Source organism: Panicum virgatum, chromosome 5N (assembly GCF_016808335.1).
Source record: "Panicum virgatum strain AP13 chromosome 5N, P.virgatum_v5, whole genome shotgun sequence".
NCBI classification, from domain to species: domain Eukaryota; kingdom Viridiplantae; phylum Streptophyta; class Magnoliopsida; order Poales; family Poaceae; genus Panicum; species Panicum virgatum.
In genome coordinates this window covers 44,396,288-44,463,480 of record NC_053149.1, presented here as the reverse complement: position 1 = coordinate 44,463,480, position 67,193 = coordinate 44,396,288, and the positions used below count along the sequence as shown (strand labels likewise).

At 48.0% G+C, this 67,193-nt stretch overlaps 7 protein-coding genes and 1 pseudogene across 7 annotated transcripts in view; 4 read left to right on the top strand and 4 right to left on the bottom strand.

Annotated features, from left to right (window-relative positions):
* The first annotated feature begins 21,362 nt into the window (after positions 1–21,362).
* On the top strand, positions 21,363–27,044 carry LOC120673687. Its single transcript, XM_039954650.1, has 9 exons — positions 21,363–21,712; positions 24,089–24,203; positions 24,318–24,424; positions 24,791–24,916; positions 25,017–25,137; positions 25,225–25,309; positions 25,427–25,540; positions 25,636–25,675; positions 26,536–27,044. Exons 1-9 carry the CDS (start codon positions 21,524–21,526, stop codon positions 26,686–26,688), a joined length of 1,050 nt encoding a protein of 349 aa, XP_039810584.1. The 5' UTR covers positions 21,363–21,523; the 3' UTR covers positions 26,689–27,044.
* Positions 27,045–27,097: 53 nt separating this feature from the next.
* Positions 27,098–28,304, top strand: LOC120673688 (probable calcium-binding protein CML12). Its single transcript, XM_039954651.1, has one exon. The coding sequence runs from the start codon at positions 27,230–27,232 to the stop codon at positions 28,112–28,114; it is 885 nt and encodes a 294-aa protein (XP_039810585.1). The 5' UTR covers positions 27,098–27,229; the 3' UTR covers positions 28,115–28,304.
* Positions 28,305–29,034: 730 nt separating this feature from the next.
* On the top strand, positions 29,035–30,083 carry LOC120672226 (annotated as a pseudogene).
* A 2,703-nt stretch (positions 30,084–32,786) lies between these two features.
* LOC120675849 lies at positions 32,787–34,546 on the bottom strand. Its single transcript, XM_039957057.1, has one exon. The coding sequence runs from the start codon at positions 34,471–34,473 to the stop codon at positions 33,193–33,195; it is 1,281 nt and encodes a 426-aa protein (XP_039812991.1). The 5' UTR covers positions 34,474–34,546; the 3' UTR covers positions 32,787–33,192.
* Positions 34,547–43,450: 8,904 nt separating this feature from the next.
* On the bottom strand, positions 43,451–46,869 carry LOC120672396. The gene is made up of 5 exons (XM_039952770.1): positions 44,548–46,869; positions 44,318–44,473; positions 44,190–44,246; positions 43,729–43,801; positions 43,451–43,637 (listed from the first exon to the last, which is right to left on the bottom strand). The coding sequence occupies exons 1-4, from the start codon at positions 44,732–44,734 to the stop codon at positions 43,758–43,760; spliced, it is 444 nt and encodes a 147-aa protein (XP_039808704.1). The 5' UTR covers positions 44,735–46,869; the 3' UTR covers positions 43,451–43,637; positions 43,729–43,757.
* Positions 46,870–50,658: 3,789 nt separating this feature from the next.
* Positions 50,659–53,311, bottom strand: LOC120672393. Its single transcript, XM_039952767.1, has 2 exons — positions 52,021–53,311; positions 50,659–51,027 (listed from the first exon to the last, which is right to left on the bottom strand). Exon 1 carries the CDS (start codon positions 53,269–53,271, stop codon positions 52,021–52,023), a length of 1,251 nt encoding a protein of 416 aa, XP_039808701.1. The 5' UTR covers positions 53,272–53,311; the 3' UTR covers positions 50,659–51,027.
* Positions 53,312–57,623: 4,312 nt separating this feature from the next.
* LOC120672394 lies at positions 57,624–59,767 on the bottom strand. The gene is made up of 2 exons (XM_039952768.1): positions 58,459–59,767; positions 57,624–57,988 (listed from the first exon to the last, which is right to left on the bottom strand). Exon 1 carries the CDS (start codon positions 59,702–59,704, stop codon positions 58,463–58,465), a length of 1,242 nt encoding a protein of 413 aa, XP_039808702.1. The 5' UTR covers positions 59,705–59,767; the 3' UTR covers positions 57,624–57,988; positions 58,459–58,462.
* A 5,993-nt stretch (positions 59,768–65,760) lies between these two features.
* LOC120672392 overlaps positions 65,761–67,193 on the top strand; it is a 1,595-nt gene continuing 162 nt past the window's right edge. The window contains exon 1 of the mRNA XM_039952766.1: positions 65,761–67,193. This exon is cut by the window's right edge and continues 162 nt beyond it. Within this exon, the coding sequence (XP_039808700.1) occupies positions 65,801–67,093 (1,293 nt within the window). The 5' untranslated portion in view covers positions 65,761–65,800 and the 3' untranslated portion in view covers positions 67,094–67,193.

The following is a 67,193-nucleotide window of genomic DNA, read 5'->3' as shown; positions in this document are numbered from 1 at the left end:
TTTCTCTTTTTTTTTAACATAAACATCATTTGAACCAATTCTATTTTGGAATTCAAACCAAATGAAATTTTGGGTGTTACACAAAAAGTTACATCCATCCGTGAAAAGATTTTGCAAATAAACTTTGTTTAGTACTCCATGCATGCAAAAAGAAGTTCATGCTAGGAACTAGCGGTAATAGTGGTAGCATGGGATGATATCAACAGCAAGCAAATAATCTCCATCAGCGGTAATAGTGGTAGCATGGGATGGTATCAGGTTGCCAAGAAACCGAAAATCCTTTGACAACGTCACTTTACCAGTTTACCTCGACTATCAAAAACAACAGCAAGCAAACGTTAGAGGTCTAGAAATATGGAGCGAAGTAAAAAAGAAGACGGACACATAAAGCAGCTATTTTAGCTTGAGCTCAGAAATAGGCAAGAGATGCTGCGATTAATTTAAATCACACCTTAAACTGAAGGTTGCCATGTTTGAAGCTTTGACGTTATTATCATCACATAATGCCCTCAAGCCCAGATCAAGTAGCATTTTTATATCCTCTTCTTCCTCTTATTCTTCTAAGTTCTTTTCTTTTCTTTTCTTTTCTTCTTCTTTTTGCTTCTGCCTTCTTTGTCCCCTTTGATCTTTTATTTTGTACTGCTATTTGAGCTGGATTTTTTTCTTTTTCTTCCTGAAAGCAGCTAGATTCACTTTTTTGTTTCCATTTGTACACTTTTAGTTTACCTTCTAATAAAATTTATGTAAGGCCCTCTTCTCCTGAGTCCTGACTTCCTAAAAAAGATGAAGCCCGAACTTGCAATAATTCAGAAGGAAGAAAGTTGTTCCTATCCCACATCTGTGACCAATCAAGTATCATCTTAAAATTTCTCCCTTGTTGATTTGGACCGGCGGTCGAATTACCTGCAATGTCCATTTGGAGAGTCAAAATTGTTGCGCAGCCGTCAATGATCATGATTAGTGGTGTAAAATAAGCCCCAGAGAAATTGAAGAGTTGCGGGTCATTGATCTCATGCGTCTTTGGAACTCAAGCTTCTTAAACTATTGAAAGAAAGAAAAAAAAGAAGTTCACAGTAGATGTCACTCAGAATGTCGACACGGTGAAGCTTAATCCTCAAAAAAAGAAGTTGAAGCTTTGTATTTCTATGAAAATGTGGCATTACAAAGAAAGATATTCAAACATTTGAAAGTAATTTGTATACCGAATCTATATCGAATTGTTAATCTATGCGACTTTCTTGTGTGTTGAATATTGATGGCCAAAGTCAAAAGTTTATTTGGAAGAAATTTAAACGAGATGGGAAAATTTATAGATGAAGATGATGAATGAAATCGTTGTTTATTCCAGAGTAGGATGAGGTGTTGAAGTTTGATATTCCCTCTTCCACTATCTACTATCCATGGGGAGCAAGAATTCAAGTGTTTTTTTTGTTAAAAGATGTTGTAGCTCAAGTCTCACATTTCCACTAACCAAGTAAATGTGCCATAGATTATAGAGTAAGTATGAACTGCAACTCCAGTTCTCACATGAGAAGGTCGTACAAATCAAAAAGTAAACTAGACAGGTTGGCGTGCTATGCGCGCTGACAGTGGCTGAGTACCGCGAGCAGGGATTCGAGGGAACCCCCGTTTAGAGATTCAGCCAGGGGTATAAACCGCGCAAGGATCTCCCTTAAGGAAGCGAATAGAGACAGTGGTTTTTAGACAGGTTCAAACCGCCCGGAGGCGTAATACCCTACGTCCTGTGTGTATTGCGATTGGTTCTTTGCTGATCCCGAGTTGGAGAGCCCAAGCCCAGAATGTATCAGTTAGGTAGCGAAAGAGCGGTCCCCTTACATATCTTAGGACCTTTCTATTTATAGACTACAACTGCCTTCTCTGTTGCTCTCTAACTTGTGTGAACGCACCCTTGTATGGCGGGCGCTGTCTTTCAGGCTGCACTGCCTTTGTCAGGAGGGCAGGCGGCTTGTCGGGCCCGCTGTAGTAGGCCTTGGGGGACCCACCGGCATCAGGGGCACTTCGGGATGACCTCGGGGCATCCCGGGGTGCTCTGGGGCGACCGTAGGCGCTGACGGGTGGTCCCCTACGTCCCGGGGTGATCCGGGACTGTCAGGCCGGCCCTCGTGCCCCGGGGTGTCCTAGGGGATATCTGGGGGGGTGCGAGGCGGCCATGTGGCTATCTCCGGGGTCGCCCCGCGGACCCTCCTGGTCCGGGTGACCCCGGTCAACCCCGGGGCGTTGCCCGAGGTGGCTCTGGTTTTTACCCCGACGGGGGCGCGGTAAATGATGGTGGGTCCCGGCCACCGTCCATCTTCAAGCCAATGAGACGGGTAGCTCAGGGATAAGCTCTTTGCCGCCTGTGATCTCATTGTCTGAGTGCACAGCATCCCCATAATTATGATGTTCTTACGGGGAAGCCGCGCACCCCCTCGGGCTCTGCACCGAGTCCGGCGACGAGGGGCCGTAACCTCCTGGTAAAGATCTTTTTACTAGGCGGGTGTCTTCGAGGGGAAGGAAACGTCCTTCCTGGGCTCCACGTGATGGGTCAGGCCCGGCCCGCTCCAGTTGGGTGCCCACCTCCGTGGGCGGACGTCCCCGGTGGGGGCCCACAGCTGCGCTCAGCTGATGTCGCCAGCGGACGCGGCCGATGGGTCCCTGTTGGTGTCTCTTATGCTCAATCTGAATAGGTATTCTGCAAGCGCACAGAATCACCGAAGTAGCACTTCACCACGGAGTATTCCGGGGTATCGTGAAAATCCTCAGGGAAGCACTATGGTAAAGTGTATCGTAAATTGTACTGATGACCTTTACTGGATCTATCAACCGACTAATTTAGCAGGGGTAAGCCAGATAATGGATAGGATAAATGGCCAGTCTGTGACCGTCTGACACACAGGAGACTATACCTTAGAGAGATAGCAGCTGGGAGGACAACAAGCGAGAAAGGACACTTGAAACACTTCTATACTACTGAGCTGACCTCACTAGAACTAATCTAAGCTTCTATCTTGATGCCGATTACCCGGAGCTTACTTCGGCGGCCTAAGAGAAGGACTCAGAAAGGGATGAGAAGGGAGTCCGATGTCCTTCGGCAACTACTGCTATGAAAACACCCGAATATGGTGGACTATGAAGGACGGACAAGGTTGTCACCACTTGCCGCCTACCACTGCGGTACAATGGGGTGGAACATACTTCCTAGCTAGCACTGAGTCAAACACCACGTCTGCTCTTGGTACTAGGATTTATCTTGAGGCCTTCAAGAGAAATCCCCCTCAACCTAGTGAACTAACTTGAGTTCACTAGTCCGGGCGAGAAAACCCGTAAGACAAGCTCCGACAAACAAGAAAGATAACTTAAACTGAACTAGAGGTAAACTACTTCCACAGACAAGTACTAGTACTTGAAAGGATAAAAGACTTGTGGAAAGTAAAGCTGACTCAAGTAAATAAAGAAGATTACTTATATTAAAATAGTCAATGAAAAAGATACAAGAGCTTATATCGAGCTCCGATGATGACTCTGGATCCCTGAGACAAGCTCGACTTGACTCTACCTCCCAACTACTAAGCCTACTCTAGAAATGAGAAAAGAGAGTTGCTCCTTTGGTGTGTGTGTACAAGTTAGCGCCGGTGGTACGCAACTGTGGCAGTTGTCCTTAACTTCCATGCGAAGGCGGGACCTGAGGGCCTACAAGGTCGAGCCGGCCAACCCCCCTAGGCCGGGGTGTGGCCATCTGGCCACCGCCTTCTCCTGGACGTCTATGATCTCCTCCTGAAGTCGGTTTGATGGTCGCTTATCTTTAATGCTTGGACACGTAGGCCGGCCGGCCCGAGGAGGCCGGGCGGCCTACCTCCGGGGCCCGTTGGCCCCCCCGTTTCGCCGACGTTGCAGATCAACACTCCACAATACCTCTGAGTTGGGTAACTTCCCCATTTGACGATCTGGGCACTGGCTTGTGGGTCCTTTGCTTGATCCTCATGCCTTCCGGGTCCACCGACTGAATCAAAAATATTTTCCTCGCTCAGGAGCATTGTGAGCATGTCACGTTGCTCTTGTAAAAAGATTGTACCCCTGTATGTTGAGGTGTCAGGACGGCCGGCACGGTTGAGGCCGGGCGGCCTGGATTTTCTCCGTTTTCGACCGTCTTTTACTGTGATCTCCTGCAGGCACAACTCGTCCAAAACTTGTGGAACTTATTAGAATGAAATAAAATATGTATGGAACATGGTGCAAAAGCTCAATTTATTCCCGAGAAGTTGATGGTTAGAATGTGAAATAATGGCCGTCAACAGTCCCCTCTTCCTTAATCGCGCATAAGTTCGGGGTTATGGGGACCCTCGTCCTTATTACAATGACAGTAGCCCCCGGGCCCACCAGCAACCCGCGGAGTGGGTTGGTGGTGGGGCGAAGAACCCCTTTAAAGTCGCGGCCATTCAGCTTCCCACGTCGCCGTCGTGGGGGGCCGTGCCGAATCCGTCGGAGGAGCCGAGGTGCCGCGGCAGCTGATCCGCTTGTCGATCCGCCTCCCCCCCGCCCATAAGTATATAAGCGAAGGGGAGGGCACAGCTGGCCGCTACACTCTTCTCTTGCCCTCAGACAACTTCTTCCTCGCTCTCGCCTCCAGCTTTACAAGCTTACGCCATGGCTCGCCAGGGCGTGCAAGCGAGCGGTCCTTGCGTCCTTGACTTCGCCCCGTCCATGGCCGATGACGACGTCGCCGTGGGGGTGGCGGAAAAGCTGGTGCCGGCGGGCACCGTGCTGCACCGGGGCGAAGCCTTCTCGGTGCTCCGCCATGCCCGGGAGGTGGTGACCTTCCTCCCCTTTCTTCTGGTGGGGCTGGTTCCCCTCTTCTCGCCGTTCTTCATGGCGGAGCTGGAGGAGTTCTGCCTCCACATGGTGCATCTCACCCCCAATGCCGTCATTACATTGGTGCTTTTTGCGCACGCGCGAGGCATTCATGGCGGTGAGCCCGTCGGTGGCGCTCTTCTACCACTTCTTCAACTTGGTGCGGTCTCCCTCCGTCTCCCCCGGCGCCGGCGCCGTCCCGCAACACCGCACCGTCGGTGGGGTCTTCTTTAGGCGGCACGGCGCTGGTTTCTTTCCCCTCGTACGGAAGGACAAGTGGGAGAACTGGGAGCGGCAGTGGTTGTACATGGAGGTGGACAACCCCTCCTCGCACCTTCGTCTAACTCAAGGTCCACCGGTGAGCAATGCCCGGTGGTCTGAGCTGCCGGTGATGGGAGCAGCGTGGTTGCCGGTTCTGGAGCGGATCAATTCACTCCGGGCGGTGGGCCTAACCACGACCATGGTGGCCGCGGACTTCTTCCGCCGCCGCATCGCTCCGCTTCAGGCTCGTCCCCACCCGGCGTGGGTCTACATCTACGACGACGACGCCGGTCGCCTGGTGCGCGTTGCGGAGTTCAACCCCGATGCCGACACGGTGGTTGAGTGGTTGGACCAAGTCCTGGAGGAGAGGGACCCGGTGGTGGGTTTCCTCCCGAAGGGGTGTAGCGAAAATGGCCTCTCATGCCATATTTCAATATAATGTTTTGGCGATTGATGACACACGCAACACTTGAACTAATGTGTTTGCTTAGATAATATACTCAGGCTTTTAGGTTCAAGTGATGACAAAGAGAAGAGAGGCGAAGCTAGGCCCGAAGGGCCGCCCCTACGGGGGTTCCGCCAAGTCACCGGTTGAACCGACGCCAAGCAAATTACACACGTCGGTGCATTGACTTGAGCACGTCTGGGAGTTTTGGTATCAGAGCCTGGTCTCACACCTCTTACGAGGATTAGCCAATTCCGTTGGTAAAATTGTGAGAAAGCTCGTAGGAGAACCGTCGACTTAACCGTCAAGTGAGTGTATGTCCGGGGAAGGGATGAGTGCCGATAGGGCTCCGTTTTTCGATGGCACGGGGTTTCCACGGTGGAAAGTGCTTATGCAAGCACATCTTCAAGCCCGGGGGCTTGATGTTTGGCGTGTCACCGAAGAGGGCAAGAAAAATGAGAATAAGGCCGAGAGACAATATGATGCCATTGCAAAATCTATTCTATTGTCATCTCTATGTGATAGTGTGTTTAATCGTGTATTTGCTAATGAAAATGCTCATAAGCTATGGAAGCAAATTGTCGAGAATCATGAGGGCACAAAGGATGTTGCCAATCAAAAATACCATATTCTCGGCGAGGAGCTAAGTAGCTTTAAGCAACTTCCAAATGAAAATACTCATGACATGTACTCACGATTAAATACTCTTGTCAATGAAATTAATGCCTTAGGTCTCAATCAAGTTGATGATGGGGAAATTAACCGCAAGATTCTCCGAAGCCTTCGCAAACCCGACTACAACATCATCAACACGATCTTGCAAAAGGAAGACTTGGTCAAGCTTACACCAAACCAAGTCATCAATCAAATCATCGCCCATGAGTATAGTATGGGGATGACAAAGAAGAAAGAGCAAGAGTCCACCTCTCCTTCAAGCAAAAAGAGTCTCGCCGCCAAGCACTCATGCAAGCATCAACCAAGGCGACAAGACTCATCAAGCTCAAGTGAAAGTGAACAAGAAGAAGAGGATGATGAAGATAGTGATGATGAATCAAGTTCAAGTGATGAAGAATACCCAAGGGCCGTGCTATACCACAACCGCAAGATTGCCAAGCATGTACATGAGCTCTATGAGCTTGGGTACAAAACACTTATTAAAGGGAGTGCGGTTGGGATAGAGAAGATGGCAAAGAAAAAGAACAAGTCAAGAGCCCAAGCTCTCTCCGCCATCCACAAGCCCAAGAAAAGTGGTGAAAGCTCAAGTCACAAGAAAAATTCCAAGAGCTCAACCACCCATCGTCCTCGGAGATTATCACCACCTCCCATGTGTCTCATGGCACTAGGTAATAACGATGTAAGTGATGACTCCTCCTCAAATGATGAATCCGATGTTGAAACCAATGAAATGTGTGAGATGATGACTCTTCTCCATAATCAACAAGAATATCTCATTAAACAAAATAAAGAAATCAAAGCTCTCAAGGCTAACGAAAAACTTCATGCTTCATTTGTCTCAAGATATGAGAACTTGCTAAACAAATTCAATTTGTTAGACAATGAGCATAAAGAACTTAAAATGAAATATGAGAGTCTTGAGTCTAAAAGTGAATCATCATCGGATAAATCATTTCCTTGCAATATTCCTTGTGCTATCTCTTTTGACAAGGTAGATGCGTCTACCTCTTGTGATCTAACCCCTTGCAATGAGAATGTGATTGTAGAAACTTGTGATGATCTCATTGCTAAGGAAAATGATGAGCTTAAACAAGAGATAGAAAGGCTAATGATGGACTTGAGGCGGCTCAAAGGAAAGAACACTCAAGAGCAAGTCCAACCTTCTCAAGATAACACCTCCGCGGGCGTGAAGAAGCTTGAGAAGGGAGAAACCGTGACTTGTTTCAAGTGTCACAAAGAAGGCCACAAGTCCTACCAATGCAAGGAGAAAGAGGGCAAAGCAAAGGGCAAAGAAAATAGCACGCCCAAGAACTTGAACAAGAACAAGAAGGCTAAGGAGATCAAGAAAAACACATCTCCATACTTGAAGGCGTCCTACATGTACACCAAGCCCACCCACAAGAACAAGCAAAAGAGCAACCACTACATACTTGAAAAGAAGAAGAATGGCAAGGTGGTGGCTCATGTCATGGGGTGGAGAACATATGGATAGAACCAACCTATTTCGGTGCCCAAGGATATTATTCATACCATGGATGGCTCTCAAAAGGTTTGGGTTCCTAAGACTTAGGCACCAAACAAGTGCAACGGGGGATTTGGATGCTTAGCTTACAAGTTAAAAGTGAAGGTCCAAGCCAAAACAAGCTAAGCTCACAACTTAGACATTTGTTGCCCAAGTCCCCCATAAGGTAATGGTAGCTAGATTTCAATTCAAGCATCATGTAGCTCCATTGCTTTTGCTAGGATGTTTGCTTGTTTTGCATCTCCTAGTGTTATATATGGTGGGTTGCTTATGCCATGACTCTAACCCATGAGCAACCTACATGGTTTGATAAGTGTGTAGAAAGCTACACAAGGTTACCTTTCATGGTACACGGACTTCATGAGGTATGTATTTCTTATGTGTACTATGAACACAAGCTATAGGGTAAACTTCCCAATTGTGTAAAAATCAATGTGCACACATTTGCTTGGTGATTCAAACACTAAATGCACACATTTAGGGGGAGTTCACTTTATAGCTTGTGATTTTGAGACTAACATGTTTGCTAGCTTATCTTTTGTAGTCTCACGTGAAGTTAACACTCTAAGAGAATGTTTCTCACAATCAATGTGAACAAACAACTCTATAAGAGTGGTTAGATAAATTGTGCCTTCATGCATGTTGAGCCATGCTTTATTGAACTTAAATGCTCATATCTAAATTCATAGGCTATGTGCTCATACACTTGCTCAACCTTGGTGTACCAAGTACTCTTCCTTCAAAGACTTTCAATTGGTTGCAAGTCACTTTCAATTTGGTACATACAAGGTAAACTAAGTTGTTTCCCCCGGAGGTATGCTAGGTTCTAAACTTATTAAATTGGTATAATTGTCAATTCCTTATTTTTTTTAGAGCTACCTCCGTGCATGATATGATCTAAGCTTTCTAGTTATAACTTCTAGTTGTGCACTTTATTTTCACATTATCTTTTTGTGCACATACTTGTGGAAAGCTTAGCTCATGTCATGCAAGTTTCGTGATTTTGTGATCCACTATAGTAAATTCTCAATTGGTATCTTCATTGATATCATTCAATTGGATCATGAGTCATGGAACTAACTCCCTAGGATACTAATCTTCTTTTGAGCTATATTGTTTTGCAAGACCTTTTTAGAAGCAAGACCTTTTAAAGTGATTTGATTCCAAAGGAGAAAAAAATGTGGATCAAAGAAAGATATTTTGTCAAGAAGAAGAAGCATATCCCAAAGGGGGAGAAATACCTAAGTGAATCAAGTCATGAGGGAGAATCAAAGGGGGAACCATGGCCCTAGGAGGAGGCCAAAGCCATCATTGGATGGTGGAAAGCATCCAAGTGACCGGGAATTTGGAGGCTTGACAAGGTTTGGGATGCATAAGTAGGGATGCATCATGCAAAGATAAAGGAAAGCCAAGTTATGGATTAAAGATTAGTAACCCAAATTCCCCTCCCCTACATATGAGGTAATGAGTAAGGTAAAAGGATGATCTCAAATTTATTTGATATCCTTCGTGCATCATTGTAGCTCAATGCCTCTCTAGGAATGCATGATCTTATCTTTACAATTGGTATTTACATTTGGTATCTTTTATGCCTTCCTAGAAATATCATATGGTAGGTTGTTTTGGTACTAACTTCTTATCTAGTGCAACCTACATGGGCAAAAACCGTTGCTTCACCATGACACATATTTTCGAAAGAAAATACCAAAGTCTATAATTGGTATCAATTCTATCCTTGGTATTCATTTGGTGTCATGTTTTTCAAGTTATAGAGTTTGATCCCCATTATGTGAATTACAAGTGCATACATTTGATTAAGTGATTCAAACACTAATGCACACATTTAGGGGGAGCTAACTCTATAGCTTGAGTTTTTGTGACTAACATGCTTTACAAGTGCTATTTGTTGTAGTCACACTCCTTTTTGTCCATATGGTAATACACTCAATCCCTCGATATCAAGATAATACACATTGCAATTAACCTTACATTTGGTATCAATGGATCAAGAAAGATTGGACAAGGGAAGAAGACCAAGCCATAACTCCCAAAAGGTTAAAGAGATAAATGAAATAGGGAGGCATGGCTAGTCACCTAAAGCTATCTCCATGAATTCAATTTCTTTTGAACACTACCCCTACAAGTCACAATTGGTATTACAATGGATGTCAAGATAGGAGGTGCCACAAGTTTTGAAAAAGGGGGAGCTTGTTCAAACAATGGGAGATATGCCTAATCTAGTTGGTATAACACTCTATCACTAGTAAATTTCTTTTGCTACTAATGATCCTTGTTGCTAGTGGTTATAAAGCTTTTAGGTGTTTGATGACAAAGGGGGAGAAAATGTACCCTAAAAGCAAGCAAGTGATGCCATTAGCAAGGGGGAGGAATGGAAAATGCAATGCAAAAGGATGCATGGTGATAGGGGGAGGTACTTAGTCAATGTGGGGGAGAAGTGCAATTTGATGATCCCATGGATTAAGGTACAAATTTTTCATTGCTCATATAGTTCAAACCACACACAAGCCTTTGTTCTACAATTCTTTCTACAATTGGTATCAAGGGCTCTTTAAAATGAGCATTGAAATGTCATCCAAGCAAGCTAAGTAGTTTCTAACTTTTCAAATTGGTATCAACTTCATATTCTTGAAATTCATCTTGCTAGTTTTGGTTGTGTTGTCATCAATCACCAAAAAGAGGGAGATTGTAGCGAAAATGGCCTCTCATGCCATATTTCAATATAATGTTTTGGCGATTGATGACACACGCAACACTTGAACTAATGTGTTTGCTTAGATAATATACTCAGGCTTTTAGGTTCAAGTGATGACAAAGAGAAGAGAGGCGAAGCTAGGCCCGAAGGGCCGCCCCTACGGGGGTTCTGCATTGACTTGAGCACGTCTGGGAGTTTTAGTATCACCGGATGAACCGACGTAAGGCAAAATGTACTCATCGGTGCAATGACAGAGATGGCCTGCGGGCTAGGGTTTGGCACCGGATGAACCGACGATAGGACGTTTGAATACGTCGGTGCAATGGCAGAAGCAGACCAAGGAAAATGCATACATCGGATGAACCGATGATGCACCGGTTAATGGCGTCGGTGCAGTTGTCCAGAGAGTTTGTTTTTCAAGGATCAGAGGACAGTTGCACTCACCGGTTAAACCGACGCTAACATTACATACACCGGTCGATTGCGTCGGTTGATTGCCCGTACACGTAACGGCTAGTTTTCAGTGGGCAGTTTAGTATCACCGGTTAAACCGACGATGGCGATTTGGGGAGCATCGGATTAACCGGTGTTAAGCACATTTCTAGCAGCTTTTCTCCAACGGCTATATTTGCTTGTGCTGCCTATATATACCCCCAAGGCCGCACCATTTGAGTGTGCTGGAGTTCAAAGAAGTATACTAGAGCTAAAGATCATCTCCAACCACCATAGAGCTTCATTGTACATCATATAGGCTTAAGCACACTTGTTAGAGTGCTTAGTGCTTGATTAGGGATTAGTTCTTGCGAGAGCTCCCTTGAGAGAAGTCTTGCTGCGGCAAGCAAACACTTGTACTCGTCGTGTGACCCTCCGACTTGGTGTGGAGTGGCAACGACACTTTGTGCGGGGAAGGAGGCCCCTACTTGGTGTTAAAGCTCCAAGATAGTGAAGACGGTGCCGTGGTGACGCTTCGAGATAGACGGTGGCGGTGACCTCGTCTTTGTGACTTCGTGTCACTTAGCCTTTGCTTGTCGGGAGCCTTGGAGGCGTGGCAAGACGGTGATCAAGCGAAGAGACTCGGTATCACACTTGTTCTTTGTGAGCAAGTAGCCGTGGACGTAGGGAGGGACTTTGGTGTCCTAACCGAACCACGTTAAATCGTGTGTCTTGGTGTCTTCACGGGAGTTTGCATATCCTCTCCCTTACCGCTTTACTTACCGCATTACGTTTCCGCATTTACTCTTTCTTGCTTACCTTTACTTTCCTAGTTAGTTTGATTAGGATTGACTATAGGTTGCAAGTCTTTTGGGGTAAGTAGAGGGTAGCATAGATAAACCTTAGTCATAACTAGCATGTGTAGGACGTGTTAGGTTTATCTTATGCAATTAGATTGAGCCCTAGGATAGAAAAGCGATTAGCGACCCTATTCACCCCCTCCCCCTCTAGGGTCGGACACCCCGGTGATCCTTACAAGGGGGTGAAGCCCCTATGCGAGGATCTAGCAGCGGCGGTCGTGATCGGCAACCTTCCGGTGATGGACGAGCGGGGGCTGGCCCAACTGCCGTCACCCCCTCCTCCCGGTGGTGGCGACGGTCGCGCCCAGGTGCCCGGAGGAGGCGGTGCCGCTGGTGCGAGCAGGGGCATGCCGGAGTCGAGCCGGGGAGGAGTCAAGCGCGCACGCGCGATTTCCCCCATCACGATGGACTCGTTGTCGGGTGGGGCTTCCTCAGCCGCGGCCTTACCCTCCGCTGGGGGGCGGGTGCCCGTGCCGAAGTGGCAGGCGATCTTCTCCCCGAGCTGGCAGCAGGTGCGCCCGCTGAGTACCAGGTGCGTGCCAGTCCTGCACTTTACTTCTTGGTCTGCTTCTTCTAGGGTAACACTTTGACGTGTCTCCCTTGTCTTGGACAGGAGCGCCGGCGGCGCCGCGTCTGCTGCACCGCAGATGGGTCCTCTGTCGGGCACGCCATCCGTACCCATTGTAGCACCCTTGGTGCCGACGATCGTGGTTGACGTCGAGATCGCTGACACGGGGGCGTCGGCCAATCTGGCGGCGGCGGCGATGGCGGATTCTCCTATGCTTGCGCTGGGCTTGGAGCATGTTATGGTGTCGCCCTAGCCTGCTGGGATGTTGGAGCCGGAGGATGCGGGGGCCGGGCAACTCCAAGGCGAGGCACCGCCAGCCCCTCTGTCCATGGCGCAGGTCGTCGCCACCGTCGAGGCGGTGCTTCAGGGCCTGCGCGGGCTTCAGGTGAGTGACGCCGCGCACGATGACCCCTCCTGCTACAGCTCGCAATGATCGACGCCAACCATCAGGATTAGGCCGCGGCGACGCAGGAGCAGTGCCACACGGCGGAAGCGGCCGCCTTCTCCGCCAGGGAGGCCGAGCTCGTGAAGAAGGAAACGGAGTCTTCCTCGCGCGAGGCGGCCCTGGACGTGCGCGCCCAAGCCCTGGCCAACCGAGATGAGGCCACCCATTGGGAAGCGGTTGCCGCTACGATAGCCAAGGATCGGGCGGCGGTCGTCGAGTAGCAGGCTCGCGATCAAGCCTTGGCGGCGGCGCGGAATGCGGCCGCCAAGGTGAAGGAGGCCCGGACCCTTATCGACGCGGAGGCGGTGGCCACTGTTGCCATGGCGCATGCCATAGCCGCTGAGGAGAAGGTCGCCAGCCTGGAGGCGGAGGCGCAGGAGGCCATCTAGGCCAGCCAACGGGCGGACGCGTCCATGACCCAAGGTCAGTTCCACCGGCTTGCCGACGGGATGCACGCTTTGGAGCGCCGCTTCAGGGAGTTTTGGGAGCTGATCGGCCTGGGCGAGGTCGAACTCCCGCCCCGAAGCCACTTCCCCCCGAACAAGCTCTACCTCCTCCCAAGGATGGAGATCCTGAGCGACCGGCTGGGGGAGCTCGACTGCGCACTCTGGTGGGCCATCAAGGACAGCTCCTGGGCACTGGCCACCGAGGCGGTGCAGTTTACGCTGTCGAGCTTGTGGTCCCGCGTTCCCGACCTCCCCTTGGAGAAGGTGCTGTAGGGCGTCGTTCCGAGCTACGAGCGCGAGGCGCGCGATCGCACCCAGGTCCTGGTGGAGGGCATGGTGGACTCCTTCGCACCGGCGGCCGCTGGCAATCCTCCTGCTGGGAACAACGTCGACCCAGCGGCCCAGCTCGTGGACCTGGAGGAGGGGGCGGACGCTGGCCAGTAGGGCTTCTTTGTCTTTTCTTTTGCTTCTCTTGGTACTGTCAACGCCTGTGAGCGCTTGTAATGAACTACTCCTTTTTTGTTGAAGTACTTCCTTCCATGGTGAGCGGCATGGCCGTCTCGTCTTAATTTTGTTGTCGTTGATCTCTTGTCTACATGCTTCTTGGGAGACGTTCACACGCCGTGCACCCCTCGCCGCGCTAGAGCACTCGGTGGTGTTTAGCGGTGAGGCCTGCACCACTTCCCTTGACATGATGAGAGAGTTGGGCTAGGGCGGTGACCATCGTGGCGTGCATGCCCCGGGCCCGACCAGGTGCTTGGCCCCCCGTGGCGCCCATGCCCCGCTGCCAATCCTGTTGACAGGGGCGTGTGGCGGGGCCGGAGTAGTTGACAGGGGGCTTCTTCCAGCTCAAATCCTTCTAGCTCTAGCCAAGAAATGGCCAAGCCACCAGACCTGAGCTTCATGGCGGGACCCCGGATGCTCCTCCCCAGGGTCGCCCTTGCAGTTCTGTTCTCCGCAACTGGCGGAAAGCCTGAGGGTGCTACTGCCCCCCGTCCCTGTAGTGTAGTGGAGTTGGGTCGAAACGGCGCTGTGGGCCTGGGCACCCACGACTACACTCTGAGTTCTCTGGCGGCAGCCCGGGCAGCCCCCCTCACATGCATCCCTCTCTGACTCGAGTGTAGTCGAGTGGGGTCAAAGGGGGGCTTGTTTAACCGAGAAGAGGAGGAAGTGCGGCTGCGAGGGCTCTGCCTCAGAGCACTCGTGCCCACTGCCTCTGCCTCTGCTACTGCCAAAGATTGCAGCGTGCCCTGTTGAGGGAGCTGCTGCTCCGTTGAGTCGCCGGCTTGACGTCTTCCTCCACTGTGATGGAGGCGGACGGTTGCAGGCTTGCACGCGCAGCCGGAGCGGCGCCCTCAGAGCCTCTGCTGCTCCTGCTCGGGGACTGCTAGACCCCAGCCAGCCGGTGTCCGATGGAGGTTGCCATCGACCGACGAGGGATCCTCATCATCCTCGTTAGCTGGCGGACTCCTCCCAGATGTTGGAACTGGCTGCTGCTAGTGCCGTCACTGGAGCTGGGCCAGTTTATGCCGCTGGCTCAGATGAGGGGCTCGGAGCCTTTCTCATCCTCCCCAGTGCAGCATTTCCTCCAACTACGTCCTGCATGGGGGCGTAGCTTGCTTCGTCGGCTCTGCGGAGATCATCAACTTCCTCCGGCAGCAGCTTTAGCGGGGGCCACTGCTTTGCAGCAGTTGCTCCAACATGCTAGCCCGGGATGCGCGGGGTGGAGAAAGCAGTTGAGCTTATATCCTCCCACGTCCCGGAGCCACAGGTTGGCCCCGCTGCCCTTCCTGCTCGCGGTCCGGTGGGTGAGGCCTCCTTGGCCTCGCCGTAGCCCTGCTTCGGCCGCGGCGTGGTGCTCCTGGTGGACCAGGAAGTCCTTCGTGGCAGCTTCATGTATCCGGATCTGCACTTGTACTGTGTACTTACCGGAAAAAGCAATAAAGTTATCCTTTTTGGGGATCCTGGGATCCCAGTCTGTTTCGACCTTTTATGTTGTGAAAAAACTTTACTTGTTGCTGTTGTTTCCTTTTTATGGAAAATTTGTGTCCTGGGGTGGTTTCCCGTTCACTACTCTGGAGCTTCCCGACGCGAGGAGTGGTGGGGGCGTAGGGTTCCCGACGGGCAACTGATCCCGGAGTCCGGAAACCAAGCAGGGAGTTGGAGTTAGCCGGGAAGAACCTGTGAGCCCCGTAGTCGACATGCAGACCCGGCCGAGAGTGTCCTGCTTTCATGATGCTAGGTGTCCCACTCGCCGAGACACAAAAGTTTTTGAATTTACTAGGAATTCAAAACATGCTTATGAAGCAAGATGGTGCATTGGTAGGTGGGAGCCCCCGGGCCAAGCTTTCCGAGGTGGCCTCGGGTTGCTTGGTCCTTATGCCGGAGCGTGGAGACTCTCCCCTATCTACGGGTAGAACTTACAGAGATGCTCGATATTCCAGATGTTGGGTTCCTGCATCCCATCCATGTTAGTGAGCCGGGCACTCCGGGCCGGTGTTGTTCCGTTACGCGGAAGGGACTTTCTCATGCGGGTGAGAGTTCGTTCGTCCCTTCTCGCGGTTGGAACAGGCGCCGTACCAGGCTCCGGACTTGGAGGGATCTTGGTAGTGCATTGTGTTGCGTCACCGTTAGCGGGTGATACGCAGGCCACTGAAGGTTTTCGGCAGATCCCGCAGGAAGGGTTTCTACTGCCAGGTCTTGATCGCAATGTCATCGATGCATGCCTCGACATTGCAGGACTGCAAGTCTTGCAGTGCGATGCGCATGGTCTGTTGGAAGGTCGGACCAGCGTTCTTGAGCCCAAAGGGCATGCAGACGTAGCAGTACGTTCCCACTGGGGTGGTGAATGATGTTTTCTCATCGTCCACCCTTGCCATGCTGATCTGGTGGTACCCGGAGTACACGTCCAGAAAGCAAAGGAGCTCGCATCCCGCCATGGAGTCGACGACTTTGTCGATACAGGGTAGCGGAAAAGGATCTTTTGGGCAGGCCTTGTTGAGGTCAGTGTAGTCGATACATATGCGGAGTTTGCCATTGGCCTTGGGAACGACGACCGGGTTAGCCAGCCACTCAGGGTGGATGACCTCCCGGATGAAGCGGGCCTCCAGCATCTTCCGCACCTGGCCGCGGATGAAATCTTGCCTCTCTAGAGCCTGGCGCTGGATCTTCTGTTGAACAGGCCATGCACCGGGGTGCACGGCAAGATGGTGCTCGATCACCTCCTTGGGGACCTTGGGCATATCCGACGGTTTCCACGCAAACACGTCGGCGTTAGCCTGGAGGAAGGTGATGAGCGCGTTTTCATATTTCTCCCCCAGCTCTGCCCCTATGGTGACGGTTTTCTCGGGATCATCCCCGAGGCGGACCATTTTGGTGAGGGCAGAGCTGTCGGGAGATAGGCGTTTCTTCGCCAACGGATGGGCAGATGACTCAGGGCGTTCCACATCGTCGGAGGACGTGGTCGCCACCACCTCGTAGAGTTCCTTGGCGCAGTGCATCGAGCCCTTCACGTTGGCCTTGATGGACCACGGAGTAGTGGACCACGGCAATGAACTTGGCGTAGTGGACCACGGCCATGAGCTTGGCGAGCGCCGGGCGCCCAAGTATGGCGTTGTAGAGGAGGTCGAAGTGCGCCACATCGAACGTGATGTTCACCGTGCGGAAGTTGTCCCTTCCGCCGAACGCGATGGGCAGCTCGATCTGCCCCAACGGGATGGTTTTCCCGTTGGTCACACAGCAGAACGGGGCAGAGGGGGTGAGCTTACGCTCCCCTATCTGCATCCGGCAGAACACCTCCGGCGACAGCGGGTTGAGGCCTGCTCCGCCATCCACCAGGGTCCTGCCGACCCCGATGTTGCAGATGGTGGGCGTCACGACGACCGGGAGAAGGCCCACACCCGCCGTGTTGGAGGGGTGGTCGCTCCGGTCGAACGTAATGGGAGTGCTTAACTACTCGAGAGGCTAGTAGGCCCCGGGTGCCGGGGACGCTGCGCAGACCTCCCTCTAGAGGAGCTTGGCCCTCTTTCGGGGCAGTGGTGCACTAGCATCGCCGAAGATCGTGGCGACCGCATGCTGTGGCTCCTGGAAGCCTGGCACGGTCATCGTGGTCATCGTGGTCGTCACGGCGACGGTCGCCGCGGCCTCGCAGGTGCTCCGCCGTGAGGTCCTTGACGAGGCGGCACTCGGTGAGGTCGTGCCGGTCGGTGTAGTGGAGCTCGCACCACTTGCCACTGTCCTGGTGGGGAGGAGCGGGCTTCCTTTCGCCACCCCAGGGTTTCCCCTGGGCCGTGGCTTCGGGTGCCCCTCCGCGGCCAGGCCAGTGGCAGCTTTTCGCTTGTTCGCCTCGGCGCCGGGCTTCGGGCCGTCGCGCGTCGGAGGCTCCTCGGGGGGCGCCCCGATGCTTGACCCTGGCATACGCCTCAGCCTCCCGGACGTACTTGTCCGCCAGTGCGAACAGTTCGGAGACGGTCTCCATGTTGTTGGTCTCTAGCTTACCCACCAACCGCTTGTTAGTGACTCCCTCGCTGAACGCCTTGATGACGGCGGCCGGCGAGATGCGGGGGATGGTGTTGCGTACCTAGCTGAAATACTGGATGTACTAGTGTAGTGTTTCGCCTTTATGCTGTCGAACGGTGAGGAGATCGCCACGAGTTCCAGGTCGGGTGAACGGCCCGGAGAAGTTGGTGACGAACTGCTCGCACAACTCCCCCCAGGATCCGACGGATCCCGGTGGGAGGTTCATCAACCACGAGCGAGCAGTTCCCCTGAGGGCGACGTGGAAGTAGTTGGCCATGATCTGGGGGCCTCCTCCTGTCACCTGGATAGCGGTGGTGTAGATCTGGAAGAATTCCTCTAGGTCGAAGGTGCCGTCGTACTTCTCGGGCAGGTCCGGTCAGAACTTGGTAGGCCAGTTGACCCGCCTCAAGCTCGCCGTGAAGGCCCAGCAACTTGCCCCGTACGGGCCGATGTCGTCGTTGGAGGCGGTGTCGTTGCCCGTGGGCAAGCCAGACGATGCTTGTTCGTCGGTGGCCTAGCGCCGCCTCTCCTGCGCTCTCTCCAGAGCAGTGCGGGCATCCTCTCTAGTCCTCACCTCATTGAGGTAAGACCGGAAGTCAGAGGTTCCCCCGACGCAGGTAGCAGATCGCTGAGGCTGCGCCGTGGGCTCCCCATGGGTGCGCTGGAGCTTTGCGCCTTTGGTCCTAGTGTGGCCTTCCACACCAGGCTAGCCAACTCGTCGAGCCACTCCCCCTCAGGGGTGCTTGCTCCCGCCCTCAATGGAGGGTGGCGCAGCAAAGCACGAGCCGCGGCAAGTGCTTCCCCTGGGGGAATGCTAGCGCGACTGAGGCGGATGCGAGCCGGCAGCCCTCGCCGAATCGTGCGGCTCCGCGTTTTTGCCCTGAATTGGGCCACGCGGGCGTCGGCCAATGACGTTCCGCCGGACTCGGCCCTGGGGGTGTTGAGCCTCGGTGGTGCGGTGACATGCGATACCGGTCGCCTAGCGGCCGGAATTGCGGAGGACGAGCCCCCAGCCCCTAGACGAGTAGGAGCGCTGGGTGGCCCGTGGTGCGGATGCGGGCGCTCGTTACCGCTCTTCCCATCGGAATGGTTGGAGCGGTTCGCCATGGATCCTACGAGGTTGAGCTTCGCAAAAAGGAAATCTTACGCACTACACCCCTACCTGGCGCACCAGCTGACGGTAGGTGAGTACCGCGAGCAGGGATTTGAGGGAAACCCCGTTTAGAGATTCGGCCAAGGGTATAAACTGTGCAAGGATCTCCCTTAAGGAAGCGAGTCGAGATGGTGGTTTTTAGACAGGTTCAGGTCACCCAGAGGCGTAATACCCTACGTCCTGTGTGTTGTGATTGGTTATTTGCTGATCCCAAGTTGGAGAGCCCAAGCCCGGAATGTATCAGTTAGGTACCAAAAGAGCGGTCCCCTTACATGTGTTAGGACCTTTCTATTTATAGACTACAACTGCCTTCTCTGTTGCTCTCTAACTTGTGTGAACGCACCCCTTGCATGTCTGGCGCCGTCTTTCAGGCTACCCTGCCTTTGTCCGGCAGGCAGGTGGCTTGTCGGGCCCATTGTAGCAGGCCTTAGGGGACCTACCGGCGTCAGGGGCACTCCGGGATGACCTCGGGACGTCCCGGGGTGCTCCGGGGCGACCGTAGGCGCTGACAAGTGGTCCCCTATGTCCCGGGGTGATCCGGGGTGTCATGCCGGCCCTCGTGCCCCGGGGTTTCCTAGGGGACATCCGGGGTGGTGCGAGGTGGCCGTGTGGCGATCTCCGGGGTCGCCTCGCGGACCCTACTAGTCCGGGGTGACCCCGGTCAACCCCGGGGCGTTGTCCGGGGTGGCTCTGGTTTTTACCGCGACGGGGGCGTGATAAACGATGGTGGGTCCCGACCAGCGTCCATCTTCAAGCCGATGGGACGGGTAGCTCAGGGATAAGCTATCCGCCGCCTGTCGTCTTATCTTCTGAGTGCACGGTATCCCCGTAATCATGAAGTTCTTACGAGGAAGCCGCGCACCCCCTCTGGCTCTGCACAGAGTCCGGCGACGAGGTGTCGTAACCGCCTGATAAAGATCTTTTTACCAGGCGGGTGTCTTCGAGGGGAAGGAAACGTCCTTCCCGGGCTCCACGTGCCGGGTCAGGCCCGGCCCGCTCCAATTGGGTGCCCACCTCCGTGGGCGGACATCCCCGGTGTGAGGCCACAGCTGCGCTCAGCTGATGCGCCAGCTGACGCGGTCAGTGGGTCCCCTCTTCCTTAATCGCGCATAAGTCCGGGGTTATGGGGACCCGTCCTCATTACGCTGACACACGCCTATACCTAAAAGATTGGCCTAAAGTAATAATGAAAAAATATTATCCTCTGCTATGTTAAAAGTTACATCATATCGATGTATTGAAGCAAATATAAAAGTTACATTAAATCGGTATAGTAGTTCTGAGTCTAAGAGCGTGGCAATTACAGGCATTTTAGTATAGAAGTACAGATTATTTTTGTTAGAGATTCACTTTTTTTTGTGTTAGTAGTTATAGTTGACGGATTAGTGTAAATTGAATATTGCTTTTGGTAGGGAAAAAAAGATAAGATTAGATATGAATGAATAATTCGATTATATTTTGCGAGTTTACGAAGTGAAAGCAAAGTCCAGAAAATAATAGGGTTATCAGGGTTACCACACGTGAACATACTATACAAAGTCTAATTATTACTTTTATATTAAAAAATAATTAAATATATTTTATGTTTTCAAATACTAGAAGGAACATAATTTTTTGAAAAAAAATAAAGAGACTCATTCAATAGAGCCGTGGTCTCACGTGGGTCATATCTGAAGAGTACGTGGGCCTCATAAATATTAGCACCTGAATAATATGTGGATCCCACCTAAATAGTATATGGGTCATACATAAAGAGTACTTAGGTCCCACATGGATCCCACCGGAATAGTATGTGGTCCCACTAGAAGAGTACATGGGCCCCATTTGGATCCCGCATGAATATTACGTGGATCCCATATAGGGTTACTACACGAGTCCCACCTAAATAGTATATGGGCCCTAACTTAAGAGTACGGGGTCTCACATAAATAGTACATGAGTTCCACATGGGGCCACAGCTGACGAGAGGTCTCGAAATCTTAGTCCTTTAGTATATGTTATACTAGATGTGCATCATCTCAAGCCATAAACTAGAAAACTGGCAAAGCCTTTTTATCATGTGAACATCGAGGCACTGAGCATCTGGCCCCACCATTCTAGAAGTCTGGAACTTCCCAACTACCAACAACCTCCAGGCTCTCGAGGCCCCGTTTGCTTCACGCTACGCTATTCCATTCTACAAGAGAATTTTCTATGCATGAAGTAGTAAATGAAGTCAATTTGCAAAACTTTTTTAGGGATGAGTATAATTTTTTGTGACGAATCTAATGACGGTAATTAATCGATGATTGTCTACAGTGATACTACAGTAACCATCCTCTAATCGTGCAGTCAAATGTCTCATTAGATTTTTCAGAGTCACTAGCGCAGGGTTCTGAAATTAGTTTTGTAAACTGAATTTTGTTTGACACTGTAATTAGCGGTTAAAGTATCACTGTTTATTAGCACAGGACCAACCAAACGAGGCCCGAGTCTCAAACCCTGCAACTGCAAACAGGAAAAGAAAAAAAAATATCTCCGCATCGGCTTGAAAATTCTTCAGTCATCCCTCTCCTCTGTCTCGAACCCGACCTCCGAACCCCTGGAGGCCAGGATCCCGGCGAAGGGCAGGCGAGAGGATCCGCTCTCGCGGCGGCGATGGGCGAGGGGGACGCGAGCGCCGGCGGAGATCCGCAGAGGCTGAAGCGGATCGCCGCGGCGGCGTACGACTACGAGAACGACGCGCGGTGGGCGGGCTACTGGTCCAACGTCCTCGTGCCGCCCCACCTCGCCTCCCGCTCCGATGTCGTCGACCACTTCAAGCGCAAGTTCTACCAGCGATACATCGTGAGGCCCCCTTCCCCCTAAACCCCCGCGTGCTGTCGTTCCCAGATTGGATGGGCCTCTCTGTCAATTTGGGTTGGATGCCCCACTTGCTGCCGTGAGCTCGATCTGTTTGACTATTGCTTGTACCGGGAAGAATTATGAGTTCCACCAAAGGGTTGGTGCGCTTCTGTTAAAAATTGTCCTAGACAATGGAAAGGAAGTGCCTCTTTTAGGTAGTACCAGTAGATTGTCTTGGCGAAGGAACAAAAGCACTGGTAACTAATATTACTATAACTGTACTATTGTAGCGTACCTTTAGCATTACTATATCAAATTTGGTACGAGCTGCATTCATATCTCCCTTTTGCTCAGATCCTCATATTAGCTACAGTTATGCTAATATTACGACTTACCATTTTCACTTGTGTAATTTTGGTGAAATACACTTTTTCGTGTGGAATTATTCATGAACAATTGTAGGGTGGTTCATCGGGACTCAGATATTGGGTTCTACAATTCTACATTACTCTTTTAGCGGCTTAGCGCTATAAAAGAAATTACGTATTGTTGCTTGAATAGTTGTTAAGCCAGATCAGTATGAACATGAAAACAAAGAATAAATTATATTATTGAACCTATTACCTGGTCCTTGACTCTCTTTTGGGGGACATGGGTTTGCTCTTGTGTCTGTTCTATTAGAATTCTTGGTGCTTTTGCTTCCTCATCTTCACTTCTATACCTTGCTGCAAGAAAAGACCTTTTGGAGTATCACAATTAAGGACGCAATAAAGAGCTGGCACTTTGTTCTGTTAATTTCCCCCCTTTTCATCTTATATGTTTCATGGAATAGAATCATGTTTATTGGCTAGACGTTCATATTTGCCATTTATGGATGCAACCATTTTGTTTCATTTGTGAGGCACTGCCAGAGTAATATGTAATGTAACATACACGTGCTTTTTTTTACTCTTTATCTAATCAATGTTTTGTTATTATTTCTGTCGGAATTCTCTTTATTGTTTTTTTTTATATTTCAATTTTTAACCTTTTTGCTGCATATAGTACTTTCTGTGCAGTCAGGTCAGCTTTTACTTTCTTTTTTTTTTAGAAAACGCAGGAGAGCTGCGCTTCATTGCATTAGAGAGAGAAAAAGGTCCCCATACAACTTCTGACCCTCATACGGGGACCAAATATGAGAGATCGGTCATCCTAACAAAAACTAGCTAGGAAACAAAAGTAACATGACCAAAACTTGACCTAGCAGTCTAAATAACACCAGTTAGGCCTAGGCCTTGCAGCTTCTTAGCGCCGGCCAGACACCAAAGGTTATGCTCATCTTTTCGATCCTGCATAATGGAATCAACCAAGGGAGCAATCCCCTCAAACACACATGCGTTCCTATGCTTCCATATTGTCCAAGCCCCCAAAATTATTAGGGAATTCACCCCCTTGCATTCCTTTTTTACTTTCTTCAACACCTTGCGCCACCACTCAGCAAAGCTACGCTCCCGTTGCCGTGGGATGGAATCACCCAGGTTCAAAGGCGCGAAAAGCTTGAACCAAACCTGTCTTGCCACCACGCAAGATACTAACAAATGTTGCACTGTCTCATCCGCCTTATCACATAGGGGGCATTGCTCAGGATGAGGGAGCCCTCTCTTTTCCAGCCTATCTGCCGTCCAGCACCTATTACGAATAGCCAACCAAAGAAACACCTTACACTTATTTGGGGCCCAAGATTTCCAGAGTCTTCTCCATGGCTCAAAGGTTACTGATCCCTGGAAGTATGCTCGATAAGCAGATTTAGAGGAATAGCAGCCCCCGGGTTCAAATTTCCAAATGTGATGATCTTCAAGGCCATTAAGCTGAAAGCCCTGGACGCAATCCCAAAGCTGCAAAAACTCCCTGATTCCAGTCCAAGACAGTCCCCCATGAATTACAGAAACCCAATTAAAGCCTTGCCGACGGATAGGGCTCCAAGACCAGATGGGTATACGGGCATATTTTACAAGAAATGCTGGGCAGTTATCAAAACAGATTTTATGGCTGCTATCATCACCTTGCAGCAAGGAAACACTAGGGGTTTGGGGCTTCTTAATGCAGTTTACATCACTCTCATCCCTAAGAAGGAGGACACAATGCTGGCCAAAGATTTTCGCCCCATCAGTCTTGTTCATAGCTTTGCGAAGCTAGTAACTAAGATTCTTGCTAACAGATTGGCTCCTCATCTCAGTTCCTTGGTTGCTACTAACCAGAGTGCTTTTATTAAAGGGCGGTGTATACATGATAAGCTTTTACTTTCTGTTTGTGCTGAATCCTTTTAATGTGGCATGATAACCAGATAAAAGAATCTGTGCAGGTTTGTAAAATAATTAAATTCCTTTCGTTACATGTCAGGATCCTGGTTTGGTTGTTGAGCCAATGTCCTCCATGACTTCAACTCAGTCTAGCAGACCAGCAGCAAGGTCTTCAGCTACAGCGTCCATTGAGAATACCAGAGCTCGTGACTCAGGTATGATAAACTTATTCTTGAAAGCTTACTTCAGAATTTCAGTTTGAATTAATTGGAGGGGACCTACCACTATTATCTCATATCTGACTAAGATTCAAAGTTGATCTCGTGCAGGATCTAGCACGAGATCAACCGGAGCCTCACAACAACCATCAGCAGAGAGGAGTGCAAATTCATTACGGCTAGATGGTCGGACAATACACTTTTCTATCAATGCCTGGGTATGGAATGACTATCTCCTGAAACAAAGCTCCTATGTATGATCTAGTAGGTGCAAGCAGGAGCTGCAATTTATCATGTTGAATGCCGCATTCACTCTAGTCATTTCACTTCTTTCACCTTTTATCATAATATCATTTCAATGATTATGAGCTGCCCTCATATTCTGACTATTAACCACAAATGTGGGCATTGATTTGTTTCTATTCTAGATATATTCTGGCTGACAGCCTAATCATTAGATCATACCTCTATCAGCGACTTATGAAGCAACCCTGCTGTTTCTCTTGTTCTTATCACCACTATGGCTTGGTTGTTATTGTAACATGTTGGGCTGACCTAAGGCTTCTTGAGTTATGATTTGGCAGGTACTTGTCGTAGCTAGCCTCGGAATACTCCCAATTCTACACAATCATATCTCAAGTAAAGCATACAGACTTTCATTGCTAGGAACAATATTCTCATCTGCATATTCTTTATATAGCACTTATGGGGTAAGTGCCTGCCAATCTGAATGAACGGATAATTCACCTTTACTTTTTCCTGTCCTAATGTTCCGTTATATGGTCGTTATGCATTCTGTTCTGCTTGCAGAAACCAAGAGCTTGGAATATGACTGTAATTCAGCCCTGGTTGCAATCTATTATTGTAGCTAAGGACTTTGTTCATTTGATGTTCTCTCTTATGATGTTCACATCTAACGTACACTTTAAGAGTAAGTCAAACTTTTGATTTTGTCCACTTTATCCAATTTGTGAGGCTAGTCTACCATCTGGTCTAAGCTGTTCATTTTCTTTTACAGTTGCTCTACTTCCTGTGCTTTGCTGGGCGCTTGATCATGTTGCTCGATTCCTAAGGCATAATTTTGCACGCTCTTCTTTATACAGGTAAGTAAATTCAAAATTGGTTATCTGTTTTGTTGTTCTTGTGTGCGTGGTATATGATCCAATTGCTGCCATCACGAGCACCTGGTGGTTACTGGTTTCTTACCTTTTCTTGTTCAGGAAGTACTTAGAGGACCCTTGCCTTTGGGTAGAGACAAACAACACTACACTCAGCCTACTTTGTTCGAATGCTGAAATCACCCTGGGGTTTCTCATGATCATCTCACTTTTCTCGTGCGTGCATTTATTTGTCAAAGAACTAGTATCTGTATAAGTTTTTTTTTTGTATATGAACTTACCTCAGATATTTTATCATTCTGCTCATGCAGGTCGAGACGCAACATTATCCAGACATTTATGTACTTTCATGTGAGTTATACTGCTCTGAACAAATGCTTTTCCTTTTCTCCTCATTTTGTTACCCCCTCCTTTTAGTAGTTTGGGAGAATATTAGGACTGTTTTTCCCATCTCATTGTTTGCATTACCCATGCACTGTGACTTGTACTTCAAAGTTCAAACTTCTGAGAAGTGGTTGTTCATATATACCAGTTTTGTTTAGAGGTGTTATTTGGTGATCCTTAGGTGCACCTCCAATTCTCTTTAGTTCAAAATTTTGTACTACTTTTCCAAAATAAGGCCAGTTTAGATGCAAAATTCAAAATTCCAAAACTATCACATCGAATGTATGCGGCACATGCATGGAGTATTAAATCTAGACGAAATAAAAAACTAATTGCATAGTTTGCTTGTAAATTACGAGACGAATCTAATGAGCCTAATTATGCCATGATTAGACACTAAATTGCTACAGGAAACATATGCTAATGATGGATTAATTTGTCTTGTAGTTTACAGACGAGTTCTGTAATTAGTTTTGTGATTAGTCTATGTTTAATACTTCAAATGTGAAAATATTCCCTTTTAAAAACTTTACAGCACGCATCTAAACAAGGCCTAAGATCTCATTTTCAAGTAGTACAAAATTTTGAACTAAAGAGGGTTGGAGGTGCACCTAAGGGTCACCAATTAAGACCACAAGTTTTGTTAATCTGTTCAGTATACTCTATAGAAATCAAATTATTGATATAAAGCAGTGGAGTACTAATTAAATTATATCTCATGAATTGTACTTATTGTTGATTCTTGGCTGTTTGATTTACAAATACTATAAGGTTCTGATCTAGAACTTCATTACCTAGCAAACATTTTTGACACTTCTTTTGTACAGCTGTTGAAGCTTATGTACCATGCTCCTGTCACATCCGGTTACCACCAGAGTGTATGGGCAAGAATAGGCCGGGCCGTAAACCCCTACATTTCTCGCTATGCGCCGTTCCTGAACACGCCCATTTCGGCAGTTCAAAGATGGTGGCTGAGGTAGAAGAGCATGAATCCTGGGTATCCATGCTACAGAGAAAACATCCTTACACAGAGCATGCTCTTCAATTTTTTATAAGATGTTCAGCGTATCGCTCGCGTAGCATTCTGTTCTGATGAATGGTTATGGTTATGTTCTCTCTTCATGTCTCACTGAACTATTGAAGGCATAATATCACCTGATAAATTTCTTACAACGTGCAATAGCTATTTAGCGAGCTGTCCATATGATTCGGTTGGATATAGCCAGTAAGATCTCAGAGTTTGCTGATAATGCTTATCGCAATCGTAAATAGGATGTCAAACAATGAATACGAGTGACACACTATTGGTTATTATAAATTGCCATCGTTTGGTGTCTCTTTTATTTTGCTTGGTGAAGCATCCGTTGTTGGCCGTTGGCATTTCGCGGTCAGGGCTGATTGTACTGCTGTTTACGGTGGGCGTTGAGAACTTTTCTGCTGTTTTTTTTAGATGGGAGGGTACACTGGACCCAGTCCTGGCACGTATCGTGAGAATGCAGTTTTCTCACCTGTGCCACTTTTATGAGTTGTCACTTTTCACGGAGGAAATACAATACCCAATCTCTGTCCCAACACAGTTCAACGCCAAACTGTGGACAAGTTTCGAACCCAGGGAGGAAACCATCCAATTTGAGCGCGCCCCACAGCTGGGGCGAAACGCAGCAGCAAACAAATAGCAACTGCACAAGCCGGCGCCCCCCAAAACGGCGATCATATCCATCCTGTCGCCAGGAGACACGCAACGGCATGCAGAGCTTCCGCCGCGCCCGGGAAGGCAGCGCGGCCGCCCAGCAGCGGGACGCCATGCCCGCCGCCGGCCCCCGCCCCAAGCGCTCGGCGTCCATGCCCTTCCACGGCGCCGGCGCCGCAAAGGGCCGGGACCCCTCCCCGGCCCCGGCGGCCGGCGGGCGCGCGCGGCTCCGCGACGAGCAGCTCCGCCAGCTCCGCGAGCTCTTCCTGCGCTTCGACCTGGACCGCGACGGGAGCCTCACCTTGCTGGAGCTCGCGGCGCTGCTCCGCTCCCTGGGCCTCCGCCCCGCCGCCGGGGACGAGATCCACGCGCTCATCGCCGCCATGGACGCCGACGGCAACGGCACCGTGGAGTTCGACGAGCTCGCCTCCTCCCTCGCGCCGCTGCTCCTGGGGCCCTGCCGCCCCGCCGTCGCCGTAGACCAGGCGCAGCTCGCCGAGGCCTTCCGCGCCTTCGACCGCGACGGCAACGGCTTCATCTCCGCCGCCGAGCTCGCGCGCTCCATGGCGCGGCTGGGCCACCCCATCTGCTACGCCGAGCTCACCGACATGATGCGCGAGGCCGACACCGACGGCGACGGCGTCATCAGCTTCCAGGAGTTCACCGCCATCATGGCCAAGTCCGCCGTCGACTTCCTCGGCCTCGCCGCCTTGTGACTCTCGTTCCCTCCCTTCCCACCGGTCGGTCGATTCCCCCCCTCCCTGTTCGTGCGCTCCGTGTCTCTTCCTCTCCATTTCGCAATCGCTAACGCATTTACAGTCGAGCTGGATTGAATTGGTCGGGTGTATTGTGTGATATGTGGATGCGATGGTGTAAATATGTTGCTCTAGTGCATGTTCCATTTGACACTGCGATTCATGGAAAAAAGGGAAGAATTGTCCTACCGAATTCATCGTTCTTGATAAGCTTGATTCCCAGAATTATTGGGGAATTGCAGTGTTCCTCGATCGGTAGTTTGCAGGTAGGAGTACACAGAGATGAGATATCGAAATTTTCTTTCGGGTTAGGTGAGAGGAAGGATGTAGAGACCTGGTAGGAATACAATGTCCAATAGAATGATCCATGGAGAACTTCATGCATACGCATGCACGTGTAGGAAAGCGGACCTGGTACCTTTCTACTAAAACTAACAGTATTCCTTCTCTTTGCAATACTGATAGAATCGCCAAATAGCATCCAACAATTTGCACATTCCCTCGTGCACCCAATTTGCACTTTTTAAAATATTAAAAAGCTGTCGCACCAAGCAACCTCTCCCAAGATTCTGTGTTTTGGGGCTAAATTCGGACCAACAAACCGGTCCACATATAAAACGGTTCACATAAGTGATCCAATCGAACTTGTTGTTTCAATTGTTCCAGCAATAAAAAAATTATTACGTAATAAGAAGTTGCTCCGGAAAATAAAAGAAAATTGTTTCATTTTTGGAAGATTTTTAAATAATACCATTTTTTGGATACTTTAAAAAATCTTGTGCCTCTACACACGCACTAGGCCCAACAAGTGGCCCTTGTGCTTTCAGGCCCACTTAGCGCATGATTCAGTGGGCTCCTACTGCTCCATGATAACAAAAAAGTCAGCCTTCACATTTTCACTCAAGGAAAAGCGCCAAAATCCCTTTTCCTCAATCCTCCGCCGCAATGGCCGGCGGCGCCACCTCTGCGACCCAGCCGCCGCCGGCGAAACGCCAAAAATAAATCTAGCCTCACCACCTTCGTGCACTCCCTTGGCGAGGGACTCCCACTGCAGTCATGGCCGGTGGCCGCCGACGCCAACGCCGTCGGAAGACTCGCTGGGCTCCACCCATACACAAACTCAGCGACGACCTCGTGCTGGAGATCCTCTTCCGCCTCCCTTCCCTCGCCTCGCTCGTCCGCGCTGCCCTCGCCTGCCGGGCGTGGCGCCGCGCGGTCGCCTCCTCCCCGGCCTTCCGCGGCCGCTTCCGCGCCCTCCACCCGCCGCCCCTCCTCGGCTTTTTCATCGAGGTTCCTGCCCCAGCGCAGATCCCTAACACACCCCCACCTTCCCCGCCTTCGCCCCCGCGACCGGGACCTGGCTGCCGCCGTCCGCTGCGGCGACTTCTTCCTCACCACCCTCCAGGATGGCCCCGGCGAAATCCCCAGCTGGGACGCCATCGACTGCTCCCGCGGCTACGTCCTCATGCTGAATTGGGATGACGAAATCCTGCTGGTGCTGAACCCCTTGACGCGCCGCCATGGAAATCCCTTCGACTATTCTCCCATGGATGTCTTCGTTGGGTCCCGTGGCCACCAAATTCAGCTTCATCCTCGCTTGCTCTGCTCTGCCGGGGATCCCACGTCGTTCCTCGTTGTGTTTCTTGCACGATGAGTCGAGGGTACGGGCTGTTTTCTCCTCAAGCACCAGAGAGTGGAGAATTCACCCGTGGGTGAAGGTCCCTGCCCCTGTTTGGTCAGATGATGATAACCGGTGGGTTCAGAATGCAGTTGGCGCGATGCAAGCGAATGGGTTCATGTACTGGGTTTACGAGGACCAGATGCATCTTGTTTCGCTTGACACGGCTACAATGAGATTCTCTGTCGTTGAGCTCCCACAGTGCCCGAGGGCTGTTTAGTTTCCAAAAAAATTTGCACAGTATCCGTCACATCGAATCTTCATACGTATGCATGGAGCATTAAATGTAGTTGAAAAAAATAACTAATTATACGGTTTAATTGATTAGCACAACCTGAATTTGTAAACCTAATTAGTCCATAATTAAATATTATTTGTTAAATAACAATAAAATATGCTGCAGTACCAAAACCCAAATTTTTTCACCAACTAAACACACCGCGAGGAACACCAGCTTTGATGCCGGTGAGACAAAGGGTGGTGCAACCTGCATTGTTTATTCAGATCAATTGAGTATTGGCGTATTGATGCTGACAAGGGATGGCGATGGTGTTGAGAGATGGTTGCTGGACCGGGTACTCCCATTGGGCAGTGAGCTTGCACGAGTCCTCCGTTGTGGATTGGACGACGACAGTGTGCTGAATGATTTGGTGGGGAACCCTGACGAGCTGTTTGTTCGGGCAGCTCGGGAGGGATACGTGTACTTGGCAGCAGCATCGACGCATCAAGAGCCCCGAACTCCATGCTGGTTCCTGTCCCTATGTTTGGAGACGATGAATCTGGAAGGACTATTTCGGAGGACATTTGACAATATTGTTCATCCCTATATTATGGAGTGGCCGCGTCGCTTAGTTGGCAACTATGGGAAGTTTGCACTTGAAGATGCCCTCTGAAATGCATTACCAGGTATGGGTTTATCTGTTGCATTGAACCACATAACGCTGATCAGTATCGGTGTAAAAGTTCTTAATGTGGCACGTTCCTTAGTTTTTTTAAAAAATTTACTTTAGGTGCTAGGGTGTGGCACCGATATGGCCTTATCCTCTTTTGTGGTGTCTCTCAAGAACCTTCTGCTCAAGACTGTTTCCTCTTCATTCCAATAGTATTCATGTAATCTTGGGCATGTTAGTTATCATGGGTTTGCTTCCTCAAATTGAAATGATTATGTGCTAGTTCAAGGTAACTATGAACGACTACATAATTTTGCTTTCATGATTCATTAACCAGCTTTTGTCGAGTACTCCCTTCTTTCTAAATTATTAGTTATTATAGCTTTTCTAGATGCATAGTTTTTGCTATGCATCTAGATATATGTTATGTCTAGATGTATTGTAAATTCTATGTATGCTGAAGAGCTAAAATATCTGATAATTTGGGACGGAGTGAGTAAATACCTGGAATTATCTTTAGAAGCCTACTAAGTAATTACATGGATAAGGGAACTAACCATCTTCCATCTGTTATGCAGCCGCTTCTTAATAAGCTAGAAAGTGCACGCTAATGAAACAAAACTCTGCATAGTTGTAGAAATTGGGAGGGTAACAAAACAAATGGAGCAATATATCAATCAATTTGTAGACTCTATGGTCGGGCGGAGCCAGCATGGGGGCAGAGGGGGCTCCAGCCCCCCTACCCCATGTTATCCATTGAAGCCCCCACAAGGCCCGCCCCCTAAAAGATTTTGGCATAGTGAAGAGGAGGAAGAAGGAGAATAGAGGAAGAAAAAGGAAAAGAGAGAAGAGAGAAAGAAGAGGAAGAAAATGAGCCCCCCTTGTTCCAAACTCCTTGGTGTCCTATATCGACAAGGCATCAACGAAGCTTCGGTAATGTTAGTGGTCTTTTTCAATTCTGTGCGGCTGGAAGCATCCACCAAGATTCAATTAAGACTCTAATAAGTAATAACCTAAGTCTACTTTTTTTTAGTAAAATCAGCTCGAAAGGGTTTCTCCACCCCCCCCCCCCCCATATTTCAGCAGCAAATCCATTTTCGGGAACTACTGTGTGACACTTATGGATAACCCATAACTTTCTCGTTGAATGTGAAATTTAATTCGTTTAGTTCAATATTGAGTGTTGCTCGAATATTCCACGAGGAAGTAATGCTCATTTGTAAAATGATCAAGCCGAGGGTGAGTGTAACCACTGTGCAAAATGTATGTTTACTGTGTTAGAACAGCAATGTCATGGTCCAAGCAAAATTCATAAACCTTGTTGAAAAGACTTTCCCAACTACAATCTGATCACATTTGCTCAAGAACAACTTTTGAAGATTCTACTAGGCGGATAAAAACATCACCAAGAATTTCATCGATTGTCTAAAATGTAGCAAAGAATCCCATCTAAGATGGTGTTTCAAGAAATTTATACCTTATCAACTTCTCATCCGATTCTAAATTTTCTCCAGAGCCTAAAGTATTCTTGCCTTAAGTCTTTAACATGTACTGATTCTACAATCTCTGTTTAGCATGTTTTACGAAGAAAGAAATCAGAATGACAAATGAAGAAACAATCTAGTCAAGCTATCGGGATTGAGATCAACCGTGACCCCACAATTGTATTGTTTTATAGTTGATCTATTTCCTTATACCTACTATCACAAGAGAAATGCATCAGACTACCAGTAATTTTTTCAGAGCACATGAAACTAGCAAACAACAGTTTCTAATATTTCATGATTGCTGTAGGCAGCCTATATTTCATCACAGGAAAATATTGCTACTTCAGGACCCAAAGCATCAGTTGTGAATTTTAATAGAACAAACTTTTCAAGTTTTAAAAGCATAAATCAGAATCTGCTGGCTTCTGCAGGCATAGTAGTTAAAAAATTGGTCAATGAAACATGCCATAAAAGCCATCTAATCCATGAAACATATCATATAGAGAGGATGTAGCCACTCACCATCATTATTCATATATTGAAAAGCTAACGTTAATTTTCTATGAGCAAAATGAACATAGATAAGGCTACGCATGCTTATTAGTACTCAATGTTATCCTTGCAACAATGGTGAATAGTACCTGTTTTCTTCCGAGCAAGGATCTCACAAAAAGAGACCCCTCAAACAAGACCTAAAACAGGCTCAGTATAGCGAACTCTAGAAATAGAATCAAGTTCAGAAACATCACACCAACCATGAAAACTGGTAATTGAACAAAAATAACAAGCGCAAAAGATCAACTTGTATGATTAACTGGTGACAGAATCTTCAGCATCATGGAATTAGATGTGATTCTTCAGAATGATGCAGCTTCAGAAGATTGTAGCTATCATGGCATCTCACCGCAGGAGGTTGGTTGGTTCTACTAGCTGCCCCTCTTCTTCCTTGTATCACATTTGTTGGGTAGTGATGCCCATGCATTCTCATGTACCATCTTCAGGTGAAAACCTCCCACAGTTACCTACTAAAGTAGGCGGCCATGGCATAACATAGGGATGCACCGAACTGTCGTACGTCCTCTGAAAAAGCTTCTCCAATATCATGGTTTCCAAGCAGAGAGACAAGAACCAACTAGGAGTCCTGGAATCATTTACCTCATCTAACGTTGCCAAGTACACAAAGCCATCCCTTACTCCCACAACCTTCACCTTATTGTACTCATCCATTACTTTGCCAAGGACCCGATCAAGCTGTGTCTCCAAGAGTACGGTCCTGTCCAGCACCCACCTATCAACGCCATGATTCTCTGCTCTGCGCAACAGCACACCGACTGTGAAGTCAATAGCGTAGACAATACAGGGCTCAGCATTTTTCATTTCACCCACAAGAAAGCTGCAGAATCGATTCTGCAGGAAAATAGGGAGCTCATCGACAGAGAAATCCATTGTTGCAGTGTCTAGTGTGAGCATATACTTGCGATTCTTGTAAACCCAGTACAAGAATCCTTGAGCCTGCATGTTGCAGCTCCGAATCCACCCTTCTCCGCGGCCGCGCCGTGGCTTCCCCGGGATATGCACCCACGGGCGAACGGACCACTCGCCGGTGTCCGAGCAGAAGACAGTAGCCCGTACCCTGGACTTGTCATGGGCAATAATGACCACCCGGAACGCCATGGGGTCCTCGTCGGAGCAGAGTAAGCAGGCTTTATGTCCCACGGCGAAGACGCGGTGACCTTCAAGGGTGTCCTCGTGGCCATAATCGAAGAACCTTTCGCTCCGCCGTGCCAAGGGATTGACCACCGCCATTGTTTCCTGATCACCATTGGCGAGGAGGACGTACCCGCCGCGGCAGTCATGGATGTCCCAGCCGTTGTGGACTCTGGGGCGCTTCTGGAGGGAGGTGAGGAAGAAGTCGCCGCCCCGGACGGCTGCGGCTTGGTCCCGGTCGGTGCCGCGGGTGGGGACGAAGGAGGGGAAGGCGGGGAGCGCAGGTTCCTGGACGGCGCCAGGGGGGTTGAAGAAGAGCCCCAGGAGGGGCGCCGGGTGAAGCTGGCGGAAGCGGCGGCGGAAGGCCGGGGAGGAGGCCACCGCGCGGCGCCACCCGCGGCAGGTGAGGGCGGAGCGGACGAGCGTGGCGAGGCATGGGAGGCGGAGGAAGATCTCGAGCAGGATGTCCTCGCCGAGGGAAGCGACGGTAGTGGTGGTGCTGGAGTCCTTGCGGCGTTTCGCCGGCGGCGAATTCGTCGGAGATCTGTCTCTCGCCATTACGGCGGCGGCGATGCAGAAGTGGGCGGCTCGCTCAATCCAGTCTCCGTCGCTCGTCGGTGATGCCTGATGATGCGGGTGTTATCTGCCAAATTACCAAAACGATACTGGGCCGGCGGTGAGTCCCCATAGTTCTGCCAACCCAAAGCCTAAACTGGACCGGCCCAGCACTGAAAATTTCCAACTCAATGGATCCACTCGAAAAGGGTCCTCTCGAAAATGCATAAGATGAATTTCTTTAAAATTGGGTACGATTCGAAAAAAGAGAGACTACTGGTATGTTTTTTTTTTAGGTTGAGACTACAAGTATGTGAAATAAATACACTAATCACTAATTCGAATCACTTTCACCTTGTGTCCTGACGTATGATTTCTCTGAAATCGCGTGCTTTGAGTTCTAGCGATTCAAACCCGAGAGCAAGCACGAACGAACTATCCACACAAGACGGGGTTGGAGGAGCACGTATCTTTATAATTAGGTCAACCACGCGCTATGCTGCGCCCACTTGAAAATGTAGAATAAAATAGTTGATGCGTTGATGGGTATATATGCATATAGAGCAATAAGAGATGTATGTTGAAGGACGTGGCAATGAACTGATTGTTGCGCATAGACCGAAATGAGCGAATGCCAAATCCATGTCCCGCGTCGGGCTTCCTCCCACCGGGGGATTGGGTTGATTGTCTTCATGTATGGGCAATAGGCTGATTGTTCTCGGGACACATGGCACGTCCACAATCTCCAAGCACTCGCAGGTCACCAATCCCACAGTGTTTAGGAGTACGAATAAAAATAAATAAATACATGTGTTTGGCAAATTTTTTTGAAGAAATGGGCCCAAAGAGGGGGCGGGGGGGGGTGCCATGTCAACAAGGGCATACCGCGTTGGCTGTCCGCACTCGTCATACTCTAAATTCACCATTTGAAAGGAATATATTGCCCTGGTCATCTAAATTCACCCTCTACTCTACGTCCAGTTTTACTGGCTTACTGCACCCGTTCATTCTCTATCCCATCATCTATATCAACAACCAGGTGTGGAGCTCACATGGCAATTTTTTTTACCCCCCCCCACTCCCTTGGCCCCCTCCCATTTTTTAACCTCCCGCACCCCCTAGCCCCCTCCCTTCCCCATTCTCTCTCTATTGCCTCGCTCCCTCCGCCGTTCGCCCCTCCCCTGCATTCCCCGCCGCCCCTGCATCCCGCAGCAGCCTTCCTCATCCGCCTACGCCCCCTCCTCCCTCTCCGCACCCCTGCGCCCTTTCTCCTGCACCCCTGCGCGGGACAAGCAGCGCCGGCCTCCACCTACGCGCGCGGCGGTCACGGCCCCTCTCCGCCGGCTCCTCCGATGGGGCCATGGTAGTGGAGGCCACTGCCCCCTTGAGCTCGGCCACGGCCCCCTCGTCGACGGCGGCCATGGCGCGCGGGCCGCGGCGGGGTGGGCACGGAAGCAAGGCGGCGCTCTGTGTGCGGGAGTCCGGCCGGCCACCCATCCCGGCGTAGGCGGGCGCGCGCGGGCCGCCGGTGGCCCCTGCTCGTCCCTGCCTGCCCCGGTGCACGCGCGTGGGCGGGTCGCGGTGGCGTGGCAAGCCGGCGGTCGTGCGCGGCGTGGCGAGCCGGGCCGGTCGTGCGCGGCGTGCCTCGCGGCGGCATGGCGAGCAGGGGGAGGCGGCGGGGAGGGCGCCACGGCCATGGCGGAGGCGTGCGGAGCTGCGGCGGCGAATGGAGCTGCGACGGGGCGGGTCGATATGCGGCGCGCGGCGGGCATCGCTCCACGGCGTGGATCTGCGGCGGCGTCGGGCATTCCCCTCCTTCTCTCTCTCCCCCTTCCCCTGCGGGCGGAGCTCGGGCGGTATGGCGCGGCCGGTGGTGGCGGCGTCCAGCGGCGGGCGGTGGTGGCGGGGGAGCAACGGAGGCGCGTCCTCGGCGCGGCTCCTCGGCTCTGCTCCCTCCCCGGCGGGGGCGGAGCTCTCCCACCCTCTCTCTGTCTCTCTCTCGCTCTCGCGGCGCGGCAGACTGGCGGCGGCGGCAAATCCATGCCTCGCCCCCCGGCAGGCCCCACAAGCAGGCAAGGCGGTGCGGCACGCAGCGAAGGCGGGAGCTGCAAATCGATGGCCCGCGTTGTTTTTTCCTCTCTCGGGCACGTGTCGCCCGCGGAGGGCTGGAGTGCTCTCGCGCCTCCCTCTCTAGGGTGCATAGTAACTAGAGTATACCGAGGGATCGACGATGAACAACGATTTTGGAATAACATGGGGTGCGATGAGATGGGGAGCATAGGACGATGAGGGGAGCGCATGAGAAGGGGCAAGATCCGGCTTGAATCAATAAACCTCTCCAAATCTCGATTTCACTAGAGTTGCTTTTTATCACTTTGACGAGGTGAGCATAAAAACCTCTCACAACCAATTTCGGAGCATCTTCACAATCTTCTTGAAGGGCTCCACGAAATCACTTTCTCCAAGCCATCTAGGGAGTGGCAACTCACAAGAGTAACAAGTCGATGACTTTTGCATGAAGATTCCCTAGTGCCACAAATTTCAAACACTTGATGCAATACACTGGAATGTTTCATACTCACAATAATTCAACCTCTATGCAAAGAGTGAGAGGGGAGGGGGGAGGGGAGGGGAACCAGCTCAAGTACGTCAAGAATGCTTTGAAAATGGCCAAGAGACCTCACCTATGGCCGGGCATGAGGTATATATAGCCCCCCTCTCAAATCAAGCCATTACGTTCAAAACCCGTGAAAACAGAGTTTTCGCTGATTGTCCACCTCACAGAAACCAGACTCTTCGCAGTACAAAACCAACGGGTCAGGCTGCACTGATTTGCGTGTCAGAGTCGACCATTAGAGCCCTGCAGACCATCCGCACCTCAAGGGCAGACCATCCGCGATTCAAAACTCCGAGCACAACGAGTTGCAAATGTTTTTTTTTTTGAAATAAAAGGCAAGAGCACTGCCACATCATATAAGAAGAAGAAGCATTCGTACATAATGCGCTGAAGCGAACACAACCACCACACAAAACAACGCACGCAAATAACGCACCCAACAAAACACGACACCACCACAAACTGGAAGAGGAAGCGAAAGAAGCCGCCGTGAACTGCGCCGTCGTCGCCAACGCCGTGCCACAGCAAGAGCCGCAGCCCGCTGCAAGCCCGAGTAGCTACCCGAACTCCTCTACCATGGGACTATCACCCTCAAGCTGCACGAACACGATCGTCGATCCCTCTGCACCAGTGGTACGTCAGCAAAACACTCCCGTCGCAGCGCCAATGAACACCACTGATTCTGGCCTCTCTGCGTGGGGGCCTCGCCTCTTCCACCGCCTCACACTCCTCACACATCATAATTCGTCGCCTGCGCACCGCGCACCCCCGGCCCCACCATTGCCCGGCCAACATGACCAAGAGAGGCAGAGACCGGCGGCCCAGCCACAGCCAACGTCGTCTCCACGACATCTGTCGCAGCCGGCACCCCGCACCCTACACCGGCTGCCGCCGCTGACCCGCGGCAGCCACAGCCGCCGTCGCCGCTGCCCGTGCTCACCGAAGCCGCCGCCGCCGCCTTCCAGCGCCGACCGTCGCCCACCCCACCCACTTCCGGTGGCCCCCGCCGCGCAGCCCCCAAGATCCGGCCAGGGCGGCACCAGATCTGAGGCCTATGGCCACCGCCGCCGCGGGGGCAGCCCGCGCCGACAGGCCAAGGCGCCCTCGAGATCTCGCCGCTCGCGCGAGATTCCGCGCGCCACCACGGGGGAGACCTCGCCGCCGCCCTCCTGCGGGGGGGGGGGGGGGGGCGAGTGGAGAAGAAAGGGGCCGTTCGAGTTGCGAACGTCTTTGGACAAATTTTCAAAATGACCGGCGGACCGTCCGTGCCACAAGGATGGACAGTTCGTAGTTCAACCTTGTTGCGCACATAGAACCAACCTTGGTTCTGTCCAAACCTCAAAGTTAGCTGGCGGACAGTCCGCCCCTAGGAGCCGGACCATCCGCCCCTCAACATGTTCGAACATCCGACCTTCTATACGTTCAAACGTCCGAGCCAGCAAGCAGAGGCACGAACCTGTAAGGTGGCAGATTGTCCGCGTATCCGGAGCGGACTGTCCGCCTTTCAAAAAGTTCAGACATCCGAATCTCATTCAGCATAGGGTTTAGGGTTTAAGATCGGATGTCTAATCTAGCGGACTGTTCGCCACCCGTGGCCAGACCGTGCTCGGTTATCCATCTTAGTGCCACACAGAAACAAACCCTTTCTGACTAAGGTTTTCAAAAAGGTTGCGGACCATCCGCCACAAGGGACCGGATTGTCCGCCCCTAAACAGTCAGCACACTTTTCTCAACCTTAGTTTTTTATTTTCAAACGTTGTTAGCCCTCATGCATGCAATGCAAGTGTTTGAGCAAAATGGCACTATAGAACAGACAAGCAAAGGCACAACGACCCGTCTTGATAGTATGACTATCTATCCTATTAATCCGGTTATGTTAATCCTTTAATCACCTCATGACCGACAAAATAAAAAAAGACCATATCTTTATACCTTTGCCTTGAGCCCATGCCTTGAACACTATCTCCATATCTTTTCACGGCATCAATGTATTCTCATCGACACATGGACCAACTTATACTCATTTTTCTCTCAAGAAATTATTAGTCCATAAATATCATCATTAATTACCAAAACTCGAATTAGTGGCCTAGATGTTTTTAGCAGTGCTGCTACTGATTTGAGGTCTTTCTTGGAAAAAGCAGCCACAAAGAAGCAGCACTCTGAACCACAAAATGTTCTTTCATCTACCAGTGAAAGTTAGATGCAATTGGTGGTATTTCAAGGGAACAATGCAGTGTCACTGGTACAAGCGTAGAACCGCCTGAAGCTGGAGCAGTGAAAGCTGATCAAGACCAGCAAGCTGAGAGCCCAATAATAGAAGATGATGAATCTATGTCCGTGGATGAAACTGAACCCAATGATGGAGACAATGATGACTATAGCATTGAGCATGACCCTGGATTGAGGCCTTCTATCTCAAGCTATGTTGTCAAGGACCGAGATTTAGTTTGAAGGGCATACATTACAATGGGGTCATGTCAACCGAAGATGAATAGGGAGGATTTTCTGCAACATGATTGTGGAGGTATGCGCCGATTCCAAGATCAGTGGTTCTGTGAGTACAAATGGCTTGAGTATAGTGTGCACAAAGATGCTGCATTTTGCTATGTTTGCTATTCGTTCAAAGATAGTTGTAAATTTGCTGGTGTAGATGCTTTTGTTGATGGAGGGTTTCGAAATCGGAACATGAAAGCCAGAATCAAAAGGCATGCTGGTAAGATCAATAGTGCCCATAGTGAAGTTGAAGAGAAATACAATATGTTCATGAGACCTAAAGCATCCGTTCGTGAATCTGTTGCCTCAAACACTCCACAGTTCAAGGCTGATATGTTTTTGGGTGTCTAGGCAACTTCATGAGTTGAACAATAGGTTTGATGAGGTAAACATAGAGCTACTTAGATGTATGTCAGCATTCAATCTAGCTAACTCCTTTTCTGGCTTTGATATTGAGAAGTTGGTTAAGCTTGCTGGGTTCTATCCTCATGATTTTGATCTTAAAGAAATAAATCAACTTCGTTTTCAACTACGTCACTATATTGCTCGTGTGAGAAATGTTGAGAACTTCAAAAATTTGAGAAGTCTATCAGAGTTGTTCATGATGATAGTTAAAAGAAATCTGGTTTCTCCATATGGCATTGTGTACAAACTTCTCAAATTGGTACTAATTCTTTCTGTTGCAACAGCTAGTGTTGAGAGAATTTTTTTGCAATGAACACTATAGAAAACAAGCTAAGAAGCAAGATGGGGCATATATTTTTAAACAATTGTTTGACAACATTCATTGAATGAGAATTCTATTCTTGCAAGAAAAGAATGAGGACATCATCAAGTATTTTCAAGCCATGAAGGAATGTAGAGTTATCTTATAATTTGTAAGCATCCTTATCAATGCCATTTGTTGTTTTAGAATTTTATCTCTATTTATTTCAGATATTCACACTTTGATATGTTGCACATTTAGTACGTCTATTATCGAACAATTTCAAATTATGAACAATTTGTGTTATCGGTACTTAATTATGTGCTACTAGCCAATGTTAGCCTAAACGTTAAACGGTGAACGGTCAGTCACCCACCGTGTAGCAAATATTCGGAATAAACGGTAAAAACAGTTTTATACAGCTTTGCATGGCTAATTGGCATACACGGCTACCCATCGAGTAGCGTTTACACGGCGTGTAAACGGTGTAAACGGCCGTGTAGGCGAACAGTGCTGCTAGCATGTACTTTGATCTGTCAATTTTTTTAGTCAATACTTGAAATTTTGAATACCTATCTCCCAAATCCTGAGCCCACCCCTGGTTTGGATGCACTAAAGTTAAGGGTAACAACTTGTATACTCCCTCCGTCCAGTTTTCTTGTACGTTTAAGCATTTGAAAAATGTCCAAGTATGATACGCATATATCTACTGGTTTGGAGAACGTTCCTTGCGACCTTGCCTCGTGGCCAACGCGGCTGCCGCTTAGCTTCAATGCGATCGGTTCGACTCCCACGCTCACCGTTTTCTTCCGTCCACGCGTCGTTTGCCCTGCGACGTTCCGTTCTCCCTCTCGTCGTTCCCTTCTCTTTCTTCTACCCCGCTCTCTTTCTCTCCAAAACAGAAGCGTCTCAATCGCTAGACTGCACCCCCCCCCCCCCCCCCCCCAATGCGAGGACTGCAGCGCCGCAATGGAGGAAGGGCGCGTCCGTGGCGTGAACTGGGCGCCCAACTCCAGTGACGAAGACGATGACCAGAAGCTGCCGCCGCCGCTGTGGAAGAACGACGTCGCGGACGCCGTGGACGAAGCCGTCGCCGATGCCATCGCCATGGAAGAAGCCCGCGACGCCGTGGAAGAAGCCGGAGCCGGTGCCATCGCAACGGAAGAAGCCCTCGCCGACGCCGTGGAAGAAGCCGCTACCGGCACCATCGCAATGGAAGAAGCCGTCGTCGACGCCGTGGAAGAAGCTGCCGCCGCCGCCATCGCCATGAAAGAAGCCGTCGTCGATGCCGTGGAAGAAGCTGTCGCCGAGGACGACGCCATTGCTGATGCATCTGACGTCGCTCTCGCCCTACTCCAACTTGCTTCAACCAGGTCAGCACATTTGAATCCCACATGAACCAGGAGAAGGTCAGCCAAATGATGCTTCCCGTCCTTTTCCTGCTTGGTATGGAGAGCACGATGAGGCATCTCATGGGGCTGCAACTGAGTTACTCTGGTTTAGCCATGGCTACGTGAAGAACTACAGAGAGAATTGTCCTTTGGTTCATGATCAAGATCTAGATGATGACAAGCTTCAAGAAGTGACGATGTCAATGTGGAAGTTTTTTTTCCTATGCTGTATGGAAACATCCAGGCGTAGTAGTTCACCCTGGGCATTCGGTAATACGAACCGATTGGTTCGGTTCTTCGGTACCCATACAAATTCGGTTCCTCAGTAAGTCGTTACCAATCGTTTCCTGCAAAAACTCGGTACCGAGGAAATTCGGTATCAGTACTTTCGGTTCGGTTCCGGTATTTACCGAAAGAACCGAACAGACTACAATGACATGCAATATCAAGTTTCAATAGCCAACTTTGACACAAATTCAACATGATTCCATAGAGAATAATAGTGTAAAAATCATAATATAAAAGGCCACAATACTACATGAGTAGATTACTGTAAATATGTAACAAAGTTGTCCATAAATACATAACAAATACGTAACATGAGCTGCTACTTGCGTAATTCAGTACTAGTTCGGTACTTCGGTTTACCGAGGTACAGAACCGAATATACCTCGGTAAATTCGGTTCCCCAGAACTAGGAACCAAACAGGAAACCGAATATTTCGATTTCGGTACTTTCGGTTCGGTTTTCGGTACTTTCGGTTCGGTACTCGGTATTCGGTATTTCATGCCCAGGGTTAGTAGTAGTTATGGTACTAGAGTTTGCTTGCTTTTGATTCATCCACTGTATTGTTTGTTTTGCCCTATCATGCATGCTCATGATCGAATTTGCTTCATGCACTATGCTGTATGCTCAAGACTTGATTCAGTTAAAGATTAGAGTTCAGGCATTAGCAATGCTAGTTTAATTTGTTTCTAAACTAAGCATCATGCTTGTTTTAAAACCGAGCAATGCTTCCAATTCGAAACATAGAGTTCCTGACAGAACAAATGACATAGAGTTCATGACAGAAATTAAAGCATCTGGCTAACAAATTGCACTGCTTGATTGTGTAACTCTATCAGACATCGCAAGCTAGTGGGAAGAACACCCTTCATCTCCATTGTCTTCTTCATGTGAGGGATGTTATAGTATTGACCTCCATTGTGCTTCATAATTTCCATCATGCAACTTTGTTGGGTAAGAAAAATCCGGTTAGCCCTATCCACCGGGTACTCATGAAAAGCCTTTTCAAGTACTCTTGCCACAATTTGATCAATGTTGTTTGGAGTTCCTTTCTCAAACAATGCCTGGATTGCTGCAAAAAATCCAAGATCCAAAACATTAAGATCAGGTGAGTTTGGAGGCTGACATGTTAGCCTTATATATATCCCACCCATCTGCTTGGGCAACTTGCACAAATGCTGGGTCGTTCACGTCAATGTGCGTCCTCTATGAAGTTCTTGCTTTTAACCTCTCTACGAGGTCTTTCTTCACCGTCGGCGAGATAGTACTTCTGGTTGCGCCTTGTATGATAGTACCACTTTTCATCGATGTACATGATATTGTACATAGAGTTGAATAGAAGATTGTACCGTAACATGGACAAACAATACCTACACACCAAAATAATGTTAGCTTCATTCATTTACACTGATTATAGAAACTATAAGCTGCAAATAGTACCTAACACGAGCTTTCTTGTTCTCATATGTCAATGCAAACTTAAGGTCCCGACGGAAATAACCTTCCCTAAAACGGTTATGAAGTGTGCTCTTCTTCACACCCAATGCATGTGCAAGATCACGGACAGTAGTGCGCTCCCTCAAAGGCACATTTTTTATAGCTTCTGGATCGATTTCTATCCTTTTACGACCACAATTGTTAACAAGTTTACTTATAACACCGTTTATGCCATCAAAATCCTGTCCATTGCGCCATACACTCTGCACAAGTCGTAGAGGCACACAAAATTTCCGTGCACCCGCCTTAGACACTCCACGGCGCAGCACAGGAGGATCTGTCTTCGCTAACAACTCAAGATAGATGGCGATAGAACCTCCGTTTTTTACCATTAGAACCTGCATGTTTAGGAAAAGAAATTAAATTAGATGCGCAAAAATAAATTAGACCATGCATGTTTAGGAAAGATTTGAGCTACTGTTTCAACTAATAGCGACAAAAAAACACAATTGAACCATGCAAAGATAAGGTAGAACACTATGCATTCACAGCACTACGGAAAAAAAAAAGCTACAGTACCATGCAGGCTGAATTAGATGCGCAGGACCATGCAGAGTACAACACGTTCTAAAAAAAATTAAAAACAGTGACCACTTGCAGAGGACACCACCATGCAAATGCTACACCGGCATGCAGCTACAGTACCATGCCGAGAGCAACAATTAGCTTCTGGACAATTACATGGGCAATTACGTGTGCACAAATTAACAATTGAAAATTCAGTACCCTGATTTCCTCCACCATTAGCACCTCCTCCATCATGTGCTGGAGCTATAGGTACATCTGTCAAAATCACAAAAGAGCATAAAAAAACTGATCTACAGTGACATGCAGATACAGTACCATGAACTTACCCTGGTTTCTTGCATTACGTGAGCCTCCTCCACCATGTGCCGGAGCTATAGGTACATAATGCCAATCTCCTTCATAATCTGAGCTCTCATCTGGCTCATTTGCATTGGCAGGATCACCATGTCCTACTTCAGTCCCCTCTCCTTGTTCATCTCCATCTAGTATTTGTTGGCACAACAAACAAATCAGAACACACAAATCAAATGAAAAAAGCATATGAGCTCGCACTCACCGTCATCTCCATTGCCATGCCACACAAAGTCGTAGTCGAGCTCATGGGCAGGGCCATCCCACTCCTGAATGCCATCCCAATTGATGACGCCGGGATCAGAGGACGGATGCAAGGAGGCGGGCTCTAGGTTTACATCCGATTCATCATGTGGTGGATCTTGGTTCAGGTCGAGGCCTGCTGAGGCCATGGATTGGAGGAAGCTGATGATGATCCAACAACTGATGAGCTTGGGGGCTAGAGCAGGGTATAAATAGGGCAGGGATCAGAGAAGGGATGAAAGGAGGCGGGAGTCCGAAAATTTCAACCTCGATGAACGATTTGGCGTCCATGGAAATTTGATTTTTATCTCAGTAGAGAATTTGGAAGCGGTGCCGAGGTTTTCTTCCGTCTGGGCGCGAGAATTTTCAGAAGGGAGATGGCGGGTGGATTTTGGAGAGGCAGACGTAGATGGCGGGCGGAATTGGAAGCCTGGGAAAGAAACAGTGCGTGCACGGAGGAGATCGATGTGCGGAGGAGATGGCGGGCAAAATTGGAAGGAAGGCAGAGAGACGGTGCGCGCGGAGAAGATCAACGCCCAGGCGGAAACGGCGCGCATGCAGGAGATCGACAGTTAGGCGGAAACGGCGCGCGCGGGATTGGAAGGGAGGGAGAAACGGCGCCATTAACGGGAGGGGAGCGCAATTATTTCCCGTGGCCGCGTGAGGAGGTTACGAAGCGGTAACCTGGCCACAATTGATGGTTCCTTGGTCTCTGCGTCCGGTTCTTAAACGTAAATCAAACCTGGACAGAGGGAGTATTTACTAGAGTTTTTAAGTCTTTGCTAATGTTTAGCCAACCGCATTAGCACTCCTGTTTGAATGAGTTAGTCCTAAACTTTAACACTTTGAGCATTACCACTTGCATCAAAACATCTCGTAAGAGCAACTCCAACAATAGCACCCCCTAAATCAGATCCTCTAAATGCTAAATGGAGGTTGTCTCTACTTTTTAGGACTTTTCAAATTTGCTTCAACTTCAGCAATAGTTCTCGATTCTAACTTATAATAGAGGGTTTCGGCGGCAGCAACCTCATCTTCCACGCCCTGCTCTTGGAGTCGTAGACGTCGGTCATATTCAAGGGCAAAGGTAGGTTATAGTTAGGGGTGCGCACCTAAATTTACAAAATAATGATTACATTTATTTTTTTCACCATATATGCATCTCCATAGCTCAACTTCATGCACCCACAAAGTAAGTGCACCTATTCAATTGTCTCTAGCTTCACCACTGATCATGTGGTCGCTGCCAAGGGCCGCTGTCGCCGCACACGATCCTGGTGTTGCAGAAGCTTCATGAGATCTAGGGCTCCCGATCCGCGATTAGGAGGAGCGCGGGGGCCTTTGGATCGGCTATGTAGATTTTATTAGATAAAGGAAAAATCCCATCCTTGAACATTCATACGTGAATGTCTACAACAATCTTTACAAGAATTCCTAGATTCTAAACCTCAAATGAGGATCTAAAACACAAGAAGGAAAAATCTAAAACAAAAAAAGAAATCAAGAAGGCTAAGCTTCTATCCTTCTATTCGTCCATGTTTCCTCCTTGCCATCTCTACATAGCACCCAATCATCACATCTCGTTTTCTTAGAAACTCAATTTCCAATCCATCTGATGCCATCCTATCGAAGAACTTCCAGGACAACGCTCCAAGTAGGCCACGAAGACGTCCACCCCGACAAGTCACAGGGGCACCAGGCCGCCAGCAGTGGAGACATGGAGACGTCCCAAGACAATGCCCTCAAGAGGGACATGACACACCAAGCGCCAGCACCATCGTCGCCAGTCCGAAGTACTGGACAAGGTTTTCACCAAGGATCCATCCTCCGTGCTTGGGACCGCCGAGAGCCAGCGCATAAGGGCGGCAACAGACGGAGGTAGATCTGTAAGTGGTGGCGGAGATGCGGAGGACAACCGACACCGAGTCGGGCTGACGGTGGGGAGGGTGGGCAGCAGGGGAGGCCTGGAGGTGTCTCATAGCGACGCCCCCAAGAGGGACATGACGAACCAGACGCCATCATTGCCAGTTCAGAGCACCGGACATGGTTTTCACCAGGAAACCAACCTCCAAGGCTCAAAAGAGGTGCATCACCAGCAGACAAGTCCAGACAACGAGGAGCTGCACAACAACCGACAAATGGCCCAGTCGCGGGAGCCGCGCCACCAGCCATTGGGCACCCGCCGTGCGGCGCCAAGCGCGAGTAGTCGTGCCCCACCGCTGAGAGGTGCGCCGCTGGCAGCCGAGCCCATCGCCGGGGGGTGACGGCCTGGGATCCTGCCACCTTCTCCGCGCCCGCATTGTGCACCGCAAAGCCACGTCGCCTCAGGCCGGGTGGCGCCGCATGCAGCAAGGAACACTGTGACGGAACCGCCAAATTAAAACTCTAATTAAGCATAATGGCCGTCATTTGAACACATCGGGCGCATTAGCTTAACGGCTTAATTTGGCGATCCTTTCTCAACCCACGGCCCGATCGAAACATCACCGGTAGTTCCACGCGAAGGTGGGCGCAGATGGTACAAGCACGACATAAAACTTAAAATTATAAACTCAATGAAAACGAAACAACAAGTTTTACAAACCGAGTTCAAATATATACAATTAATTTACAAAACTTTACAATAGATGTAACTGAAGTTCGAAAATAAAAAAATCCCACAACTACTTTTGCTCCCTTCAGTTCTGATCCTACCCGACCGGTCGGACCGGTTCCACCATCTGGTCGGACCGGTCGGCACTTCCTGCCGACGCCACCGGTCAGACCGGTCCTACGGGCCGGTCAGGCCGGTCCGCACAAAACAGAGAGGCTGATCACTCAGCCCTCGAGTGTACAACCCGACAACGCCCTAACCAGAAGGGTCTCTCTCTCCTCGACCTGCCACCCCTCTGCATCCCGGAGGATGAACTTGACACAACAGGGCCAGAAGTCGACGTCCGGGTGTCCTGTAATAATAAATGTGGCAACAAACCCTGAGTATTCTAATACTCAGCAAGGCTTACCCGACCAGTGGGTATAACATAGTCCACATACCTAGACATGTACGACATTTGGTTGGTGGTTATTTTACAGAAATAGCATCTAGAGGTATATCCTTACTTTCAATGTTTTAGCCGCATTTTATCAAAATATTACTAATCATCTATGATTGACGAAACTACAACAATCAAGGTAATCAAAACATTAATTGGATGTCATCAGCCCACATTTCATCACTTCTCATTCTACTCATTTTTCTTTTTACGATGTGACCAAGAGATCAAGGCTCTCATAACCGCGAGACACGGCGAATCGATCCGATTTAACCTTTCAAGGTGAACCTAACCAACACGGCACGCAAAGGCCCCGTCAGACCCCACGCACCAACGTTTCCCCTCCCCGCCTCGAACTATAGGAACCAGCCCAACGACATATGGTCAGCCGAGCTCAACGTGAGACCACCAAAAGTAAACATATGCATCCCAATTCTCCGCGACTACTCGACTCGCCCCAGGAGTTGGGTGCGGGTTCCTGTACTTTTGAAGTAAAGCAGTACTCGGCTTACCGGTTTCGACTACCTCCTACTCCCGGTATGCGGTTAGTACAATTCGATCCCCGATCAGCACAGCCGACAACGGAACAATCCTTAATCGACACGGATGAGGCTACTCCTTCCCACATCCGGTCTCCCATCCCATCTCTTTCCTCAGGAATACACTACCTCTTATAATGTAATATAGAAACAACCTATCTCTCGCGAGTGATAGCATTATCACTCGACTTCTATCGAGCCCTATTAAGCATAGCAGTGCTAGCGACATATTCATACTAGTAAAAGGCCCAGGAAACCTAGGGATCATGCAACTAAGGTTTCAAACAATTCATATACCTAATGCACAATTATTAGAGACATATATAGGTGACATAATGTAAAATAGTAGGATGTGCACCGGGGCTTGCCTTGCGTCTGCTGCTCAGTACTAGGGTGAGGTGGGCCTTGGGCCGACTCCTCGCGACCCTCCTGCTGTGGGGCTTGCCCCTGGAGCTCCTGTGGCTCCGCAACCACCTCGTATACGACCTCCTCCGCCGCGGCTGCTACACGTATGCATATGCATATGATATGAGAATGCATGCATGAGTTATAAAAATTATAAGTAACTAATAGCCAAAATAATTTCTAACCAATTGTATCAACTACCCCGACCTGCACCTTCTCAGCCAACACCCCACCGGTCAGACCGGTCAGACCGGTCATACTAACCCAGCCGCATCACCGGTCAGACCGGTCCCTCCGACCGGTCAGACCGGTCCCCAACCAGCACAAAAACTAGAATCCATGACGCGGCGAAAATCATCCACAATTTCTAAAACCCTTCTAGGATCTAGTTCAGGGATACATTAGGATGTATTTGACCGGAGGGAATCGATTACAACCATCTAGAATGAGAGATCGAGCCAAACCCTTGTTTACCTTGAAGTGAGCCCTCCCTTACACCAAGAACTTGAATCCAAGCGTCTCAAGGAAGGAACACAGGGAGTTGATGATCCTTCATGCCGATTTGATGCTTCCCCAGCCTTGGAATCCGATTTGGGGTGAGGGATTTGAGAGGGAGGGTTTGGAAGAGGGGAGGGCACGGGAAAGTGAGGGAGAGGGAGCTGGCGTGCGTGAGAGAGAGTGTGTGCTGTTGTGAGAGTGAGGAAGAGGTTTAAATGCTGTGGGGCCCAAAACCGCCAACTCGGGTTCGACCGGTCAAACCGGTCGCCCATACCGGTCAGACCGGTCCGGGCCAATCTGCCAGAGAAGTTTTTGGTCTCGGTTTTGATCGTGCCAATTTACTCTAATGGTCGTGGTTATTGTAAATTATGGTGATTAACACCTGGGTGTTACAAACACCCTAGCAGCAAGGTCACCAAGTCGCACGCGGTTGCCGCCAGCACTACACCCCGCCGGACCCGCCAAAGGGCCGCTCCGCGTAGATCCACTCCCATAGGCACCGGATCCGGCCCCTAGGACGCCAACCGCCATCGCTGCCATGCCCGGCATGCTGCATCCTCCACCTGAGTGGGAGCACGCCTACTAACAAAGAAGCCCCGCCACCGCCTTCCTAGCAGGCACCCAAACTTCCGAGGCCTTGCTCCGGTGGTGGCGAGGTGGGGGAGAAGGCCTGGGAGGGGGTGGTGGCAAGGACGGAGGGGTGCCGCCCGAGTCGCTTCCCTAGGGAGAGCTGACGCGGAGGCTCGATCATGCACTGGATCCTGAGCCACTCGTGTGAGTTGTGGTGCTCCTCTCTTGGCCGGCCATTTAGATGAAGTACTCACTCATGTCGCGGCGGCCAAGGGCGACGTCGAACAGTACTAGATCGTCCCGAGAGAAGACAACCGCGGGGTTGTAGTAGAACTAGTCTTTGATCAGTGGCGGAGCTAGCCACGAAACTAAAGGGAGGCTCATTTTCACCTCTCCTTTCTTTTCTTCTTCCCCTCTGTTCCTTTCTTCCTCCTCCCCTTCTTATACTTCCTCCTTTCTCCTAAAAAATGGAGGGGGGCTCAAAGGGGCTCCATTGTTTATGGGGTCTAGGGGGGCTCCACCGCTGAATCCACCCGTCTTTGATCAACTGTAAGGGATTACACTAGAATAGATGAACAATGATTCTACGAGAGGTGGATAGACTGCACGAGAACTGTCTATTAGAAGGACAATTCTTAGCAAAAGCACGCCAACTCCGGCACGTTCCAGACGAAGGTATGGTCAATAAATCCAGCAGTAGAATCTATTAGTGGTGATCTCATCCCAGGAGAGGTTGCAATGCGGATGCAAATACTTTAGTCAAAGAGAATCACTATTTCATTCCGTTTCCTTGTTCTTTGTTGGTACAGACTATAGACTGCTATTCAAATTGTGAAATATGATTCTGGCATAAAAAGATAAGGCGCAACAAAAAAAAACTTCCATTGGTACTAATGGAATTAGAGAATGCAGTTCCATATGTAGGGTGAAACTCAAATAGATAGAACATTGGTAAGATACCAAGTCTCAATGAAAACATAAACTAAGCAGAACTGGTGTTAAAATCAGCCCAGTGTGAACAGAACTAGATCAAACACAGGACAAAGCATGAATAAACATGCATATATCTTCCAAATGGGCCAATACGCCATGCATATGCAAGGTACTAAGTTGATTGATTTTGTATATAGCGTTACTTAATAAAAGGTGCCTGAGAAAAAATATTCCAAGCTTTACAGTGACCTTCAAAACAGAAGCGGGTTGAAAGTATTGTTCACCATTAGCCAGGTACGGAACATGTCCCTAACATTGGGGAGCCATGCATTTCATAAAGGCTCTTGAAATAGCACATAGAAGGAAGTGACTTCAACATGTAGGCTGGTGGCTGATAGCTCTAACACCAAAACATCAAAACGCATCTCCTTCATACCACTTTGAAATTATGTCATTGCTTCTGACCTGCAAAATCGACAGACTGTTTTTCAGAATGAATATAAATGACCAATTATATTTAGAATGTTTATTATAATGAGAGCAGATTTACTGGCCAACAGAACATATTGTTCAGAACATATTTATTAAGCTACAATGATGATATGTGCTATCTTTACAAGTGATGGCAACAAAGAAAATACTCCCTCGTTTCACAATGTTTGTCTGGTCCACATAACTAGGTGGTATGGTAGTTGATTGTTATCTAGACGAATTATGTCAAATTTGTACTCATTTGCAATTTTGAATAGTTCGTCCATAAAAAAGGACCTAGAACAACCAGATTTCGGGAAAAAAAAAGTTAGCTTTTGAACCTCGTAGGTGTGTGGACCAGACAAACATTTTGAAACAGAAAAAAATAGGTATTTATTGGGGCACATGTAGGCTAAGCGGTTCTGACTTTTGGATCTAAAATTTATATGTTATTTAAAGTAAGAAAATGCAGACAAACATAATGACAACAAAAGAGAGATAAAGAACTATAAACAATATATAAAAGCCAAACTTTAATATCTGATGACCTTATTCAGCCTGTTTGGCAACTAACCAAACCAAACCAAACGGGCCCTAAAGTCATAAACCTTATCAAAATGCAATCTATATTGAAATAGACACGCCGCATGACAAAATGCAATTATTTCACCCATGGTTCTTAATTTTGTATATCTGATATTGCAACATTTAATGTATAGTCCTGCATTATGTGTAGTATAACTAACACAATGAATCTTTGATTCTTAACACAACTTCTAAAAGTTTGAAATTAGCACGCCCAAAATAAGTAGCATGGACCTGGCCATTTTAGTTGAAAAGTACATATTTTGATTTTTCATTAAGTTTATCTCAGTTGTGGTCATCTGAGCAGATCAAATAATAGTAAAGCAATGCCACAGACCTATGTAGAGAACTAATTTATATCTCGTCTAAAAAACCTAATTCAATCAAATTCATACAACACACCTAATTTGCATTGTTGGCGCCATCTTGAACAAAAAAGCTCCCATAGTTTCCCAATAAAGAAGGAGGCCATGCCATAACGTAGGGATGGAAATGATGGGCACGAAAACTCCTCGGAAACAGCTTCTCCAGCTTCATTGTTTCTAAGCATAACACCAGGACCATCTCTGATGTGGTGAAGTAGACAAACCCATCCTCAATAGCCATGACTTGCAGTGTATGATTGTTTATCGGGGGGTCCGCCCCTACCTCATAATGGACCATGCCACTCAGAATCCAACTCTCAACACCATCATCATCAACTCTGTTCATCAACACACCAATGCTCAAGCCAGTGCAAAAGACAATGCAAAGCACACCATCCTTGGTTTCGCCAACAACAAAGCGGCAACCCTGCCGACCCTTTAAGTACGGTGGAAGCTCTGAAACAGAGAACTCCATTGTGTCTGTGTCCAGCTTCAGCATGTGCTCCTGGTTCGTGAAAGGCCAGTACACAGTGCCATTAGCTTGTGACCCAGACTGAAGCCAATATTTGTCAGCATCTTGTGGCGGCAGCCTCTCCTTTACCTCAAACCATGGGAGGAAGTACCAATCGCTGGTGTCCGACAAGAAGACGACCACCTGAACCCTGGATTTTTCATAAAGAAGCCACACAAGTTGGAACCACATGGGGTCTTCATCCGAGGAAAGCAAATGCACGTCGAGCGAGACAGGTTGTTGGTCAGGATTTCCTGGCGAAGCCTCCATATCGAAAGGGAAATCAAAGTATTCTGTGCCCCATGGGGCCAAGGGGTTAACGGTGGCGAGTAACCCGGCGTCCCAGTTCAAGAGGAGGAGGTACCCGCCGCGGCAGTCCTGGATGCGCCAGCGGAGGGGCGCGTCCAACGCGTGGTCTTGGGGATCCAGGAGAGGGGTGAAGGCGAAGTCGCCACCGCGGATGGCCGCGAGCACGTCGCGGTCGCGGCGCTGGGCGGGCGAGAAGGCCGGGAGGGCGTCGTGCTGGGGCTCCACGACGAGGCCGAGCAGGGGCGCCGGGTGGAGCTCGCGGAAGCGGCGGCGGAAGGCGGGGGAGGAGGCCACCGCGCGGCGCCACGGACGGCAGGTGAGGGCGGCGCGGACGAGCGTCGCGAGGGAGGGGAGGCGGAGGAAGATCTCGAGCAGGAGGTCCTCGCCGAGGGAGTTGATAGTGGTGGGGCTCGATAGCATTGGGGATTTCGCCGGCGGCGGCTCGGTTGGGTCGCTGCGGCGGGACATTGCGGCGGCCGGCGGCGAATCCTAACAACTGCGAGTGCTGAGTAGTGGGGGCTCGTCCAGATGGAAATAGAAATGGGCCTGGCCGCATGCCCGCGAAGCCCAACTACCCAAACTGGGGGGTGAGTGGGTGCTCAAAATCTTATCCACGACCACGACCATCTCAAGGCCCACCCAAACTCCTCTTGTATACGACTACAAGGCCCATTGTTTAATTGATAAAAAGGGCCCATTGTTTAATTGGAAATTGATAAAAACCCCTCCAGTGACATATAGAAATTTCGTTTTCTTTCTCCTTCCTCCTTCCTCTAAAACGTTGGTCATAATTTCTAACACTAGTCAGAATTGTTATTACTGTTTTCTGACAAGAGAATTTTGCCACCATCAACATATTGTCAAATACAAGAATATCATAAGATCCGAATATCATTTGTTTGATTGAGAATGTTGTGCTCTTAAAATCAGAAGTAGCAAAGGCATTCTAATCTTAATAGTTATAAGTATAGAACCATGAATTAAATTCAATATGCGGGCTATATCTGGTATTTCTAGTTTTCTACAACCGAAACATATAGAAGCACCTCCTTCATCGCTCTTGCAGCCCCCCCTTGGATCTGGGTCGAGCTTGCTAGGGTTCTGGCACTCTTTGTGGACTGGGGGAGGGGGTTATTCATCGTAGACTATGATTGGAACTCATCCAATAGCAGCTGCACTTTTTTCTTCTTTCTCCGGTCTGCCTCCGGCTCCCTTACCTTCCCCCGCGTCCCCGACTCCGACACCGCCTCCACTGACGCCACGCTAACCTTTCTTGCCGCCCAGCCACCGCCGTGCCGTCTTCTCCTCGACCCCGCCGCCCCCGCCCTCTCCTCTAGGACTAGGACTGCGGCCATGGAAGCTATGCACATTGAGAGTTTATAGACATAATATGTGAGGACTCAGAAAAGTTTAAGAACATTTGGAGCATTTTACTATATACACCAACATGTACTAAAGTATTTTGCATCTTGCGTCCATCGAACAACATGAACTCTATACTCTAGGTCTAGGGATCACGTCTAAATCACCAACGGCGACACACATAGGGAAGCCCAGCTCCAAAAGACAATCTCCCTCCTGGATAATTTTTCTAGTTTCAATGGTTGTCGTGCACCACCCCTCGGAACCTTGTTTTTTTTCTTCCGGGATGCTCTGAAGTCTGAACCATTTAGGGCCTGATTGGTTGGCTGCATGCAGCTCAACCAAGCCCGTGGGATGCAGGCTACGTGTGTTTGGTTTCTCGGTCCACCTACTCGGTCAGGGTGCGCACATGCAAAATGATCCTCCCGGCCAAGCTCCAGAGATACGAGAGAATTGGCCGTTCCCCTGGAGCCAGGCTCCGCTGGTGCAAGCGCATTGTGTATGGGAGAACGTGCAGACACAAAAAATTGCTTTTGCACTTGAGGTGCAGACACAAAAACTCGGCCTGTACGCGGGTGTATGTGAACCAATCAAGCAGCTCTGGCACCTGTCGGCATGCGAGCCAAGCTGTGGCCATCCGCGAGCCAATCGCGCCCTTAGATGATCAATGAGTCGAGCCTCGGCATCTTGAATAGCCACCGGTCTGCAAAGAATGCATCTGGGTCAGGATAAGCCTTTTTTTTGCGAAAGGGGTCAGGATAAGCCATTGCCATCGATGATATTCCACTTTGTCAAATTGCCATTCACATGTGTCGGTGGTCTGACATGTTGACATGCTTGATGGTATTTTCTGTGATGTCACTATTTCTCTTTTATTAAACTAATGAAAAATTGCAGATTTTAGATTTTTTATGGTAGAACTTTTTCTTACGTATTATACCAATTTGAACTGTGCTTCCCTTCAGGACGTTGGGCACAACCTGCTCACTGGAAATGCAGCACAATCCGGGAGGTTAACTACTTGCAGCAATAGTGCTCCAAAGCTCAATAACATGATGGTTCAGTGACGATCCAGGGCCTTTATGCGTTCGAATCGCAACAATCTTTGGGTTGCAGCACCCTGCTAAACATATTGGGACTGGATGCCGACTCCGCCCAGCTTTTTTGGCCGACAATCCTGCTTTCCGATAAACTTCTTCAGATCTCTTCCAGAGAAAATTTTTCCTCTATCAAGTCATCCACTGGGAGAGATCGTTAGATTGATAGTATGCTGCCAGTTCAATCCAGTCAATGGCAATACTCAGCAGCTCTGGAAGATTGCCGAAGGTCAGAACTGGTATTGAAAAGCAGTCGATACCAAATATTAGTATAGCCCACGTCTCGCGAAAAGAGTCCAGATTGGTATGCTGCCATGTTGGGATTGAGGAAAGAACCAAAGCTTACAGGTGTGAGAATACTGGTTCCGGCGAGCAGCCTTCCTTTCCATACCGGCAGCTATCTTATCTATGAGGGGTTGTACAAACAGTCTTGTTTGCTTCTAAAACTCAGAAGCAATCCTAATTATTTACAGTCAAAGCTCTTTGATGTGAGAAATTTCAGAATTTGGGACTCAATTCGCAAGCCTTTCAGAATTTGACACCCTGACCCACATGTCAGTGACCCAGGATGACCCCACATGTCATTGTAATAAGGGTGTCAAATCCTGAAAGGCTTGCGACTTGAGTCCCAAATAATGATGATGTTGCATGGAAAAACTGCAAGGCTTCCACCAAAAATATCACTTCACTTTGAATCAGGTACATTGCACATTTACTTATATTGGCTAGAAGGCCAGAAGGTTGCCCAAAAACCTGCAACAATTCATGGGTTACTGCAGATTAAGTCCTCGAACGGGTTCAAAACCAGTCAAAAAATCACACAGTGAAGGGTCAAACAAGGGAGCAATGACCTCTCATCACATCGCCTTTGAATTGTTGAAGCACCAAATAGCCTTCTGTAGTTTTAAAAAAGAATCCAGAAAAATGTACCCAGATATTTCACGGAAACTACGCTGTGTTCGCTTGGCTGTGGCTGGTGCTGATTTGTTATGAAAGAATAGTACTGCTGACTGGCTGGTAGCTGGTGGCTGGTGCTGATTTAGTCTAAGAGAACAGTACCGCTGGCTGGTTGGCTGACAAGCCAAGCGAACACATAATACTAGTTGTAGTCGTTCTACCGGTCAAATATCATATACTAACCTAGTCTAATATGCGTTGCAAGGTAGGTTCAGAGAAAGACATAGATTCATCAACCCAGCAAGAAAATATATGCATTCAGAAACCTATCTAATTTAAGTTATGCAAGAACTGTCGATGGCCCAGTTCACATTACTGGCAACACAAGCTATCAGCAAACTGCCAAAATACATAAATCTAACATGGTACGTTACCTAATGCTTTGCAACACTATACTACTGCAGATGCAAATTCAGGGAATACTTTTAATGTCACTTTTACAGAACAGTTAACTCAGGAATCAAAAGGGTTAGGCAGGTGCTTGAAGGTTTAAAGTTTGATGCTTGAGTCAAAATCAACCTTGGTTAACATGCCTTGCCACCTCATCATACTGACTTGCCACCCATTCCTTTAATCTTCCAGAGAACCACTTCGAAAAAAATATTTAACCTCTTAATATGCCTTAAAGAAATAAAGGACCAAAAAACAAATATAATGAAAAAGGCCAAAACAAATCATACACAGCCATGACCGAATATAAGAGACCTGTGTTTTATCAACCCAGCAATTAAAAGCAGATATTATCTCATATTGCTACTTAAGCCCTTAAATTTTCTGATAATTTCTTTTGGGTTAGACTGTTGCGCAAAGGCAATCATATAGGCATCAAATATAAAATAAAACTCAAGATGTATGATTTGCCGTGCAGTTTTCATATGTTGGGTAGAACTTGAATGGACATTACTTTGGAAACTTGTGGGATCTCAATAAAAAAGTAAGCTGAGCCGAGGTTGGGTAAAATCATAACAGCCTGCACAGAATTGGAGTAAGAACTGAATAAAGCAGATATGTAGATGGGTACACATTCACCATGCACAATCCACAATCAAGATTATATACGTTGATTGGTTTTGTTCCAAGCATTGGTTACTGTGATCAGTGATTTACCTTTGAACAAATATACATGCTTCAATCACATGGTAAGCCATGCATTTCATAATGGTACTTTTTCTTTTATAAAGTTCATAATTGTACTTGAAACACCTCAGAAAAAAGGAAGTCCTGTAAGTACAGAGACTGGCTACCTGGTAGCTCTAGAACCAAAACAACAAATGCATCCCCCTTAACACCACTTTGGCATCTACAGCATTACTGCTGATCGGCAAAACTAACAGAAACTGTTCTCACATTGGTTGTAGAAGACCAATTTTATCCAGAATAGTTCATTCAAGAGAGAAGATTTACTTATACAACAGTACAAGTATATCTTGAGTTAATGATTTGTTTAGTCAGTAGTCACATTGCTGCCATACAGATCAACACACAGCAAATATCATAGATTCAGAGCCAAGGCTTATTCACAAACTCTGACCCTTCGCTAATCACTATAATAAGAGGCTACCACAAAGATATCAAGGAAAATATAAATAGCAGATGACAAACTGATGATACGCATCATTTTTGTATGTTACAAAAAAAGAAGGTTTTTACTAAACCACATGCAGGCTAAGCTGTTTTCATTTTCAGATACAACTTCTGTCCAAGTATTCGGAGATCAATTTCTTCAAACCTTCATATACCAATGTTGGTCACACTTAGAACCACCATACCTGCAATTTTTTCTTAATATTTAATTTTGTATAGTTCAAGGAAACGAATATTAACAATTATCACAAAATAGATAAAGAATCTATCCAATGGTAATAAGGTTGGTTCATAAAGCTTAGCAAAACACTACCCATACAGTCAAATAGACACATGACATGAAAGAATGTAACTGTCTTCGTATTTCACCCACAGCACTTCTTTTCGTATATCTAATGTAACCATTTAATGTATGAAACCTTCATTATGCTAGCTAACAAAATGAACTCCCTTTTTGGAAGCCATTTCAGGAAAGTCCAAACTTAAGATGCTCAGTTTAACATGTACCAATCTCAAACACCAACTACATATTTTTGTTTTTCACTAGCATTATCATAATCCTGATTTACTGGATAGAGCAAAGAACAGAAGAATAACATCATAGATACAACTAGTACAAGTGGACAACAAATTTATATCAAGTCATATATCACACCTAGTTACTCATGTCCGGTGCCACCTTGTATAATTGCGAAGCGCCTGTAGTTTCCTACTAAAGAAGAAGGCCATGCCATGATGTAGGGATGGAAATGACGGGCATAGAAAGTCCTCGGGAACAGCTTCTCCAGCTCCATTGTTTCAATGCATAGCGAAAGCACCATCTCTGTTGTGATCAAGTACGCAAAGCCACCCTCTACAGCGACGACTTGCAGTGTATTGTCATTCGCCGACTCTGCCTCATAGTGGACCATGCCAACCAAAATCCATCTCTTAATAACATCATCGCCAACTCTGTCCTTCAACACACCAATGCTGAACCCAATACAATAAACAATGCAAGGCTCGCCATCCTTAGTCTCTCCAACAGCAAAGAAGCAATCCTGCTGACCCTTCAAGTATGGAGGGAGCTCAAAAACAGAGAACTCCATCGTTGCAGTGTCCAGAGTCAGCATGTGCTCCTCATTCTTGAAAGGCCAGTACAGAAGGCCATTGGCTTGCATCCCCCATCGAAGCCACCAGTTGGTAGCATCATGCGGCGGCGGCACCCTCTCTGTGATTTCCACCCAAGGGAGAAAACTCCAATCCCTTGTTTCCGATGAGAAGACCACCAACTGCACCCTGGATATATCACAAAGAAGCCAGACAACTCGGAATGACATGGGTTCCTCATCCGAGGAAAGTAAATGCACGCCGAGCCGCAGAGGTCCGTCCCCAGAGCACATATCAAAGGGAATGTGAATGTAGTCCGGGGGACACTGTCGGGCCAAGGGGTTGACGATGGCGAGCAGCCCGGCGACCCTGTTCATGAGGACGATCCAGCCGTCGCGGCAGTCGACGACGCGCCAGCGGAGGGGCGCGTCGCTCGCGCAACTGTTGGGCTCCAGGAGGGGAGTGAGGAAGAAGTCTCCGCCGCGGATGGCCGCGAGCACGTCCCGGTCGCGGCGGTGGGCGGCGACGAAGGGCGGGAGGGCATCGCGGTCGGGATCCTCGAAGATCCCGAGGAGGGGCGCCGGGTGGAGCTCGCGGAAGCTGCGGCGGAAGGACGGGGAGGAGGCCACCGCGCGGCGCCACGCCCGGCATGTGAGGGCGGCGCGGATGAGCGTCGCGAGGGAGGGGAGGCGGAGGAAGATGGTGAGGAGGAGGTCCTCGCCGAGGGATTCGATGGTGGTGGTGGGGTTCGAGTTCGATTGCTTTGGGAATTTCGCCGGCGGCGGCTGGGTTGGAACACCGCCGCCGGACATGGCGACGAACTAGTAATCGCGAACAACAGAATTCACTCTCAACTTGTCATTATGTTGTCAAGAAACCTTTGGCCCTGGAGAAACAGTAAGGATTATTTTGAGGGTTTAGTTCAAGGAAATAGTCCGTTTTTGAGTTATTTGAATTCAATGGCTATTTAATTTCTAAAACATTTTTCCAATCACTAGGCTGCCACTTTTTCAAAAGTGAGTGAGAGAATTTGTGGGCTTCACCCGAAATAGCCTTAAATAGCACCCCTTGAGGGATAATTTTTAGGGATAGGCTATTTACAAATAGCTTAGAAATAGGTCTCCTGATTGGCTCCCATTGAATTATTTGGAGCTATTTAAAGCTGGGCTAAAAAATAATATAGGGATCCAAACAGGACCTTTATTTTAGTTTCTTCAATTGCTAAAAGAATGTAACTTCTTATTTTTCTGAGAAGTCGAATAATTTTAAATTTGATCAAATTTATAAGATAACAATAATATTTATATTATAAAATAAGTATCACTAATTAATCATGAAATATATTTTTATACTAAATTTATTTAAAGATATAAATATTAGTAATTTTTATATAAATTTAGTTAAAATTGGATTTGTTTGATTTTTTTTCCTAGAAAGCTTGGGAAAAAAGACTATGTTATTGTTGTTGTATGGAGTATAAAATTGGATTTGTGCTTTCTTTTTAAAGAAATGGACCTGAACCGAGCGGCCTGCCGAGTCGCAGTATAGGCCCAGATCACATTCACAAAGAAGCAATCGAGTTTTCTATTTTTATTTTTTCTTCATTTTTGCTTTCTCCATCCCAATTCGTGCAGAAAAGTGTGTGGGCTGTCTTTTATCCTGCAAGGTCTTATAGGCAACAACACAAACATTCTATTATGATTATTTTTGAACTATTTAATCCATACGTGGACCCATAACATATATTTAGTATTGGCATGCCAATAATTTACTGCTTTATGAGAGAATGTACGGTACGGTGGATTCAGATAAGTCACATAGATCTTTCGGAAGCACAAATCTAATATATATCAATATAAAAGTATTGTTTTGTCTCAGAAATAATTGAACGAGAAGAACAGCGGACCAAATATAGTAGTACCAGTGTACCACTGGAGATTATGCAAATAGAAGCTCTACTGCTTGAACAAATTATACAAAGGACACTATACGTGAACTAAATATTTCACTTAAAACAATCTCGCTAAAACCTGGGACCTCAACCCACCGGTGTCTCTTTTGAAATCCTACAGCAGCGAGCGAACAGAAACAGCTAATAGTCTAACTTATAACTACGATTAATTATGCAAACTGAAAGCTTTCTAACCTCTAACTTGCACTGATTTGCATAAAAGGAAACTAGACCATCTTGCAGCTTCACTTATTCCGATTTGACATGTGATGAACTACGATTTGTACAAGTGCGGCAACTAAAATACAAGTATGGGCTAAGGTGCAATTTTTTCACTTTGTATTTTACTTTAATTCAGTCCTCCCCCACTAGCTATCACCACTTAGTAAGAATCTTCACAGACATATAGGAAACCAATATCAGGTGTTGAGAACCCCTCCAGTATTTTTGAGCTTCTCTTTATTAAAATTAACACATCTCAGCTAAAACTTTAGAGCATTTCTAATAGTTTTTAATATTTTCTCCCCAAAATTTATTATTTGCCAACTCCCTAAATAGGTATGGGAGGAAAAAAAGAGTCTATCTCCAATAGTTTTCTATTTTTACTCCCAAAAATAATAAGTTTGTGGCCCCCACAAGGATAATTCCGCGAGAAACGGTACGAGGGAAGGGCGATCGGGAGGGAAGAAGCGGTGCGTATTTTTACGCATATGAGCAACTCCAATAGTTCCCCATCTCTCTTTCCTATCCTTGTTTTTTTAGAAAAAAAAAAACTCTTCAATAGTTTCTCATCCTAATTTCTCATCTCCTAACAATTGGTATATTGGCCATCTTTATGCGTAAAGATGCGCACGACTCTTGACTCCGATCAGCCTCCTCGCGGGCGATTTTTCTTCGCGCCTCTCCTCCCCGCCCTCCTCCTGCGCGCCATCGTCGTCGAGGAAGCAAGGCTGTCGCCGTCCTAGGATACGGTTCATGTACTATGGATCCCATCCATCTTTTAGGTTTTCAATCCGCCATGGGTTGGCACCATTTATGCTGCTGCGGAGCCCAGTCCCACCGCCGCGTCGGCTGCCGTGCCCTGCGCTGGCCGCCCTGCCGTGCCCTGTGCCCTACGCTGGTCGTGCCCTGCGCTGCCCCCTGCCCTGTGCCCTGCGCTGGTCGTAGCCTGCGCTTGCCGCCCTGCCCTGTGCCCTACGCACGGCTGCCCCTTGGATAAGGATGGATCCGGATGGCTGAACATCCAAATTATCCGTATTCGTATCCGCTTAAAATGTAAATATGGATATCCGTATTCGTATTCGTATTCGATTTTAATATGAATGTCATATGGATGCATCCGAATCTGAATTTGAGAACTTTTCTCTATCCGATTCCGTATTCGTATTCGAGGAATATCCGATCACATCCGTATCCGTCCGTATCCGCAAAGAAAAAGTGACTAGTGAGACAATCTTAAACTTATCTTTATACATAATTACTTAATGATGTACACTATTTAAAGTATTTAGAAAGCTAGATAACTAATAATATATTTATTAAAATTAGTAGTGATATAAAAATTGACTTTAACTATTTAACATATTTATTTCATGATTAAAATTATTTTATAGAGTCAAATTAATTATTTATTTAATGATAAAATCTTTTTTATATATCTTAATTATTAAGTATTTATTTATTTATTTTTATCTTCAAAATTAGTATTATATATTTAATATAAAAGCTATACATAGATAATTATATTTTTTTATTAGCTATATTCTAATCCTTTACTCCCTACTTGTATAATGATTTTGATCTACTATAAAATTGTTGACACAATAAACTGATACTCGTGATAACTCTATGTTTCAAATTGAGAAGGTATCCGGATTCGAATCCGGATTCGAAATATCCGTTTTGTATTCGTATCCGATGAGATCAGCATTCGCATTCGTATCCGAATTAAAATGTGGTAAAATGTGACATTCGGATTCAATTTCATCCGTATCCGATCCGAATCCATCCTTACCCTTGGAGTAGGCCGGCCTGCTGTGTTCTTTGCCTGCTGTTGGTCTTCATTGTTGTGTCCAATGATTTGTTTAGGATTTAGGCCGTTCCCTGCCGTGTAAACGCAAAAAAATTTTGCGACTGAATTTTGCTAATTTGAAGTACTAAATGAAGTTTATTTACAAAACTTTTTGCACAGATGTGTTGTAAATCGCGAGACGAATTTAATGATGCTAATTAATCTATGATTAATCAATAATTAGCAGATGGTACTGTAGCATCACTGTTGCAAATTATGAATTAAGTAGGCTCATTAGATTCGTCTCGCGATTTACAGCCCATCTGTGCAAAAAGTTTTATAAATAGACTTCATTTACTACTTCAAATTAGCAAGATTCCTTCGCAAAATTTTGCGTTTTTGCGTTTACGGGGTGGGAACTAAACAGGGCCTTAGAAACACTTTGAGAAGTTTGTGGGTATGAATTCCAACTTTTGTGATGTCAAGTTAATTCTGCACCCTAGATATACCCGATATGTTGATTTGCTGATTTCAAAGTTATCACAAAAAAATGTGAGGAGTGCTGATGATTCATGCTGCTGGATTATTGCCAGGAGAAAACGTAAAACATGGAGTTCTTTGCCGTGCTATATGTTGGAACTATTTAGACAATTAATTTATTGTACTTCAATATACATGATGCTTCATTGTATTCTTCATTGTATTGTATTCATTGTCGATTCCATATTTTTTTTAGAATAGATCAAATGTCCAATAATTTGTTTTGGACAAACATGGTCCGTGGAGAAGAAGATGCTCCTAGTTTGGAGGGCCTAAATTTTTCTTTGATAAATGAGACCCAGCAAATTGAAGAGACAGGTACTGAAGTTTAAGGAATTGATGTGCAAGGCCCTGCTATTGCTTCACGCCCTCGCAGTTCAACGCCAAATTTGAAGAGGTTAAAAAAATTTGACTCAGAGGAAGATTTAGTGGTGGTCTCAGTTTGGCTTAATGTGAGCAAAGATTCTGTGCACGGAGCTAATCAATCTAAAGGAACTTTATGGAGCCGAATTCATGCTTACTTTGAGAAAAACAAGAAGACTCCTTTTTTTTTTAAGAACATAGAGTTCCATTATGCATCCGTGGATGACTATTTTGAGTCAAGTGAACAAGTTTTGCAGCTGCTATGAAGCAATAGAGCGTAGGAATCAAAGTGGTACAACCAGGACAAGGTAATTGTATTTCTATTATTTTTCCTATTTCATTCATTTGTTAAGACAACCATGTTCATATTGATAAGTACTTATATTCATTTATAGATATCTGACGTAGCAGAGATGTACACAGGATTAGAGCAGAGATGTAGTCACTTTTTGGAAGCAACTCAGTCCAGCTACATTGGCGGCACTCCGTTTTTGCATACGGAATGCTGCAGTCACTTTTTGGAAGCAACTCAGTCCAGCTATATTGGCGGCACTCCATTTTTGCACAAAGTAGTCATCATATGATTCTACCATATTCATTATGTGTAGAAAAAGTTCCATATGCATCCTATGCCTGAAGTAAAAGAAATCAAATTAAACAACACATACAAGAATTAACTAGATATTTTCAGGGGCCGCTTAGTTCCAAACAAATTTTTTTTTGGATGTCACGTCAATAGTTTGACCAGATGTCGGGAGGGTTTTTCGAACACTAATTAAAAAACTAATTTCAGAACTCACTTGGAAACCACGAGACGAATCTTTTGAGGCCTTTGACCACATCATTAGCACATGTGAGTTACTGTAGCACTTATGGCTAATCATGCACTAATTAGGCTTAAAAGATTCGTCTCGTCATGTATATCCAAACTGTGTAATTAGTTTTGTTATTTAATTATATTTAGTGCTTCATACATGTGTTTAAAGGGGAGGTGAAAATTTTTGGGAACTAAACAGGCTCTCAACCAAACACTATTGAATGTGCACGAACCTCTAATGGAATATGCGTGGGGGTACGTCGGATCACCGGCCAAATAATCTTGAAACATTTTTCTGTGGCCGCCTTCTCGATCTCTATATAGAACTTGATGGCCATGGACACAACTACCATGTCTTTCTTTTTTTATTCAAAAAAGATTGCACTATTCGAGCTGCTGACAAGATGAAATAATCATCATTGTTATCGGAAGATGACGAATCCAATTCTCTTTGCAAAAGAGATTTGCTAGCGGCCAAGCTTAAAGACCTTCTGCCCAAGTGCTGCTGCTCGATTCAGGGAGGAGAGGGGCGGGCGGCAGGTGCCAGGTGCCAGGTGCCGATCAGGGAGGGGAGGCGGCTGGAGCAGGCTGCGGACGACAGAAGGGTGGGGCGGCAGGCTGCAGGCGGCAGCGGGCAGGAGGCGCGTGAGGTAGGGCGCCGGATCGATGGTTCCCGCCATATTATCCTTATAAATTTTTTACTTTTAGAAGTAAATATAGGGAACCCTTAGAGAAAGATTTTTTTTTTTACTTTCCCATATCTATTTACAGAGTTAACAAACAACAATAAGTTTTGGGGAGAAAATATTGGAAACTATTGGAGATACTCTAAGAGAGGCTAATTTGCCAATGTTAAAAGATGAGGAACTAGAATAAAACTATTGGAGAGTATTTTTTTTCTAAAAAAATAAGAATAAGGAATAGAGATCGGAAATGGTTGGAAATGCTCTTAGAAATGATCTATTTGACAATAGGAGAGTACTTTAAAAACATAAACTCATGCCGACAAAAACTTTAGAAAAAAAACTTTTTCCCGTGAACTTTTTTAGGGCATTCCCGAAAGCGAATTAACTTCCAAAAAATGGTAAAGAAGGGACCATTAGAAAAGTACATGGAAAATAAGCAAACCTTCGACATGCATCTATCTTCGGAACAGTGCAAATGAACTCCATCCAAACAACACAAAGAAAGGGGGTAAAATCTCCAACAAAGTAGCCGCCGCCGCAATGGGGCGCGAGGGGTCTCCCGCCCAGCTGCCGACGGCGAAGCGCCGGAAGGAATCAAGCCCCCCAACCACCACCAGCCCCGTCCCCTCCCTCACCGACGACGTCCTGCTCCAGATCTTCCTCCGCTTCCCCTCCCTCGCGACGCTCGTCCGCGCCGCCCTCGCCTGCCGGACGTGGCGGCGCGCGGTGGCCTCCTCCCCGGCCTTCCGCCGCCGCTTCCGGGAGCTCCACCCGGCGCCCCTCCTCGGCCTCTTCTTCGAGCCCCCCAGCGCCGTCCAAGACCCGGTGCTCCCGGCCTTCCCCTCCTTCGTCCCCGCCCGCCGCCGCGACCGCGATCTGGCCGCCGCCGTCCGCGGCGGCGACTTCTTCCTGACATCCATTCAGGAGCACCCCGACAAGGCCCACTCCTGGGAGATCCTCGACTGCCGCGGCGGATACGTCCTCCTATGTAATGGTGACCTGCTCAGTGAGGAAGCAATGGCGGTTGTGAATCCTTTGGAGCGAAGGAGCGAACTGTTCTTTGACCATCACCGCAAAGGCATTTTCGAAGCTTATCGTGGCTATCTAGCTGTACGGAACGCTTGCTTGCTCTGCTCCGACGAAGACCCCGCATCATTCCGGGTGGTGCGCCTTGCCCACGACGAGTCCAGGGTGAGGGCTGCCGTCTTCTCCTCAGACACCAGGAAGTGGAAACTTTACCCGTGGATTGATGTCCCAGGGCGGCCGCGGCTTTCAAAGTCGTGGCTTCTGAACAGCAATATGCAATCCAATGGGTTCTTGTACTGGGTTTACAAGAATCACAAGTATATGATCACGCTGAACACGGCGACAATGGACTTCTCTGTCGAGGAGCTCCCACCATTCCTGCAGAATCGGCGCTGCAGCTTCGATGCCGGTGAAACAAGCAGTGGTATGCGATGCATTGTCTATGCTACTGACTTCACTGTTGGTGTGATGTTGCGAAGAACAGATAGTGATGGACTTGAGAAGTGGATGCTGGACAGGGCCACCCCATTGGACACACAGCTTGATGGGGTTCTCAGGAAACAGAAGGGCAACTATGATGAGCTGCTGGTCGTGGCAGTCAGGGATGGCTTTGCATACTTGGCAACTTCAAAGAAGGTCTATGATTCCCAGAACCCAAGTTGGTTCTTGTCCCTCTGCCTTGAAACAATGAGACTGGAGAATCTGTTTCAGAGGACATATGATAGTGGTGCACACCCCTATGTTATGGCGTGGCCTCCTTGTTTAGTTGGTAACTATGGGAGGTTTGGACTTGAAGATGGTACATGAAGTGCATAACCGGTTGTCAATTATGTGAGGAGAACAGGAGAAGAACTAGTAAAACCAAATTCATGTTTTTCTTTTGTTTAGTAAATTGGCATGCCAGATG

Excerpts from the sequence above, each read along its gene's own strand:
- LOC120673687 (XM_039954650.1), top strand. The coding sequence starts at position 21,524 with ATGGGCGAGGGGGACGCGAGCGCCGGCGGAGATCCGCAGAGGCTGAAG. Across the intron at positions 24,204-24,317 it reads TACCAGAGCTCGTGACTCAG|GATCTAGCACGAGATCAACC; the intron begins GTATGATAAACT and ends GATCTCGTGCAG. Across the intron at positions 24,917-25,016 it reads CTTTATATAGCACTTATGGG|AAACCAAGAGCTTGGAATAT; the intron begins GTAAGTGCCTGC and ends TTCTGCTTGCAG.
- LOC120672396 (XM_039952770.1), bottom strand. The coding sequence starts at position 44,734 with ATGGCCTCAGCAGGCCTCGACCTGAACCAAGATCCACCACATGATGAA. Across the intron at positions 44,474-44,547 it reads GCATGGCAATGGAGATGACG|ATGGAGATGAACAAGGAGAG; the intron begins GTGAGTGCGAGC and ends AACAAATACTAG. Across the intron at positions 43,802-44,189 it reads TAATGGTGGAGGAAATCAGG|GTTCTAATGGTAAAAAACGG; the intron begins GTACTGAATTTT and ends CTAAACATGCAG.
- LOC120672394 (XM_039952768.1), bottom strand. The coding sequence starts at position 59,704 with ATGTCCGGCGGCGGTGTTCCAACCCAGCCGCCGCCGGCGAAATTCCCA.
- LOC120675849 (XM_039957057.1), bottom strand. The coding sequence starts at position 34,473 with ATGGCGAGAGACAGATCTCCGACGAATTCGCCGCCGGCGAAACGCCGC.
- LOC120672393 (XM_039952767.1), bottom strand. The coding sequence starts at position 53,271 with ATGTCCCGCCGCAGCGACCCAACCGAGCCGCCGCCGGCGAAATCCCCA.
- LOC120673688 (XM_039954651.1), top strand. The coding sequence starts at position 27,230 with ATGAGTTGTCACTTTTCACGGAGGAAATACAATACCCAATCTCTGTCC.